At 48.9% G+C, this 66,277-nt stretch overlaps 13 protein-coding genes and 1 non-coding gene across 15 annotated transcripts; 8 read left to right on the forward strand and 6 right to left on the reverse strand.

Moving 5' to 3' along the window:
* Positions 1–25,125: 25,125 nt before the first annotated feature.
* On the forward strand, positions 25,126–29,522 carry LOC126578372 (transferrin-like). The gene is made up of 4 exons (XM_050240858.1): positions 25,126–25,385; positions 26,727–27,242; positions 27,327–28,151; positions 28,222–29,522. Exons 1-4 carry the CDS (start codon positions 25,310–25,312, stop codon positions 29,118–29,120), a joined length of 2,316 nt encoding a protein of 771 aa, XP_050096815.1. The 5' UTR covers positions 25,126–25,309; the 3' UTR covers positions 29,121–29,522.
* A 26-nt stretch (positions 29,523–29,548) lies between these two features.
* Positions 29,549–36,538, reverse strand: LOC126578371 (protein rotatin homolog). Its single transcript, XM_050240857.1, has 8 exons — positions 36,423–36,538; positions 36,165–36,355; positions 34,703–36,087; positions 34,543–34,638; positions 34,287–34,473; positions 31,246–34,195; positions 30,057–31,164; positions 29,549–29,990 (listed from the first exon to the last, which is right to left on the reverse strand). The coding sequence occupies exons 1-8, from the start codon at positions 36,460–36,462 to the stop codon at positions 29,621–29,623; spliced, it is 6,327 nt and encodes a 2,108-aa protein (XP_050096814.1). The 5' UTR covers positions 36,463–36,538; the 3' UTR covers positions 29,549–29,620.
* Positions 36,512–37,464, forward strand: LOC126578375 (UPF0598 protein CG30010). The gene is made up of 3 exons (XM_050240860.1): positions 36,512–36,763; positions 36,828–37,035; positions 37,108–37,464. Exons 1-3 carry the CDS (start codon positions 36,635–36,637, stop codon positions 37,410–37,412), a joined length of 642 nt encoding a protein of 213 aa, XP_050096817.1. The 5' UTR covers positions 36,512–36,634; the 3' UTR covers positions 37,413–37,464.
* Positions 37,465–37,470: 6 nt separating this feature from the next.
* LOC126578373 (uncharacterized) lies at positions 37,471–39,801 on the reverse strand. The gene is made up of 2 exons (XM_050240859.1): positions 39,776–39,801; positions 37,471–39,716 (listed from the first exon to the last, which is right to left on the reverse strand). The coding sequence occupies exons 1-2, from the start codon at positions 39,799–39,801 to the stop codon at positions 37,478–37,480; spliced, it is 2,265 nt and encodes a 754-aa protein (XP_050096816.1). The 3' UTR covers positions 37,471–37,477.
* A 191-nt stretch (positions 39,802–39,992) lies between these two features.
* LOC126574799 (protein TEX261) lies at positions 39,993–41,026 on the forward strand. The gene is made up of 3 exons (XM_050235181.1): positions 39,993–40,253; positions 40,363–40,776; positions 40,843–41,026. The coding sequence occupies exons 1-3, from the start codon at positions 40,184–40,186 to the stop codon at positions 40,959–40,961; spliced, it is 603 nt and encodes a 200-aa protein (XP_050091138.1). The 5' UTR covers positions 39,993–40,183; the 3' UTR covers positions 40,962–41,026.
* A 34-nt stretch (positions 41,027–41,060) lies between these two features.
* LOC126574798 (ribose-5-phosphate isomerase) lies at positions 41,061–42,246 on the reverse strand. Its single transcript, XM_050235180.1, has 2 exons — positions 41,652–42,246; positions 41,061–41,576 (listed from the first exon to the last, which is right to left on the reverse strand). Exons 1-2 carry the CDS (start codon positions 42,108–42,110, stop codon positions 41,187–41,189), a joined length of 849 nt encoding a protein of 282 aa, XP_050091137.1. The 5' UTR covers positions 42,111–42,246; the 3' UTR covers positions 41,061–41,186.
* Positions 42,247–42,448: 202 nt separating this feature from the next.
* On the forward strand, positions 42,449–44,029 carry LOC126574797 (inactive peptidyl-prolyl cis-trans isomerase shutdown-like). Its single transcript, XM_050235179.1, has 2 exons — positions 42,449–42,559; positions 42,626–44,029. Exons 1-2 carry the CDS (start codon positions 42,519–42,521, stop codon positions 43,887–43,889), a joined length of 1,305 nt encoding a protein of 434 aa, XP_050091136.1. The 5' UTR covers positions 42,449–42,518; the 3' UTR covers positions 43,890–44,029.
* Positions 44,030–44,544: 515 nt separating this feature from the next.
* On the forward strand, positions 44,545–49,137 carry LOC126574796 (cyclic nucleotide-gated cation channel beta-3). 2 transcript variants are annotated; one of them, XR_007608234.1, is made up of 7 exons: positions 44,545–45,759; positions 45,833–46,017; positions 46,088–46,473; positions 46,534–46,683; positions 46,740–46,824; positions 46,897–48,764; positions 49,009–49,137. XR_007608234.1 is itself a non-coding variant. In XM_050235178.1 (6 exons), exons 1-6 carry the CDS (start codon positions 44,825–44,827, stop codon positions 48,204–48,206), a joined length of 3,051 nt encoding a protein of 1,016 aa, XP_050091135.1. In that variant the 5' UTR covers positions 44,545–44,824; the 3' UTR covers positions 48,207–48,897. The 2 variants fall into 2 exon arrangements, 1 of the variants encoding a protein (XP_050091135.1); XM_050235178.1 differs by lacking the exon at positions 49,009–49,137 and having other exon boundaries at positions 46,897–48,897.
* Positions 49,138–49,244: 107 nt separating this feature from the next.
* LOC126574800 (uncharacterized) lies at positions 49,245–50,018 on the forward strand. The gene is made up of 4 exons (XM_050235182.1): positions 49,245–49,385; positions 49,461–49,520; positions 49,602–49,760; positions 49,839–50,018. Exons 1-4 carry the CDS (start codon positions 49,382–49,384, stop codon positions 49,940–49,942), a joined length of 327 nt encoding a protein of 108 aa, XP_050091139.1. The 5' UTR covers positions 49,245–49,381; the 3' UTR covers positions 49,943–50,018.
* Positions 50,019–50,275: 257 nt separating this feature from the next.
* LOC126576401 (waprin-Rha1-like) lies at positions 50,276–50,945 on the forward strand. Its single transcript, XM_050237661.1, has 4 exons — positions 50,276–50,346; positions 50,423–50,482; positions 50,567–50,722; positions 50,810–50,945. Exons 1-4 carry the CDS (start codon positions 50,340–50,342, stop codon positions 50,914–50,916), a joined length of 330 nt encoding a protein of 109 aa, XP_050093618.1. The 5' UTR covers positions 50,276–50,339; the 3' UTR covers positions 50,917–50,945.
* A 238-nt stretch (positions 50,946–51,183) lies between these two features.
* Positions 51,184–51,820, reverse strand: LOC126579053 (uncharacterized). Its single transcript, XM_050242277.1, has one exon. The coding sequence runs from the start codon at positions 51,818–51,820 to the stop codon at positions 51,215–51,217; it is 606 nt and encodes a 201-aa protein (XP_050098234.1). The 3' UTR covers positions 51,184–51,214.
* Positions 51,821–53,291: 1,471 nt separating this feature from the next.
* Positions 53,292–53,364, reverse strand: Trnaf-gaa (transfer RNA phenylalanine (anticodon GAA)). The gene has a single exon. It is a non-coding gene; the product is annotated as a tRNA-Phe (tRNA).
* A 7,546-nt stretch (positions 53,365–60,910) lies between these two features.
* LOC126579054 (outer dynein arm-docking complex subunit 4) lies at positions 60,911–62,741 on the forward strand. Its single transcript, XM_050242278.1, has 6 exons — positions 60,911–61,073; positions 61,143–61,269; positions 61,346–61,437; positions 61,516–61,676; positions 61,805–62,048; positions 62,115–62,741. Exons 1-6 carry the CDS (start codon positions 60,911–60,913, stop codon positions 62,492–62,494), a joined length of 1,167 nt encoding a protein of 388 aa, XP_050098235.1. The 3' UTR covers positions 62,495–62,741.
* Positions 62,742–62,813: 72 nt separating this feature from the next.
* LOC126574895 (uncharacterized) lies at positions 62,814–64,576 on the reverse strand. The gene is made up of 2 exons (XM_050235305.1): positions 64,277–64,576; positions 62,814–64,205 (listed from the first exon to the last, which is right to left on the reverse strand). Exons 1-2 carry the CDS (start codon positions 64,406–64,408, stop codon positions 63,006–63,008), a joined length of 1,332 nt encoding a protein of 443 aa, XP_050091262.1. The 5' UTR covers positions 64,409–64,576; the 3' UTR covers positions 62,814–63,005.
* Positions 64,577–66,277: the final 1,701 nt, after the last annotated feature.

Consider the following 66,277-nt stretch of genomic DNA (forward strand, 5'->3'; position numbering starts at 1 on the left):
TGCTTAACGCCCCAGCAGCACCTCGTTTTGATTGTTGCGCCAAACTAGTAAGTATAGGGCCAACCCTATCAAGAATACCACTCCCAAGAATATCACCATGAAGCTGCTTATCTTTTCCTTATGGCGATCTTTCATTAACGATTGCGACGTTCGCCCATTGGTAATTTCGTTGGCAATGAAATTGGCACGTTTAAACGATACCACATGAGGGTTGATCGTACGTTTGCATTCGCGAACCGTCCGAAAATGTTGCTCAAACGCATAACACCGGCAACCAGCATCTAGTGGGGAGTGAAGCGAATATCCGGCTCCATCAATACTGGACGATCGTAGCCATGGATACACTGTAGAGATGTTCTGGGCAATGTCTCTGTTCTGCTCGTAGCTATTGTCGGCATTCACGAACAACCAATAAGCGGAGTCGAATGTTCCTGCGAATGGCAGGCTTATGCAGAACTCGATCAAGAGGTAGCGCTGGGCATCACCACGGATTTGATACGCACGCAACAGTCCATTTACGCAGCTACTCCCTTGAAAACTCATCAAGACGCGATGGGCAATACCCTCTTGTTCCAGATAATAGTATTGCAACGAACTGTCGTAAAAGGCGTAATACGTGGCAACAAAGTGTTCACAGCGGAGATGTAGCTGAAGCATGCGGCTTCTTCGCTTGATTGTGTCATAGCGTCCATCTAGCTTATTGAGGTTCTTCCACTGATCGGCCCGCCTGGTGGGTCCGCATCGTATCGACAGCTCGAAACACCGAAAATCGACCCCGGCAGTGTTGAATATCGAAGGATACATGAGATTAACGCCTTCCACAGGCTGATATCTGATTGCTCGAAAGTACTGTGTCTGAAATGCCCCATTCTGGGATCGGTTGAGGTGCGGGAATGTACGATCACAGAACCACTCATCACTACGGTTTCTGTTGTGATCATCCCACGCACAAGTACCGTTAAACGACAGTGTGCGGCTTCGTTCCACCAATAATAACAAACTCACACTTAGCGACAGGAGTCCCGAGCACATGATACAAGTCCAGGAGCAATACACCGTTTGATATGTGCCAACATAACTCAAAGCAACTAGGCCTATTCCTTGTATGTCCCGTTTCATACATAATTGATTGCGATTGTAACACGTTAAAAGTTGCCATAAGTGCTCTAGATTGCATTAACGTCGAATGTAATACTTCCGTTATACGAATCATTACTTGCTTCTCCGAAAACCACTTTTGTTAACGCTGCTTATTAAATTGTTGTGATGTTACCATCGGGAACCAAGCTATCCCTGCGTGCATCTCAGTTCGGGCTTTGTCGACGAGGTATGGCTAATATTCCAAATCCACAGCATAAGAAACGGTTGCAGTGCACTGGTGAATCTTATTACTCTCGCTGGGGTGCTGGTGAACTAATGCCCTTCTGGCAGGTGATATCCGGGTGTTGTCTAGACGTAAAGCAAATGGATCTATCAATATCTGATGAACCAAACTTGAGACCAGGTTGGTTAATGTCCGCTACTCAATAGTCTAAAGGTCACAATACGAGAGAACCCAGAGATTGGGCAACCGTTAATCGTTTGACGAATTTTAGTGCAGTAACAGCACCTCGTTGGGATTGTTAAACCAAACCAGTAAATATGAGGCCAATCCAATCGAGAAAACCACTACCAACAATATCACCATGAAGCTGCTTATCTTCTCCTTATGCTGGTCTTTCATTAACGACGGTGAAGTTTTTTCGATCATAATTTTGTTGGCAATGATATCGGCACGGTTGAACGATGCCACATGAGGATTGGCCGGGCGCTTGCAATCACGAACCATCTGAATGTGTCGCCCATACGCATAGCAGCGGCAATCGGCATCTAACGGGGAAGGAACCGAATATCCGGCATCATCCTCACTGGACGCATGAAGCCATGGATACACTGTAGAGATGTTCCGAACAATTTCTCTGTTTTGCTCGTAGCTATTGTCGATGTTCGCGAACAACCAATAAGCGGAGTCGAATATTCCAGAGAATGGGTTCCTCCCACAGAACTCGATCAAGAGGTAGCGATGGGCATCACCACGGATTTGATACGCACGCAATAGTCCATTGGTGCATGAACGCGCTTTAAACCCATTCAACATACGATGGGCAATACCCTCTTGTTCCAGATAATAGTATCGCAACGAACTGCCGTAAAATGCGTAATACGTGGCAACAAAGTGTTCGCAGCGAAGATGTAGCTGAAGCATGCGGCTTCTTCGCTTGATTGTGTCATAGCGTCCATCTAGCTTATTGAGGTTCTTCCACTGATCGGCCCGCCTGGTGGGTCCGCAACGTATCGACAGCTCGAAACACCGAAAATCGACGCCGGCAGTGTTGAATATCGAAGGATACATGAGATTAACGCCTTCCACAGGCTGATATCTGATTGCTCGAAAGTACTGTGTCTGAAATGCTCCATTCTGGGATCGGTTGAGGTGCGAGAATGTACGATCACAGAACCACTTATCCCTATGGATTATGTTCTGATCAATCCAAGTGCAGTTACCACCAATAGAAATGAAGCGACTTTGTAGCACTAATAATAACAGACACACACGTGGCGTCAAAAATCCCGAGCACATGATACAAGTCCAGGAGCAATACACCGTTTGATGTGAGCGGCAGGAACGCAACTATATTCCTTGGGTGTTCAGTTACCGATAACCATAACCGATTGCGAGTGCATGTTGTATCACTTCAATTCCCAACGCCTGCTATGCACGACATGTCCAGCTCGATTGATCGTGTAACGCGTTAAAGGTCGCGATAAGTGCTCTGGATATCATTAACGGTGTAAATTGTACTGAAACCGTGGCATGGCTTTACGTAGTAATAGTGAGCCATAAAATAGTTCACTAAATTGCGAAATACTATGACCTACCGCTAAGAATGCATTCGAACGAATGAACGACGGAACCTAGTGGTAGTGTGTGGAATAACAAAAGCCAACCAGCACAACAAGGATGCTGTCGCTCAGAATGTTAGATGTGAAATCACCTTCCAGTCACTTGGCAAAGAAAAACACTTTACATCATTACTGGTAAGAAATAGTATAACTAATAATCGACTCTTTGGCTAAACCATCGCGCTGGCAACATTCATTATGGTTTGTTCTCTATTGCTTTAGAAAAGGTTTTACGGGATTGTTCATTCGTTACCCTCACAATGACCCATTAATCAGTTTGCTGGAACAAAGCAGGCTACGAAAAATATGGCGTTCGATCGCTGGGAGGCTTTCACGCAAAATGCGACTCGGAAGGGATTCACAAGATGCTGCCACGCGATTCCTTTATTCCTAGAGATTCAATTGTTTGGGCTGCCGGTAACCATAAATAATCACAGGAGACGTCACCAGCGCACCACTAACAGTTAATATGGATCGAAAACCACAGTTAAACATAATGGAAACTGTACTATTTATCAACCATTCACCGTATCGGGCAGGCTAGTAATTTATAGCAACGCTCTGAAACCAAATCAATCGAACAGTCTTGCCTTGTGTCCGATGGTGCTGCGACATCTAGAAACTGTTTGAAAGCCACGGACAGACTCAGAAGCTACGACGCTTTACGCTTGAATGGCGAGAAGCGGGTTCCGAGATCCTTTGAGATCGGCTCAGTTGCCTCGTAAAGGGAGCACACAAAGCCACGGCTCAGGGACTCAACTTTTTATGTGCTCGCGAGCACGTCTTGTCGGATGCTTCCGGTATGCAGCATCACACCATTGGCACGCCATTTCGCTCCAAGAACATCGTAGCGCAGCCACCGAGCTAATTCAATCGAATGTTTCAACACTTTCCCCAACCACACAGCGTTTGCGCTTCGCTCCAGAGGCTGATCGCAGCTCGGCAGCACGACCAACGATGATGATGATGTGTCGAAGAAGCTCTCAGCTCGCACGCACGCCCGCGAAAGACAGAAAGAGGCCTCCGGTTTTAATTACCATTTCAGCGTTTTATTGCCACGTCCTGGCGCTGCTTCCGAGTTTTACGATCGCAAATAAGTAAAGAAAAATGCGAGAACGTCAGGCATGCTACCAAACTGAAACACCGCGGAAACCGGAACTGCTCCACTGGACTGGCCTTAGAAGTCCTTGCTCGCTCGCTCATACCCTAAGGAGCTAGGGCCACGGGCAAAGGTTGTTTAAATGCGTCCCATTGGTACTCTTGCCGAATTTCACTCAATTCGTCGAGCCAGCTCACGCCGGGATACGGCCGTTGGCACCGGAATTGAGCAGAGTGGGTCAAACGATTCAGTAAAGTGACAATCATGTTTCACACTTTATGGTTTTAGGGTAGAGTGGGCTCGCTTCCGGTGTCGCTGTTCGTCTTTTATCGTCGTCGTTTTGTCGTCTTTCTCCGGAACTGACCCATTGAATCGTGGGGTGGGTGAGGCGAAGAAAATGCTGCTGCTGCTGCTGCTGCTGCTACCTTAAGAACTTTATCTTGTTTGCCTGGAATGCAGCAGCGTCGTTTGTTTAGGTGAATTGCTGGAAAGCTTATACTATTTACTGTAAAACTGTGTACTAAAACCGTAACCATCATTATCATTCAACTGTTTGCATACATTTTCAACAGTTTCCATAACAATTTTCTTTACAAAAAGGCTGCTACTTGTTTTGTATCTACAGCTTGATTTGCAAAGTTCCCACGCTAATTACCACCTTCCTATCTTAATCCTGATCGTATCGGCTGATGAGAAGAACATAAAACATTACGCCAGTAGCTTTCACGATCACAGACTCGTCATTTGGCGATTAACGTCAAGCAGCCCTCCCGCAAATCTGAGCCGCATAATTTATTGTGTGAACAGCCACCACGCCACGTTCCGCCCTGGCCATAGCGAATATGGTAATTGTTTCACCCCCTGACCCAGCCCCCGGCCCAAGAATGGACTGGACTAATTCTGCGAAGCGAAACAGGAACCTCCATAATGTGATCGTGTGCCATGATGTGAGAAAAGCCTGCCAATGCTGCTCCATCATTCGAACGATTTCAAAGAACATTTTGAATCGGGACAGGGAAATCTGAGCAATGATAAGCGCCAGCGTCGACGAAGTATTTAATATCGTCGACCTTCCCGCTGCTCTCGCCTTGCTCGAATTGGGAAATGGCCTTGACGGGCTTAAAAATGTCTCAATTACAATGCCTGAAGCTGTGGACGGATAAGCAGATTAAAGAGATTCCAACCAGAAAGGGACGTTCGGTGTATTCAAACTGGGCCTCTTCCTGCTTGCCAGCATCGAAGGATGGCCGCCGTCGGATGGTAAATTCTCGGGAAGCTAGACCATCTTTAAGTAGAATGCTATCATATCGGGCTTCAGCAGATGGCTCATCATTGGAACATTAATCATGCAAAGTAATTCATATCATGGCACCCGTTTAAGGGCACTGCTGCAGACGGACTGTCACTTAATTGACATGTTTGAGAGTGTAAACTGAGACTATAATGCTACTTCATAAATACCGTACCACTCCGCGTCAACCAATCCGCGCTAAAAGCATTAATCTACCATTTCTCTGCCAGGATACTGTGTCATGGAATGTTCATTTGGGACATTTGTCAAATATTGGCGGCATTAATTTTCGCTGACAACCCGAAATGCCAGGGCGGCCAGGGGCTAAGCGAATCATAATCAAATTTCCATTATAGTGCCGCCAACATAAGGGGTTCGGTTTCGGTAGTTTGCCACGCTGGCAACGTTACTTCGCCTCGCGCCATAATGATACTGCAAGCAAAAGCGCAAAGAAGAGTTAAAAATAGCCTCAAATCGTTTTCTTTTATAACCACAATGTTGCTAGAGCCATCGCTTGATTGCCATCCGAAGCCACTCGCTTCGTTTTGGGCGTCCCAAATTATGCTTCTCGCGTTTAATTCCGCAACACACCCGCGGTGCTAGTGCGTTATAAACTATCATTCTAGAGTGACTAATGACCCGGGGAACGATACGTGGGGGGGGGAAATCATTAAATGATCCATTATTTCCACGCGTAGCCAATTGCCATCATTTCTCATCTCAACACCCTTCGCGGGCCACGTGACAGGTGGCAATAAAAGAGGGCCAAGCTTTCGGGCATACAACAGGACGCGCACTGTTGGTGCACTCACGCATCATGTTTACTGCCACATTCATCATAAATCATAGGCCAAACATCGCAACCTTCGTGGCCGTAGACCACATTCAAAGCGGGAAACCGGCGCCAAACGGAGCACGATTGGGAGTTTATTAGCATTTACTAGATCAGGCTTCTTCGAACGGCACAGTGTGCCCAATGGTTGAGTTTATGGCTAGTTGCTGATTCTTGTGGGTCGAAAAAATGAGAAACTTATTACGGGAACGCTATTAGAAGGCATTTTTGGGAACTATTACAAGTATAATTAGAATGATTTTGTGGAGTTTGTTATTAAAATAGAACCATTTTGCTTTAACAGGAGAGAGTCTCTCTTCAAAACGTTTGACAACGTAGTGCGTTCAAAAGCTCGAGACACTCATTAAGCTGTCTCCAAGATAATGAAAAATGTCAAAATCTTTCTGAAAAAAAGCCTTAAGACAAACTCGAGGCCTCCAGCTTGGTGAGGCGTAGGATGAAACGGTACCGTATGACACGGTGCCCAACGAACAAAGAAAACATTGCTTATCATCCATCCCAGTTGACGCCAGTTCATCCAGTAGCAGCAGCAGCAGCAGCAGCAAAGGCCTAGCATCGTTGAGGGCTTCTTAAGACCCCCGACTAAGCCCGTCAAGACCACCGTGCTTCATCTAATGACGGATGACGGAAGCAGCATTCTCCGGCTGCTCCTTCAAACGCTACATTTTTCATGGAAAATTATGCCCGCTGTGATGAAGTCTTCACTCCATCCCCAGCGCTCGCGCGCATATCGCTACGGTTACACGGCATATCATTATGATGTGTGTGCATTGTATCGCGTTCTCCTCGTGGGTTGTGGACTACCAGAACGGAACGAGCTGCCAGTATGCGAACGAAAACGACCAGAGAAATATTATAGAGGACAAGCGGTGGACGCGTTTGCTAATGGCATCCGTGTTTACCTTCCAGAAAACTGGAGGCGGATATGGAAGTGAACATACTGGGCAAAAACTCTATTATTGTGGGTGTGTGTTTTGCCAGACAATTAATTTCGGTTGTGATTCTACCCTTCTTGCCGTTCAAATCGTGGGCTGTTGCTCGTGATTTAAGCACACTAGCGTACTACACATTCTCAAAATGATGTTAACAGAGATGTAACAATGTCCTTGAAACAATAGAGCTTCAGCAGAGTAGCTATACTAAAACCAATCTAACAGCGTGTAATGTTGAGCTACAACCGAACCGAAGTTTTCACGTGCGATGGAGGCGCCCAAAAAGTGTAGCGCTTGTGACGGCGAACTACAGAGGGCGCTGGCATGCGTTACGGAATTCAATTTTGGGCGCCTCCATTTCTCGATGAAATTCTCGTTAATTCTCCAAAAAATAAACATTTGATGAATTATTTATGTTCAATTTTAAAATCAAATCAAATCTTTACTATCGCCGAAGGAACATAAAAACAGAAAACGTCACATCGAGTACGCATACGGAGATCGAAAGAATCAGCCCAACATCGTCTTTGTCACCGATTGACATCAGAACTCTCGGGCTGCTCGTCAACAAAGCAAACACGCTCTCCTTTCTCAATCATCCGATGTGCGCTGGTACGAGGACCAGCAGACATTCCATTTCGAATCGATCATCTTCCAACGAACTCCAGTGAGCGCCATGAAAGCGAAGGCAAGTTCAAGCTAAAAACAGGTACAAACGATGTGTGATGCACTATTAATCACATTTAAAATCACTTTCCAGCTTCTGCTGTGCCAGTGATCAATAGACACTCCAACGAGCAGCACAATGCGAACGCTGCTTTCGTGAGAATGGAAATACCGACAACGGTTCGACAAGGAGAGAATTGAGTTTGAAGCTTTCGGAAGCACGAATCGATTTGCTGATCCACATTCAATCAGAGCTGGTGTGAATTGAAAGGACTCGTTTCAGCTTCCTTGGAATGGCGCACATGCTCTGTTGTTATGTAAAGTAGTAGCAGGAGCCCCAGCTCAATCCTTTGATGATGGTAGCGCTGGTTGATTACGATACGTTTCAACTTCAGCCGTAGATGCTACCGGAATGGGTTCCCAATAATTACGCTCTAACCTACACTGCCGTGTACTACACTGCCGTGTTCAAAACACGTGTCTTACTGTTCAAAATCAAAGCGAATGTGGTATGAGTGGATTTAGTCATTAATTTACGTACGTACTCTCTAAACGAAGTAAGAGGCCATTGAGAAGTGTGTTAAGAATAATTGTACGAAAACCATCCGTAAAACTTTTAAAATGGAATGATAATAAAACGGCATGTGAGGTAAATAATTGACGTTTATTTCGTGAAGTCACAGCCGGTAATGGGATCGTTTCTGCAGAAAAATCTTCTTTTTCAACTTAAAAAAACAGGTTTCTTCTTTGAAACCGAGCCCACTCCATCGTTTGATGAATGTGACGTCGGTGTGACGAGGAACCAATAGGACGCAACATACTGAACCGTTACAACTGCTATTGAATTACTGGTTTGGAAAACCATCCGGCACCACACTCGCTAACACATGATCGATCGAAGTAATAAACGCAAAAAGCATGTCGATGCCGTTAAACTCAAACACCCTACCTGCCGAGATTCCTGGTACATCAATCTAAACCTACATACAACGGGTGCTACCGTTCATTCGCGGAAAAAACAGAGACCGTGTGTTCCGGCGAAACTCGCAAGCGAGCGAACACCGTAACGAGTTGCGGCGAATGTTAGCTTGTCAAGCGAACATCAATGAATCATCCATTATAGCATCGAAGCTGCGACTACGGTGGTACTTTTGGCCCGATTAATGTGACGCCTCGAGATGGTTTATTTTATGTTGCTACCGTAGCGTTACGCGTTCAGCAACTTCCGGATCACTGCGGGCAAAGGCAGAACAAACAGAACCGGGAACCATGTTCGAAACCCATGGTCGATATCCATTAAAGATATCGCACGCCTTTTGCAGCATTCGAAGGGGGACTTGCTTAAAAAAAAACTAAGACGCGATACGAAGCTGGACATGAATCATGAGATCTAAAGTAGATTTGCTGAACGTCGAGCGTTTCACTCTAATATCCATTAATGCTAAAAGTTATGTCGCGAGCAGAGAGAGAGAGAGAGAGAGAGAGAGAGAGAGAGAGCTCTGTGCTGTTCACGCTGCTTGTGATTAAACTTGGACCATTTCGTGGACGGCCAATCCAGCATCGCACGCACTAAACGCACGGATCGGGAGATAACGGGAGTTTATGATAATTAGCGTTCCGTTACGGCGAGGGATTAGTGTCACAGCGTGACACGTGAACGGCGTGAAGTTAATGGTAATGCGCCAGCAGGACAGCAGCAGAGGATAAACACAAAATGGGGCCACCAAGAGTGGTCAGCGGTTAATTGGCTTCCCTAAAAGCCTGGAATAAATGTCAAACTGACCTGGATGGATTTCGTTGGCACTCTTCGCCACAGACAAGGCAGATAGTTCATGTTGAAGTATGGTTCCTTCGGAAGAACACCCGGTGTATAAACTCATGATCGCGAACCAGAAAAGACCGAGCCGAACCAAAGTCAATTATTGGGTGCCAAAATTGATAAACATACAATGTGCATTGATTTACGATCCAGCAAAAGCAAAAGCCCTTCGATCAGGAACAAAAAAGAACAAGGAAAAGAGACTGGAAATCCCATAAAACAATTGTTTGACGATACACCCGGTCCCGTGAAGTGATTTTGTGCCGCATCACGAAACTTTACGACACCGGCGGAAGACCGAAGGACACATAATCTAATAGACGTCACGTTGCCACGTTCCCCAGCACCGTCGTCCTGTGACGGATGTTAAATCAAATTTTATATTTATTATGATGATATGCTTTGCTCGGTCGCCCGCTCGATCCGGGGCATGACATCCGAGCTCGGCCCCCGGGTCCGATGCGCCACAGCACGATGCGATGCAGCTCCGCTTGGTGTTCCGGTTTCCTTCGCGGGCACGCGAAGACAAGCGAAGAAGAAACGGTATCTGAAGACGACGATTTTACGATCCCTGTCCATTATGCTTCGTTTTTAGTACGGCGGTGGCGACACATGCAGTGGTCAGAGACGGACGCTTCGCTCCACTATGGCCTCGGAGTGCGCCACGAGAGGTTATGATCGATTTTCACTCCTTCCGGAGTCCAGTGACATTAGCGGAGTGGGTTTTCGGAGCCGGCCGGTATGTTTGTTTACTCCGCATTACCGCCCGCGTGCCCCTCGCTTTCCCGTTCCCGTTTCCATGCCTGCAATGACCAGCGAAGCGCTGTACGTGATTTGAGAGTCCGCCGGTGATGATGATGATGATGGTGGTGGTGACCGAGGATAATCGGCTACGGCCACGGTCGCTGTCCTGTCATCTGACTACACCGTTTCGCCCTGCTCGTCGCTGCCAGGCTGGTTTATGGCAGCAGGCACTGGCTTACAATCACGTACTCGTCCTCGGCAAGGCCCTCCGTCCGCTGTGTCACATGTCTTGTTGAGCTCGAGCTGAAGAGCGTGTGAGGCTCGAGAAAAGCACTCACGGTTTCTTCTCTTGCGATGTTTTTTTTTTTTTTTGGTTTCTTACTTCCAAGAAGGTCACGCGTCAGTGATTTCATTCGTTTTTTTCTTTTCAATTTCCCGAGGAAGTGGGCCGAGGTGACGGTAGTGGTACACCAATTTGAGCATTGATCAAGTGTCTCTTCCTTGTGTCTCTCTGTCTCTTCTGCTTTGGGCATCCTGGAGCTAGATAAGCCGGACTAAGGACTTTTAACCGATGCGTTCTTTCCACTCCAATCACACTTCAGCCCGACGAACTCGACAGCTGGAAGCAGTTGTTCACTTTCACCAGAACCGAGTGCCAGCTTAGCGGCCGGAAATGATTGAAAATAGTAAGAGACGGGGTGTGACAAATCGTAAAAGACAAAATAAATGACAAAAGGCACTGGTAGGATACATGTAAGTGATGAAAGAAGAACGAACCATTTAGCAAATAACCTTATTAATGAGCTTCACTCCTTCATAGACAGGAACAGCATTTTTTAAACTAGCCTACTCGGTTTCGACCTACCTATGGTAGATATCTTATTTGCTTGTTATTCTTTATCATCCTGAAAAACGTTCCCCGTTTGGCGCCACAACCAAACACTCAATATTCCAATATCGGTGACGGTGAAGTTTGTTACAACATTGATTCCATGTGTGTACCAATCGTTCCTTCACCTGCCTGTAACACCTGACAGTGCCATCTTCCTAGTGCCAGCTGAAGATGAACCCAATCATAACGGTTAGATTAAGGTTTACACGACGACGATGGGACACGTTCATGTCCTACAGCAGTCTCTGGAATATTGTCGCGACACCGACCATCAGTTGGTCAAACAGTATCAGGCTATGGTTCGCGGAAGGTGGGATCGAACCAATCGAACCAAGCTCTTTGCCGGTGCGTTGGCCACAGCCACAGCTGCGATTGACACCACCACCAAGCAGCACCCAGTGGAGAGAAATGTGTATGTCCTTCTCGATTTGCGGCTGCTTCTCCCGGCTGTAATCGCACTGTTGGACTGTTGGAAGGAGAACCGAGTTTGTCATCGAAGTAGCAGATTCGTTCGATTGTCCTTCGCACAATAGAAACATATTGACTACCCGTATGCGGTTACAAGAGGCCACACATGACGCAGACCATCGAGGATGTACGGTAGCAGTCTTATCGATGACGTACGAACCGACAGCCCTCGTTTAAAGCAGCAAAACGGACGATGGATTCACTCGAATGCTGTCTAACGAATCGATCCGTGGTGATCCGTATCCTGTAGGGCACTTTAAGCACATATAATTCTGCCAATATTCCCCATTAAAATAGTGGGCAACACTAGTCGAGAAGATATTAAATGGGAAAATCAACGTAACGTCCAGCAACTACGATTTAGAACGCCTGCTTTGCAGTGAAGCGGTGAAATGAGTTGCGTTAAGCCTGCTAATGGCTGTGCAATGACCATTCACTATCGGGCGTCCATTTGTGCGTAAAGCGTTATTACGCTTTACGGTCCAAATGGGTCAAAGGAGCATCCGAAGCGGTACAAATAAACTGTTGCGCCCACGGCAGGGTATCATCATGGCACCGCAATCACAACCCGTTAAAATTCCCCCGTTTGAAATGATTGCAACAGTTTAACGCCGCACTATTGAACTGATGCTGGCCTAGGGTTAGGGCTTGGTAATAATTTATTTTCTTTCATTTACGCTCACACCACGCCACTTCACATATTTCAACCCGTACCGTACCGCACCGCACCGTGCTACCGTACAGCTGTTTGCTTGGTCAACCGAAATTGACAGACACGTTGTGTGGTAGCGTCGCGTGCGTTTACTACCCGGTTACAACAATACTATCGTGGTGCCCGTCGGGGGCCCGTTGTTTATACGAAGCATTTACACCTCGACCGTAAAACCGTACAGAAGGTAAACACACAGCGACCGAAGACGTCGCTGATGGCATCTCTGTCAGCGCAATGTATCATTCGGCGGATCCATCAACCGCGGACCCCGCGCACACCAGGACCGCACGGTGCTGAACGATGGAAGACCGCTCGTCTTCAAAAGTTGGACAGCTGAAGGTGCCTCCAGGGAAGTGGAGTGTAGAGCGTCGGAAAGACAAAACTAATGATGGCGGAGCGGGTTCGTTGTTTACATGCAGATAGGTAGCTCGGTTTAAATACATTCGTGTACAGACGGTTGGAGTAAACCCGAACAGGCTTTGTCTGTCTGTAGAAAGCGGTGTGCGCGAGTTTGTGTGCGCGTGTGTGTTGATCTTGTTTTCTCAACATTCCGCACACCGATCTGACCGTCACGCGGAAACGTCAACATTGGAGTGGGTGAGCACGTCAAACATGTACACTACACCCACCCAGCTGTGTTTCGCGGTACTGACAGTGTTGGTAGTAGGTTGACGGTTTGATGTCGGCTGTGATTGATCGTAATGGCGTCAATTGTTAAGAGGAATCACTCCGACCATGTGTACCAAGAAGTGCGTTCGATTTATCTTTCGTAAGTAATGATAATAAAGGATCTAATTCTATCATTAATTGACTTTTAATTAAATCCCCTACTCCTTAGATGCATTTGGATAATTACAGGGTGCGCCATCAGGAAGTATCCGAGTTTAAAGTTGAATAACTCAGTCATTTTTCAGACGATTTTGACAAATAGGACAGTTTCTGAAACTTCAGTTTATGCCATTTTAGTAATGCATCATTTCACATTAAAAGAGTGGACTGAAATTGTCACACTTTACATTGAAAATAATAGTGAAAGCTGCGGTCGAGCAATGGTTGGTGAATCCTCGTTCGCCGCATATGACGGCGCACGCTTTTTTTCTGTAGTTCTATTTGTAAAATAAGGTTTGTACCAACAAACCGAAGACTATGAAATAACTTAGAGCAAATATTGGAGCTGAAATTGCCAAAATAACTCCCTAAATGTTGTCAAAACAATGTAAAATGCCCGAAAAAGAGCCTCTTTTTTGTACGTCGCATGAAGGCGGTCATTTGATCGATATCATATTTTAAGTATGGCACAATAAATGGCATAGAATAACCTAAATAAAACAGGATTATTTTTTAAAATCGACTGAAAAATGATTGAGTTATTAAACTTTAAAATCGGATACTTCTTGATGGCGCACCTTGTACACTTGTGGATTTTTTGTTCATTTCAGGACTACTGGATCTGTGAAAGCACACATTACAACCAAACGTGTGTGGGTACACTATGCGATCAACATTGATTAAATTTCTGAGTTGAGAAAATTGTCAGCAAAATGGAAATCTGGGCTAACTAACCGGACCAGTAATTGTAACTCATTCCGAATTGTCCCTTTCATCCTTTTTCAAACGGATAGCAATTGCGTAATCACGCAGCAATTAGCACGCACCAAAAAGGGCCTCGTATAAAGTGTTGCCGTTCGTTCGTACCCCTCAATCTGCGTAAATTATTGTCACATTTTCCACCTCCATTAACGACACGTTTACTTCGATTATTCTGGTGTGTTCGCATGGATTACGCTCAAGTCGAGCGTTCGTACACGTGTCCTGGTGTCGTTGGGAAGTATTCTGCTCCTAGCTCGTCGCTACCAAATCCCATCGACTAACAGAATCCACAAGCAAGAAGTACAAGAGCCATAAGCAGTGACCAGGAATCCCGGGAATCGCTTCCTGCGCCTGCTGACCTATAAACGGCAGGTCCATCTCAGGTTTCTGTTCGCGGAAGCAAACATATCATAATAGAGCAAACAGATCCCCCTCCCTCGCGGGGTTGCCAACCACATAAGCGTTCCTCTTTCATCCCCTTACCTTGTTACGGATTGGCCGATATTGGTTGCGGTCCTCCTTGTCGGTGGAAGTTTGCTCCAATAGTCTCCCTTTGGGCGCTTGGTTCTCTTCTGAACCAAACACTCCTTTCTCGGTAACCTTCTGTCAGACAAATCCGCAATCCTCAAAAGCTTTTTTCCTGGAAGGAGGAGGAGGCAATGGGGGAAAGGAATATTCTTTCTCACTCTTTCCTTTCTCGTTTCCCGTCATATTAATCGAGACCGATGATTTGCGCTTGGACAACAGCTAATCCAATGGCAAGAGTAGCTGTCCTAGGTAGTGGACGCATAGTCCAAGATAGCCAGGTGGCTCACGTTACACCAGATCCAGGGCCCCGTGGATGAATCCGAGCAGGGGAAAGGTCTTTTGTTTGACCAAACAATGGAGACAGCTGGGTCCACCATCCCTGGTCGGTTAGGATATCCCTACCGGGAGTACCGGGTTCTGAGAAAAGGATTAGCATTTTTATTAGCAAACAGCGACCGCCAATTCGTTCTCTAGGCTCTAGTGGCAGTAGGCACCCGCTGGAGCACCGGAAACGCGTGCGGTACACCGCACTTTTAACGCAAGTAACGTTATTCAAATTTATGCCACGTGAAGCGCCAGTTAGAGCTCAAGTGGTCTCGTTGGACGCCATCAACTGTCGAGTACCAGGGCACTTGGGCGCGAAAACACTTGCTTACTTATCAAGTGTCACTTCATTCGGCCACATTACCGCACCAGCAAACTTGTGGTCGGTGTGGTCTGGTCTGGTTTGGTGGTCGGAATTATTCCGAAATATCCGGTACAGTTGATGAGAGCCAGCAATCAGAATGCTTGTTTACGGGTCCACAATTGATTCGTAATCCGTTCGTACATTGCCATTCACTTAGTTGAATCCAACTGCCAACTAATCGAATTAAATTGAACGATCCAAGCAACCTTTCAATCTTCATACACATCCTCCGGAGCTCCAAGGAGCACTAGCACGACCACCATCACCCTTTCGATCAATCGATCCTTTCGGAGAGAACCGAACCACAGAACGAAAATCCCCTCCATTCACAATTGGATTGGCCAAGCGGAGTGGAATGCTGTTTGCGTCCGGATTACAGAACGATAGCTCCGATATCGCATTCGATCGAAGCGGGCAATGTGTTCTGCTGCTGCAAGCTTTCCTTCTTGTCGTTCTTGTATTCACAGCACAGCGTAAACTCTTTCAGGTGAGCTCGAGATAAATTACCTTCAATCTATCAACGACGCAACCGACAGAGCCCCCTTCCAGCCCCCCTGGTCCAGGATTCCAGCCTCGAATAGGAAACGGAAAAATATGAATTGCCTTCCGCCGTGCCGCCCGGTGTGGATTTTATGATTTATGATTTGTTTTCCTTATTGATTCCGCAAGAAATTGGTTTCCTTCAACGGCCTGGCTTTTGGCCGTAGGGAGCGTGGTAATTATTTATCTACCTAGCTCTAGGATTGTAATTTTAGAACCGATGCTGGGTGCTATCGTTTGAATCTTGTGTTGTCCTCCGACCTTCGCATGCTGGAAGGTGCGAGACACGAAAGATCAATCATATCGGGTTGTTAGTGTTTACACGGCCACGGTTCCCTTTTTGACTTGCTTGCCCAAACCGTTCCCAGTGGTTTTGTGCTCGCCCAACGGTGGTCACTGACCAGTGGTCAGTAGCTGGTGCTCCCATAAAGCGAAAGTTGACTAATGGAAAATCGTTTCATCAATCGCGAAGGGTCGAGCACCTCGGACCAAACGATTAGCCGGCTAATAAACGATAAAGCGTAAAGTGACCCATCATATTACTCCTGCCACCGTTACGTTGCCTTTACCTCTTGCCAATCTATCGATTTTATTGCTTCCAGGCGATGGAGCGGTCGGGAATCAACCGGGATCTGGAGCCAAGTTTATGATCTGCTACCTATTAAAATTCACCTCATAACGACTTCATTACTCTCGAGGTACTCGTAATCGGTTTAAAACAAGGAAAATAAATCTCGAATGAAACTAACTCGCTCGGAAATGGCTAACCAAATTCGCAATGGATGGAGTAGGATGATAGCTTGGGTCACATTTATCAACCACTTATAACGATGGTTGGCAACGATGCTCTTACCCCGGACCGGTTGAAAGTGGTTTGGTGAGGGCACATGTTTAAAACCATTTAATCGATGTAATCCTGACTGGTACGTGGCCACGTGCACCAGTTTGTCACTAGAAAAACACCAGCAGCACCAGTTTTTTCTTTGTAACAAAATTAATTATTAATGTCAACAACGGATTTTTTGTAAATTTTATTAAATGCTTTCTCTGCCAAGTATTTGCATATTTTGGAGCACATCAGACGCAACGTGTTCAATTATTGATTATTGCTACTTCTTATTTAAACATTCTCTACGAGATAATTAAATTGCTTTTCAGACCCATTAAAGCGTGCCTCGCATGCCCGGTGAAGCAATTAAAAGCAATTTACTAAACAAACAATCATGCAACTCAGCTGACGCCATGCATGCTGGTACTTTATTAAAAAACAAAAAGCCATATCACCTCCACGAAGGGAAGCGTTAAAATATTAACGATTAAGAACTTTCATTGTGTTACCATCACCGACAGGTGATCGGATCTTTGAATAATGATTTTTTTGTCCGCATTCCTTTGCTGGCTCGTCGGTTTGATAGCAATTTCGATGTTTGTTTCGTGTCACCGCACACCAATAACCGGATCCTCAACTGGAAAAGGATTTTTCCGCCTATTTTGGGAGAGCAAAACTGTCCTTCCCGGAATGGCAGCTTTACCATTTTGTTACGATCATTCGCAAGCACGGATGAAAGCTTGGCTGGAATGCCACGCCTAACAGCGGTCGGCCTTGGTTGGCGCGGAACTGCGCCCGTTCGTTAATGCGCTTAACGCGCCCTGCATTAAGTATCTGCACACGCTGGCCAGTACGGCCTAGTCAGTAGCTTTCGTGGTTTTGTGTGCGGGAAAATGTTCGCAAAATTTCGCCAAATCCTCTGTCCGTTCATCCTTTGTGCCACTAAGGGGTGCGGTTCGCTGGTGTTTCGCGCGTGAATGCGATCCTTTCCGGTACCATGGGCTACCGGCCGTGTACCCATCTCAAACCCGATTGCAGGAACGCGACGAAGCGCTAATAAAATGACACCTTCCCAGCGAAACCTCCGTCATTTCGATGTGCTGGTGAATATCGATCTGGCGCACCGAAAAGCCGAAAGACTTCCCTTTTCCGGTCGTCCCCTTTAAGAGGAGTGTTTCAGAGGGGCCAAACCCTAAAGCATTTCGCCGTTGCGTCAATCGTCTTTACAAATTCAATCACCATTTCAATCCTTTTCCCAAAGTACTCGTAAGGCCTTCATTTTAATTAACGATTAATTCTTTCCAATTAAGTATTCCACTCAACTTCATGGTGCGGTACGCGTGTGGCTCCTTTCAGTGCCGCTCAAGTTCAACTCCACGCATAGAGAACGGAACGCCAGTTCCCAAAGCGGCTTTTAAGGGGCTTTTCATGTTTCCGTCAATGGAGGACAATGTTCAGTTCATTAGCAGCAATGTTGGGAACCAACTGTGTGTTTATTTAATTTATTTCATTAAACAAGAGCACCATTCTAGAGTGTGGAAGTCATATTGTGTTTAATTATTAGCTCTATTTGCTGTAAAAACCACCGATTGATCTGCCATCGATAAACGATCTTTGCAATGACTTTGCAATTTCAAAGTTTGGTGTGTGCTAGAAAACGATTTTCCCAAGAATTCCATTTCTATTGGAAATGTAATTAGTCTGAAATGAATATCCAATGCAATGGCACTTGGGACATGGAAAGAATTCCAATTTATGTGTGCAGTGATTTGCCAATAGACGCCAGCATGTTGCTTCATTCGAAAGGTTACTCCCACATCGCCTCACTTTTTTTTGCATCCGATCCATCTTATCATCTTCAAACGATATCTAAAAATAGACACATCGATCTGGTTCGGTACACATGGGGTTCATAGAAATAAAAATTGAATCACATGACATTAAATGATGACGCATCACGACTTTAATTTAGTATCCACAAAAGCTTTAAAAAGGACTCCATTTTGGCGATGAATCAAACGTTCGCTTCTTTTTTTAAATCATTCTCAAGGCAGTCAGTCAGTCATGAAATCGGGCTGCATAAGGCAGATCATCACTTAGCATGATGAGATGCTCTTTCATTTATCTAAATTATGAAGCATGGAGCTTCGTCGCCGGCTGCTCATCATCTGTCTCGATGTTACACTAGTACCTACATTTGCATACCGCCGTACGCGTGTGGGTACACTAAGAGAGCATTGCTGCCCCACACGATGCCAAGTTTATGATCCATATTCGATAAACATAATCTGCTCTGTTTTTATTTTCTCTTTTTTACGGTTCCACGAACCTGATGTCTTTCGCTGTTTCGGTGGAGGTTTAACTTTAAGTTGATTCGATTTTTCTAGGAAATTTCGTCGAGTAACTGCGTCAATCCAAAGGATGAAATATTGTATTGCGAGTGGGAAGTAAATGATTTTAGTAAATTAAACTATAAACTAATGAACGATATTTTTGTGATGAAAACGGATTAGCCACCTTTGTGATGAATTCTAGGGAGCCAAGGGAGTGCGCATTTCACATACCGCCGGGAATACATAAACCGTCTAAAAGCATTTGATCATATTTCCTTACCCTTCACTCCTTAACTTAACCCTATTTTCGGATCAAAGGCTCAGAACCGATATAATATAACTTGATTTAGTAGAGAGCCCGTAGCCCCGTGTCAATCAAGGCGTTTTATGCCTTTTGCGAACGTCCTTGGGTCCCAAAGGGCTTAGGGCATAAGCCATGCAACGCTTTATGCTGAGTGTTTATTTGAGTGTGCCAAACTCACACAGGATTGAGTGTGTTAGCTTGGTGCAAGCTTCAGGGTTCAGTGTTGCAAGAAAACATACGTTGCAACAAGGGGTTGCGAGAAGAAATCAATTCCAAACGGAGCCAAGGATCAGCATCTTTTCGCCGCACACCATCATCATCATCATCAACATCCTTCGCGATACTTTTGATCGAATCGCTGCGTCATAAGGAGAAATCCCGTAGCCACCAACGCGGACGAAGTGCTGGCGCTGAGATTGAAAGAGTCGTAAACACGGAGGTAACCCGTGAAATCTGGGGAAAGTGATTCTGTACATAAAAAGTTGTGGTCTTAGTTTGGATGTTAGTAAGAGAATGAGATTCGACCGCAGCACGAATAGAGGACGTTGCAACGTAAGAAATAGTTACGTATTTCTCTTTGATTAAAATGTCTTATCATCTATCTTCGAAGGACAAAACCACCACCGTATGATGGTGCTAACGCAATGAATTGCATGATTAATTACGTGGACAGAATATTGATGCTCGGACAGAAAGGTAGTGATGTGCTTAATCAATCATCAATTGATCGATCCCATCCTTCTCATCTCACGATTCAATGCTCCGGCATTTGCGTTGTTAATTATGTCGATCACTCTCGCACCCCATACACTCACCGAACGGCCATTTGCCACAATCAATTCACATACAAGTGACACCCACGTGTTAATTCTGTTCTCTCGTGGTGTTGATCCAGTCCAGATTGGCACAGCTTTAAATTGGAAAATGATGACATTCCTGCTGATACACCGCATGACAGACCGTTATCAGCGACACAACCAGCGAAAGATCATGGCAGCATGATTGATGATGTTTAAAACGATGCCACTTTATCCGGGAAAGTATGAATCGTGAGCGACCTCACTCCAGTCCGTGATTCCACATAAAAAACGTTCCAAATTTTCCACGAAACACGCACTTTCAAGCACCGAGCGGTGTCTGTTGACCGGTTTGTTGGTATGGTATGACCCTTCATTTATTATCATTTCCACCGGAAGTCAGCACCAGTACTGGTGGTTGGAGATAAAATGTCCATATGGCCATTCCGGTCCGAAAGCATACACTTTAAGTGTCAGACTGGTCAAGGTCAACATGGGTGAGCAAGGGATAATGCTTCGTTTGCACAACGGAAGGGTTCCAATTTTGTTTCAACTGCTAGTTTATATTGCTTTGCACAGCAAAATTTCGCACCGGGATATTTAGCTTCCAATTACTAAGTTTTGGAAAAACGAAGGACTCATCTGTACTGCTGTAGCTAGGTCCCTTATGTCACCACACATCCATCTATATTGCTCTCATTGAAGTCCATGGAACAGTTAGTATTGAATAATTTCACTCGTTGATCGTAATCCAACTGCAAGCGATAGGAAGTACGCCCAAAAGCCCTATAAAGCAAGATCGAATCAAATCGCCATTAAATTAAGATTAATTTGAGGTAATTTTAGATGCCATCGACATTGCGTCACAGTTGCACGATGGCCATTATGTGAGGCATAAAAATGGTCCGCTTAGCAGCCCGCTTTGTCGCTTAGCACCAACACCCTCAAACATGCGAGCATTTTTCAAGAATGCAAAACGTGATCACTAAAGCAAATGGGACAGGGAATGTCAAAGCATAAGCACGCCCGGAATGCTTCAGATATCCCTTTTACCCGCGGTATCATTCCGGGGTGAAGAATAAAGAAACCAAGGTAGGAGAACCCATTTGTCACTCGCAGTGCAGAACTCGTTTGAAGGAGGAGGAGGATTGTGCTGGAGTGCCAGTCGGCCTCGTCACGTTCGAGCGCTTCATTCACCAAAAGTTTCCTTATTTTATTGCCTTCCCGTCGCCACGCCAAAGATGAGAATGGGCGGTGGGAAAGCAGAAAGTGCTATAAATAGTAACGGCAACGCGGCCAGTAATAACGAGTGACAACGAGTTGTTTTTGTCCCCGTAGAATCGGTGTACGGTGATGAAGCCGTTGCGACCACGAGAGACCACGGACAAGGACGTGCGTTTCGCGGTCGCCATTAGGAGATGAATGTGGGAAAGTACCTTAAGGACGCCGGTCCCAGGATAGCAACAATCCGCGTTAATCGTTTCACATGCGAACGACCGAAATGTGGGGTTGAGAGAGAGTGGGTTGGGGGCATTCTCGCGTGGGGAATTGTTTGTTTAGTGCGCGCGCTCCCGAGCCGAGATACTAGGGTTGCCCTCGCGGAATTGTCTTTCCAGCTGTCAGCTCGTCATGGGCGAATCATGGCTTACTTTTTTCCACCGATCCCACTCCACCGTCCACCGACCTTCTTTTGAAAATAACTTTTAAAATTAAGACACCGGGGGCGTATTGTTCGTTCCGATTTTCCACGGATAAACAATACTGGCGAGTTGGTGCGTTCGCTGTGTGTTGGGTTGAGTACTGCCTCCGCTCAGGGTGTTACCTATCATTCACATCACAAATGCTGCTGCCGACAACAAATTAACATTTCCTTCCCAAAACCGAACCATTTTTTCCCCCAAAAAAGAAGCTGCGGAAAATATTTCTTCGAACTCCGGTCCGACGCACACTTGAATCCCACAATCCGTTCTGGAATGCGTTTGCAGACTGCTGCTGACACCGACAGACCCACTCGTTAGGGTGGCGCCACGCCCGAGTGCGAGTGGGGGATTATGTTGAACTTTTAATGAATTTTCTTTACACAGCATCTAAAACACCACACCGCGGTGCTCATACACTCCAACTTTCCGAGTTTATCGGTCGTACTTGTTCATAAATCGAGGGGAGGAGTTGGTGTGCAATTTTTCGGGAAAAAAAATGTATGTGAAAAGCACGGAGGATGAACGAAACGGATCAGGTTCCTTATACTCACCGACGATGATGTCAGTTGGTGGTCGCTTTGGTTGCTGATCCATCGCACCGCATTGTGGGAGAGGACGGGTTTTTTTTGGTTCTAGGAAGCACTAATCTGTGTTGGATAAGCACAATCCCAATTCACACCGTTTGCACCGTTACCTAACAGAAAACTCTATCTCTCTCCCAGGAGCTCACTTTGTTTCACTTCCAAGACTAGAAATGTAGAAAACAGGTAGCCTACCACTTGACACTTCCGAACTGCAAGCCTCCAAGATCACGATGGAGTTATTTTTAGCAATTTATTAATCCTCAAACTGGGTACGTCTGCCGCACATTGCAATTAGCACATCGTCACGCAACGCATCATGATGATGATGGTGATGCTGCTCGTGCAGCTGCAAAGTGTAGCAAAAAGAAGAAACATCTTGAGTGAAAAAAAGCACTTCTTACGCATCCTATCCACAATCTGTTTACTGGCCACCTCACACACTTGTAGTTTTCGCGTTATCCATTTTTCTTGTTATTTTTGAAACCACCTCTTCCTCCGGAAACGGACACTTGCCTGGACGGACGGAAAACCGAATCGGTAAACAACGATTCAATGGGAGTGGAAAACCGACCCAGGGTGGGTAAATCATCGAGCGATCTGGCGTTATCGATTTTTATCGATCGGATGCTATGGCCGCGAGATGCTTGTGCGTCGAATGTGGACTTAAATTTAGAATCAACACTTAGCACTGTCTTCTCTGTGAACCACTAGCACTGGTCGACTAGGGAGGAGTGTTTGCCCTCCCGATGAGTCTCCTTGAACTTCGCCGTCGATCAATCAGTGAGCGGTGATGAAATCTGAATAATTCTTTTTATTCCAAAAAATCCATAAAACACGAAAATTGTACAATCACCAGTCAAGTGCATGTTACTCACTGTCCAAATAATAGCAAGAAATCGCTGACTAACTGACTTGGAAACAAACGACATGCGAACGTAGAAAATGCCTTTTAATAGAATGTTTACTCCCCGTCTCGACGCACAGGCGGTACAGACTACTGTTAACGTGTTGTTTGCACACGAAATTAACATACCGAAATTCAGATTTACATAACCTGCGACGATTAACGCACGAGCTAAGCACTCACAAACACTGCCAGCGAGTACAGCAAAAGCAGACGAAGCAAAAAAGTAGCAGAAATACTTTTTTAACTTCCAAGGAGTTCACTAAATTGTATCTTAAAGAACTACTGATCGAACTGTTACACGAGCGTCAACGAGCGTGCGATAAATGTCGGTTGCAACGGCACCACAGCGAGCACCAACCGATGCTGTACCCGGTTCGATGGCTACTGAGCGCGACACTTGGCACCGTTTGCTGTGTTTACTAACCGCCTAACCGACGGCTACAGGCGGCCAAAGTGTGGGCAGGACGTTCCGAGCGCTAGTCCTCGATGTGTGGCGGTGGGAGGTATGTCCTACCTGTCTGCTTGCCCGAACCCAGCTCAGCACCCAGTCGTGGTTCTCAATGAAAACCCGAAAGCGGTGAAAACGCGCGGGAAAACTTAGTGCATGCGCACGCTTGCTGCGAGCGTGACGTCACCAGGGTAAGGTTACCGGTCGTTGGCAAACAGTTGGTTACTTTCGTAAACAATGTCGGTAATGTGGCGCGCGGATTGGCACCGGCCAGTGGGACGCAGCAGCCGAACAAGCACAATCGGGCGATAGGTGCCACGTGCGCGGTCGGTTGCAGTGATGGCCAACCTTCCGTTCCGTTTCGGTTTGATTGAGAGCTTTACAGACATGAAGCAGTAAATCAAAATTCACTACACAATTAAAAAAATTCCGAGACTTTTATTTCTATTTAAAAAATATATACAAAAAGTATAATTCTTTTGTATTTTCAGATGATAATCTATGAAAAAAGGTCCAGTTCTAGTAATAGTATTATGTAGGAACAAAACCAACGGTAAAAGAAGGTATTAGAAACTATTTACAACTTAACATAATCCAATTAAGTGAATCATTCGTTCATCGCTAGTTTTACGGATGAGACACGTTAAGGATGAACATTTAATAAGAGAAACAAATTCTTGAATAAATTATAGATGCTTATTAAATTTACTTTTTAGTATATTCTAACTAAATCTGTGTAGTCATTGTCCTTGTATATCCAAGGTAAACATTGCTAATTAAGTAAAAGCAATAAATTAATAGTACATTATGAATATTTTTTTTTTAAAGATGCCGAACCTTCGCGTAATGTATTCATTTGCTCGTTTATTTTCTGGGTTAATAAGCTCCAAGAAGATCTTTCTCCCCATTTGTACCTTATCGAACATCAAAGCAGAGCAAACAACCAAGCCATACACAGTCGACCTGCCGACGTTTGGGCGCGGAATCGCTCTCATCGAGCCATCGATACCGATGGCCGGAAGTAAAGGACGCTCCCCGACGTTTGTTTGCCCGTGCGTGAGTAACTAAGGGGCCACGACGGCCACGAATTGCACCATCCGCCCCATTCCGTGGTGACACGCGAACAAGCGAAACCATCAACAGCCTATTAAACTCGATTTCTTAGTAATTGCCGGTGACGCCTTGGGTATGGTAGACTTGGCTCATGCTTTCGGATCTGAATCACACGCATCACACTCGAGCACATGCATCGCATCGGGAGCGCTTGTCTCTCCTGCGTTTGATACGTGTTTATCAGCCTAAAGAAGGAATTATTCCATCGTGACAGTTTTATGCGAACCCTCAGACTTATCTTATCAGCTACGAGCTCTGCAGGCCAGTGTGCGTGTGGTTCGTTTTTAGGCGGATATGATAACGGATAGGCGGGAACGTTGGGCGCGTCCATGCTCCAACGCCAGGTGTCTAATCAGTTGCGGACATCACCTCACACCGGAGGCGTCGTGTGTTCCCTTACATTGACCCCGTCGGCTATGTGGCTTTGAGCGGTTGCTGGTGGTTAGAGTGATTGGAAATCTCATTGATCGAGTGAAAAGTGAACTTACCCTTTCTTCAGTTGTGCGGCCAAGAGCCATCGATTAGAAAGATGGCTAGAGTGTGTGCAATTACAATACTTTTGGTTATTGCTACCCTTACCGGTACAGCAGTTGGCCAACAGCAAGGTAAACGTTAGCGGCATCTAGAAGAAAAGGCATTAGAAGAAAAAAAAGGAATTAGAATGACTAAAGCGAATGGCATATTAGCCAGTAATGTCTGCCAGTGGTTCTTGTGGTTCACTAGAATCTATATCCTAAGGCAGTGCCTACTATCTGCAAGCTTATCAGATTTTCGGCACAGACTTTTACAACTCAGCCAGCACTGAGCAAACGAACGGAGTGTGTACTGCAGCGAGTGTCGGATTTTGACGGTCAAATCTGGTCTGCTAATGCTTAATGGTTTGCAGTAATGCTGTATCTAGATGGTTTTTATTTTTTACAAACACTGCGTGGAGCGCTATCGAGGAAGATATGCTTTATCTAGTACAGCATTTGGGGCCACCTCCTGTGCCGCTGGTCAGATGATCTCATGCCGGTGGGTGTACTTGAGGGTAATCCGTTTTTGAAGGACAAACGATAGCGTGGTGCTAGCTAGTTCTTACAGCATTAGTTTAAAGTTTTAGAGACGACACAATTCCCTGTAGTTTTGGAATAAATGGTGGCTTGCGAAACGAAAGTCCAAAAATACGAAACGTATTCCAGAATTTTCATCCTGCTTGGTCATCCCAGGTGACGTAATCTGGCACGCTGAGTTCGGTATCCACCATAGACGAAAAATCCACGCTGTGTGGCGGTACCAGCCAGTTACTCATGCCGTAAGATGGTATACGAGATATCGTAAGTTCCAAGCTATGGTCTAGATTGATACTCCAAACTGAGCAGTACGACTCACCACACCGATCAAGCCTGATGGCATCGATTGCAAATCCCTTCAAAATGTAGAAAACTCGAGACAAGCAGCGACTCGTGGTAGAGTCATTGCTGCTGCTGCTGCTGTTGGTTTCGCGGTTTGCCCACCTTATCACCAGCGCTATCGATGATGATAAGCCAAACAAACAATTCAGTGTACTTCGCGCCAAAGTAATCATCGCCCATGGGTGCGTGTGGGTCTGGCCTCCTCCTTCCCACAAAAAAAGAGACTCCGATAACCCTTCATAATGCGGCGTCTAAAAATACGAGTTGGCGAAAATCTGTCCTCGCGTATCGGTAACGTCGTCGTTGTTAAACTGTTGACTCGATTGATTGAGCGACCAGTGCATCTTCGGTATATCCCTCTGCAGTTCGGCATCGAAGCTGAGGTGTAGTGGAGCAGGAGTCCTTCTTGCGCAACTTCCAGCGCAACAGGAGATAAGATAAGACACCGGTCTAAGCGTTCATTTAACGGTGTTGTTCGGGTCGGCCACTCGGGTACCGTTGGTAATATAGCTCCACGATCTACGATTCTGTCTCCTTCCCAATCTCCCCTAGAACGCGTGTGTGCCCTTTCACGGTATATCTCCGAGTGTGAGCAGCTGCAGCGCGGTCAATCCGATGTCATCTGCGTACACGTACAGGATAGCGTCGAGTGCGCGCAACGTATTCGCAATGGAACGGCCGATTTCGGTGTTTTCAGCGCTGAAAGTACCCTGCTATTGGCCAGTTTGGGCTGGGAAGGGCTGACCGTCATCAAGGAGGTGCGCAGCGCTGAACGGGCCCGCGAACTGTTGGACTTCCAGTCGGCGGTCGTCGTTCGCAGTCGCCATACGGGAGGGCTGGATGGGCTGCGAGGACTCCGGTACTGCCATCCGGGTTTCCAGTACACTCGCACGCAACGCTGGACCGAGCGAGTGCTGAAGCACTTCGAACGGTTGGTGGTACCGGCTACCTGCGACGAAGGACTGCACACGGCCACCGAGATCGAGGCGGCCGGATTGGCGAACTTCTTCGGTGCTTCCTGCCGTCCGGGGCTCTGGTCGCAGATACCCAAGGAAGATGCCCGGCTTAGTAAGTGTCCCCTGCGGTGCAGTGCCCTCCATGGTGGAAGGTGGTTTGATTTTTCCATTTCCTTTTCTTTCCCCCAATTTCCAGAGGATAAGTATGCCAGCTTGTGTTCGCTGTGTCCAAATCAGACCTTCTGCTCGTACGATGGATCCGTTGGTAGCCATCAGGCAGCGCTTCAGTGCCTGGAACGTGATGCGGATGTCGTGTACGCTTCGGTACAGGAGATTCAGCAATTCTTCGAAAGCCGCACCGCAATGAAGAACGATTACTCTTTCCTCTGTCCCGATGGTTCATTGCGGCCAGTCGATGGACCGGCCTGTGCCTGGGTAATGCAACCATGGGGCACCGTTATCTCTACCTCGACCAAGGCAGTCCAGATCTCGACGCGTGTCGATGGTTGGATGCGCAGCAACGACTTCAGTCCTTCGCCGTGGGAAGAAGCCATCATTCAGATACTGACACGCCACAACGCGGATCGATTGGCTCCGGTTAGCTCAATTCAGGCACCCGCTGACTACGTGCGTCCTCACCGGCCACTGCCGATCGCGTCGGACTTTTGCGGTACCACTGCCCGTTGGTGTACGACCTCGCTCGAGGAGAAGAACAAGTGTGATGTGCTGGCAAAGGCCGCACTTACGGCCGGAGTTGTGCCAAATCTCGAGTGTAACAATCCGACCACGAACCGGATCGCCTGTCTGCGTGAGATCGCCGGTGAGCGGGCGGACTTTGCTGGTATCGATTCCAACTACGGATTTCTGGCGCGCCAATCCAACCTGGCCGCCGCACTGTACCAGGAGACGGACAAGGAGAAGTACTCCCGCGTGGTGGTGCTCGTCCACGAGGGTAAAGATCACGATCGGTTCGAGAGGTTGCGCAACTCAAAGGCTTGTTTCCCGGAGTTTGGTGGAATCGGTTCGTATGGCCCTGGCCCTGCATTCCTTAGATTGTGCTACCTAATTCAATTCTCTCGTCCTTCCCACAGCTTCGGTCGCTTTCGTCAATGTTGGACGCTCGCGGGGTATATTCGATCGCAACGAGTGTGATTATGGCCGGCTGATGAGTGACTTCTTTGAGGAATCGTGTGCACCAGGTTCGCGGGATGATTTGCACGATCCACGTGGCGAGAGCTCGGACAAGTTGTGTGACCTGTGCAAGTATTCCCAGACGCCCGTTCCACATTCCGTTTCGGCAGATGAGGTTGAAGGTAGTGCGGACCTTGTTGAAGAACCACCGGTTGACGGTATTGATTCGGGACTGCGCCCTCGGGTGGATGCCGGTATTGCAAACGATCCCAACCAGCTCTGTGCGGCCAGTGATTCGAACCGGTATTATGGAACGCGAGGTGCGCTACGCTGTCTGCAGGAGGCCGGTGATGTTGCTGTGGTCGAGGCACAGAACTTGGCCGACCATGCCCGCTTCCTCGGTATGAACGCGAGTGACTATCGAGTGCTGTGCCGCAACGGTTCGCTAGCTGCCAACCCTGGATTCGTGGTGGACGAGGAATGCTTCCTTACGACGATCGTCGATGGAGAGATCGTGGTGCGCCGCCAGTGGGAAAAGACGGACAACGTTGTCCACGCGCTCAGCTCGCTCGATCAGTATCTGCAGAGCGATCCCGACTTCCGGATGTACAACATCTTCGCTGGAGTGAAGGACTTGCTGTTTGAAGACTCGGCCCTCGGTCTAGTGTCGCCGCAGCACGCCGAGCTCGGCACTGCGGTCCAGAACTACATTCGCTTGTTCGAGAATATCGAGGACTGCCAGAATGCGGCGCCATCGACGACGCTCGCACCAGGCGGAACTGGTGGACGGGCCGCCATCATGACGGTCAATGTTCTTCTTACTATTCTGCTCGCCGGTATCATTGCCTGGCGGCTCTAGAGACAGCTAACTCAGCATCAAACCTTTTGTGCGAAGAACAGATCGTCAATTGCATGCGATCCATGTTATAAGTCTAGCCGATCACATTAAGAGCCATCCTGTAATAATACATTTCCTCTCCGTAAGATACGTCATTTTGGAATGGTGCGTTTGCTGTCTTCGAAAAGATTCCCAATCTATATCATCTCTTGTTTTCATGCCTGTAGATTAGCCACGAACTGTAGTAAGTATTTTACGAAACTAACGATTGGCCCAGAGTGGCAAAAGAGTACACAGCATCGAGCGGAAAATTAAACATAGTTTTAAATTTAACATTAACCAGACCCATTTTGTCATTGTACACCCTGTAATTCTTTGTTAAATCTGCAAATAAAAAATATAAAACCGTCACACTAAAAAGAATGGACCGTGTTTTTCTGTTACACTATATTTCTATTCATATTTTTATACTATACAGTAGTCCACGTGCTTACCCTGCATTTAAAATCATCCATAAAATACTAAGCCTCTAAAATATGTCGTACCGTAGAAAGCACATCCCACAGCTCCTTGTCCACCGCGCTGTTTGCAGCCTGCAAAGCGTAATGCTTCGAGAGCGCTACGGTCATGCGCACCAGCGGACTGCTCTTGACCGCCGCCCGTCCTTTGTGATTGTTGGCGATCAATTTCCATATCGTAACCGCTGCGATCAACTGTTTATCCTGATTCGTTTGCTGGAGGGAGGATTGCAGCATGAACATGCAATCGGACGAGGATAGTAGCGCAACGCGGTTTGCCGCCACGAACGACAGATTGCGTAGGATGGCGAGGGAGAGAAGACGCAGCTCGGCGTTCCCTTTACGGAACAGGGCTCCTAGAACCGTTAGATGCCTGTGTCAAAGACAAAGTCCGTGATTAGGAAAGGTGCAATTACAGCGATAACAAATAATGCCTTACCGCACTTCGTTCACGTCACTGTAGCGCGTGTAGATCTCCCAGAATTCGAGCCATAGACGGGTTACCTCAACCCACGGTTTCTGGAGCTTCGTCACGCTCGGATGCAGCTTGCTGATGTTGTCGATAACGTTCAGTTTTCCGATCGTGCTACGGCCCTCCTGGCAGCTGCAGCAGTTACCAAGAACGCGTAGGACGACCCCGAGCAACCGGAGATCACCCTTCGGTCCCTTTACGCGCCCCGTTTCACTGGTTACCGTCGCGATCAGCAGCTTTAGTATACTGTGCGGATACCCACTGAATGTAGCCACCAGTGACTTGCAGACGACGATCGAGCTCTCGGTGAGAAAGGCTAGGGCTCGCATAAAATCGATCTCCAGCTCGTGGTTGTGACTGAGCCAGGGCCAGTACTGCAACACGATGCGACACAATGGGTCGATCTGATCGCGTTGCAGTAACAGCACATCGGACGCACTGCTGAACCAGGCTGATAGTAAACTTATCAACCCAGACAGTTCCTCCACCACGGGAAGCTTCTTAGCTTCACTATTACGCCGAACAAACTCGGGATAGCTCAACCGCCCAAGCAATCCCTCGTGGATCGCATTAAAGCGCTCAATTACGGACATTAGCAGCCGATGATCCCAAGCAACACGCCGACAGTGTCCCGAAAGGCGTAGCAATGTTTGAATGGTCGAAAAAAGTGTTCGCTTCTCCACCGTACTCGCCAGAGTAACGTTCATACCCGGCAAGTCGCGGGAGTTTACCCGATGGAACTGTTGGAGCAGAGCGACAAATATGAGACCCGTGCCACTGTTGGCGGCTATTACACCGGTATTGGTGTCAGCCACGGACCCCTTGACGACATCTTTCGTTGACGTTGAACGTCGATTGGGATTCAAGTTCTCCATATCATCTTCCTCGGAGTCTTCGTCGATCGGTAGCTTGTCTTTGTTCCACGCGGATGTGCACCCTAGGACGGTGCTCTGCTGCAGCATGTCGATGGATTCCAGGTGCGCCAAGAAGGAAGGAAATTCGGATGCCGATGATGCACCCGTTTCGGACGAGAGCACCATTTGTAGAACAAATTTGAGGCACGTCAACTGGTAGGCTGTGCAGAGGAAGAGAAAACAGCATTAGAAACACATCATCATCAAGGGCAAAGACGGACATGCTGCACAATTTAACTTACCCGATTGTTTGCTTCTGATGCCAGTCTCGATCAACCGTACGATGGGTTTCACATCCAGCTGAGCGAGCACACAGTTGATGAGCTGCGAACCGGCCAGCGTGCACAGAATGCGCATGATGCTACCCGTCGTACGCTGCATCACGATTTCCGTCCCTTCATCCAACGCATCATACACAGCAGGATCCAGCAGATAGGTTATGCCGCCAACGAACGCCTGATTCAATTTTAGCAGCTCTTCAATGGCGAGTCGTTCATGCGCATCCTCCATAGATTGCACCAGCAGGGCACAAACTTCGGCCACCATCAGTAATGCAGCTCGCGTCGGTTTCAGTGGAACCTTCGACACGCAATCGATTAATCCCTGCAGGCAGCCTTTTTCCCGCAATATCGACACAAAGCCGGCAGCGTTCAGTTCAACCAGTGATCGATAGATCATGGCGTAACCCTTGACCACCTCGGGCGTGATGAGCGTAATGGCATCACACTCACCGAACGTGTCCATCATGTCGCGCGCAGTAAAGTGATCCAACGAGCGCACGGAATCCTCGAAGAACCGTTGCTTCGCCAGTAACTTCAGCACCGTTTGTAGTGGATCCTGTGGTTCGAGCTCGGTTTTAGCTCGCAGATCCACCGGTTGCACGGCCAGATACAGTGGCCCATCTTTGCCAACGCGGTGCGAAAACAGGCAAACCAGTAGTCCAGCTGCTGATTCTTTTACCAGCGCTGCCTCATGAGCATCAAGCAACGTGCTTAGACAGCTCGCGTGTAATCCCCCCGGTAGGTACGCACACTCTTTCACGATCGCGCTAGCTCCTTCGAGTGTGCTGCTAATCTTCGCTAGCACATTCCAGGCACAGGACCGTACCAGTGCACTGCTGTGACCACACTGCGTGGAGAGCGTCTTGAGCTGCGATGCTTTCCACTCGATCCTCACTGCCTCCGTAGTTGGACGCTGATGTTCGAGCAGATTCGCTATCGCGATCAGGCACAGCCGCACGATAGTCGATCCGGTGTAGCTGGTCGAGCGTATGTGCCTGATGTATAGGAGCAGCTTTACGATCAACTCTGACGCCGAGAAACTTTCCGGATCGGACCGTTCAACCAGCACGCGCAACAGTTTCATCAGTGGAATGAGTCGCGATAGCTCACACTTATGCAGCCCCGTGTCGAGCTGTTGGGTTACGATACCAAACAGCACAACGATCCAGTTGAAACCGGAAGCATCATCCTTCGCCGTCTTTTTCTCCTCACCTGGCCACTCGACCATAAGTAGAACGAGGCGCAGCAGATCCGTCACGTTACCAAACAGCTCGTCGATGGAGCTCTCCGAGCGAAGGACGTGGAAAAACACGTTTCCATCGTTGGCTAGCAGCTCCAGCACCCAATCGAGGATCTGCTGATTGCGCAGCTGTATCAAATCGCCCACCATACTGATCACCTCGACCAGCAACTGTTGATCGGTTCGGGTACAGGGTGGCGTAAGCAGGAATCGTTTCAACGCTTTGATCAACAGTTCCGTTGGGCAACGGTCAGCCGGTAATGGGAGCATTAGATTACTTTCGAACGCTGCTAGAGCACCAAACACCTCCGAGTGTGATTTGGCTCCCGCCAAATTACGCAGACTCCAGCGGAATCGAGTAGCAAAGTTGCTGATCTTCAACACCTGCAGGTCCTGCTTGGTAAGACGGAGGGAGCTAGCGAAGCGAAGGGCCTGCGCGCTGCTGCCGTTCGTGGTTGAGTTTTCACAGCGATAGACGATCGGGGCAAGGTTATCGTCTTGCTCTTGTGGGCCTTTCGTCGACGATCGTCGATCGGATGACGCATGCTGCAGCAGCTTAGCGATCGAACCATCGAACCACAGATCGGCAAAGGTGAAGCGTATCAATCGTAGGATCGATTCTCGCTGAGCCGGTTCGACGGTTGATAGAGACAGAATGTTGTGTCGTAAGTGCAAGATGCTCTCACTTTCCGGTGCACTTGATCGTGGCTCTTGTTGCTTCGCGTTTCCTCCAAGAACGAGTTCCTCTAGAGGGCTTATCCGCCGGAAGGGGCTGTTGCGCCAGTGATACTCGCACACGAACGGAATACGGAAGGAGCTGGTTTCGCACAGGCGGGGCAGTGAGATGGTACGTCCTCCTCCCAGCGAACAATCGGCAAACAGCATGAGGTAGAGCAGCGCACAGCACTCCACCCGGAAGACTGGCATGTGGTGAAAAGCTAGCAGTGATCGTACGATCAGCTCGTACGCCGTCTCGTTCGTACCGAGAAAGCGTCGAAAGCTGGTGACGGTGAAGCAAAGCTTTGTCAGTATGCCCACGGCCGGAATGGCCGCATCCGGATAGTCGAGCAGGTGGTCCTGCTGCAGTGCATTATAGAGTGCCTTCAGAACTAACGGCCAGCCGGATGCGTTATGAATCAGCTCACACAACAGCGGATCCTCAGCCATCACGTTCAGCTGTACCAGAGCACTGCGGCGCAGACCAGGATCACCGTCCTCCTGCTCTAGTGTATCGAGCAGTGGCCGAACAGCGCTCACCTCGTACACGTCAGTGGACAAATGTTTAGCCGGATCGTACCGTAGCTTCAACAAACACAACCCATTCGGTATGGTGTCGGTAATGTCCTCAATTCGTGGCATGAAACGGCCGGCCCTTCCGGTTGAACTGAGCAGAAACAATACCCGCGTTAACGCTTCCTCCCGTACGCTACCGTCCTCGTGGTACAGCATTCGGAGATTACCCTGCAGCACGTCGAGCAGTGGTAGTTCACAGTCCGGATGAAACAGCCCCATCACGGCTTTGCGCAGTGTCGTCTCGTGCGCTCCGATCGTAGCGAGCTGCAGTAGTGGTGCCATCGGTAGCAAAATTTCTTGCACATCCGTCCATTTATCGTGCAGAAAAGCACGTGAATTACACAGAAACAGCAGCATTGTTTCGGCACATCGATGGATCTACGAGAAAAGGGGGAAAGTAGAAGAGATGTGTATGACATCCATTACTCATGAAACAAGAACTGGGTTTTATGCCGTAAATGAAGCTTACTCGAGCGTTGGCACTAGGAAACCCGAAGCAGGTGATCTCGGTAAGGATCTCCAATGAAAGGGGAATACCAAGCGAACGTAGCTTCGGCGCCGTCTTCGAAAAAAGACTACGCCGTGTAAGGATCGCACCTTCGTCCAGTTGTCCGATGAAATCCTTCATCATTCCCGTACACAGCTCGTAAGCCTCACTAAGAAGAATGAAAAGTTATCATCAGAATTAGATTTGCGTTTCCCATATCGTTTGTCGGTATGCGTACCATCGTATCTCTTCATCACCATGTGCGAGCAGACGAAGTGTTATGGATTCCATCATCTCTCGCACCGGTTCATCCTCGGACATCGATCGTGCGCAACTGAAAGAAGAAAACCAACCCTTTATTACACTGGAAGGGTACCAAGAGCGCCCTCCATACTCACTTGCCAACCGTTTTCATGATCATTCGCACAAGCTCCATCGATCGGTGCAGATGCAGCGTACCAATCGCTTCCTGAGCTAGTCCCAGCAGCTCCGCTTCGTCTCCTTCAAAGGCGGTAATACCATTGCGGAGCAACTGTACGGCAGGTTCGAGCTCTTCCCGTACCGAAGCGAGTGTGCAGACGATTGGACTCCTTTCTACAAAGGCAGGGACCCATAGACGGGTGTACATGTCTTCGCAGGCAAACTGGAGCGAGTAATCGAGCTGTGCCAGATGTAGCTCATTCATCCACACACCATCCAGCTCATCCAGCACTTGACGGTGGCCGGTGGAATTGAGTGTTATCGCATAATCAGCCGGGTTGTACTGGTTCGCCGGGTGTCTTTCTCCATGTTCGAGGGTGGTTACTGGTGGATCCTCTTCTCCGTGTTGGTCCTTTTCGGCGTACACGAAATTCAGCAGATTCTGAAGACTGATCAGATAGCGAATCCTGGCCGTCACAGAGGACATGTTCGATTCCCACTCCTGCCGATAGTGCTTGATCAGGTAGCCCATCTCACGCCGTAGCTCGACGTATCGGTGCGCTGGGAAGGATTCATCCTGTCCAACCAAAGCCGTCAGTTGGAACACGACCAGGAAGACCATGTTCGAAGAACCCATGTCCAGATCGGTCGACAGCTCCTTAGACAATTCGAGGCAAAGCTGAAACAACTCGTACACACAACCGCTCACCGAAATCTGCACTTTCCGTCGAACGGTCACATGCTGGTCGCGATCATCATCCTCGCTAGGGATGTGCATTACGCTGAGCTTCTTCTCACCGATACGTTTTTCAAGCGAAATGAGTAACTTTAACAGCATCGCTAGCGTCTTCCGGACCGGTACCTTGCGCGCGTACACCAACCGCAACAGCGACAGGAAGATGTACGGTGGCTGCAGAAAGAATTCCGGGGGATAGTCCTGGATGTAGGGAGCGAGGAAACTAAGGGCATGCTGTAGGTTCAGTTCGTCCACGTCGGGGCGCAATGAATCGTTGAAGCACTGCAATACACTGGCCACGTTCGGTGCTGGCACTTCCCAGCAAGCCACATAGAAAGTTGAATCCTTTTCCGAGCGCACGATCCCGGTGTTGTCCGAAACTCGATCAACGCTGCGTTCGAGCTTTAAGCTACCCAAACTGTTGGTCACCTCGGTCAGATCGACACTCTTGACGCTGCCCACTGTTTTCGTCTGATCCGTTGTCTTCATGTCGCGCACTTGCTTCATAAGCTGCTGCAACAGCTCATCGTGCTCCACGCTGTCCTCGATGAGGCAACGGATTTTGTTCAGTTCCTTCAAGATCCGATCTGCACTAAAGTACTGCACAATCTCCGCTCCATATTTGCTCTAATGAGGGATGTGGAAAAGATCGAAATGGTCGTGAAAGGGCCACTCGGATTCGCACCAGAAAAAGCCAACTTTACCGTCAACAGCAACGACATCAACTCCAGCACCGTGACCTCCTCGCAGATCGGATTCTGGCCAAACCAGCGGATAAGGTTCTTGAACAGCGCCGCTCCGTTGAAGCACAGCTCCACATTCTCCCACAGAGCCCGTTTCAGCTTGTTCTCGATATCGTGCAAAGCGCGCACACGGATTTCCTGAATCTCGTGAACTGTTGTGGGGAAGAGAAGCGGAAGATCAACCCAAGCGCTCGGCACCCAAGGCAGCACGCCACTTACGCAGTTTTTCCAACGCCACGTGATTGATTACAATGGCCATGGTGTGAGGATCGATGCGAGAATCATAAAACAATTAACGAACAACTAGATAAAAACGTTTAACAAATCACCCGGCCACACAAATTCCGTTTTTTGGCGGTTATTTTGAGCACCAAAACAAGCCGCGTCCACAGTTTGACAGCTGATTTTCCGGTTTGTTTGTTTTTGCGAGGATGTTGCTGCGGAGATTGTGGAACCAGGCCGGATCGTTGTGCGGCCACCGGGCCGTTAGCTACGTGCAGGGCCAGGCACCGGCCCCGAAACTACGCGAGTACTTCTACTACATCGATCACGAGGGTATGGTGAGTAGGAAAGTTGTTCACGTACGGGGAACTGCGTAAATTAGCCATCCTTCGTCGCTCGTAGCTCTTTCTAGATGATGCACGGATAAAGAATTTCACCTCCTGCTTCAAGGAGAAGCAATTTCTGGAGTTTTTCTTCAAGCGCCTCAAGATAAACGATACCGACCGGTACCGGGACGAGTTTCCTTTCCTGTCCGTGTGTGGCCGTGAGCGGAACTACGTCCGCTGCGATGATCTACCGATCGTGTTCACACACATCGTGCGTGATGGGGGTAAGCAACAGGCTCCAAAGGTCAGGTTGGCAAACGGGCAACCTTCTCACAACCACTCTTGTTCCGTTTCAGACGGCACCGAACGGCTAGCGTACGCACATGCCAGCGATAAGCTGAGTGTCGAGTGGCAACCGGATCGTATCTGCATGTTTCCGGCCAGTGGTCGGGTGTACCACCCAGCCCCGGAGCGCTACGGTTCGATCGGATTGGTTCGTTCGAAGCTTGCGATCGAGCTGAGCAACGGGTTCACGTTCCGCAACGGCGAAGATCATCCACCAACACACTTCCTGTGGAACGGAACGGACTACGAGCTGGATCAAAGCTGGTGGCATGATACGTATATCGGGCGCCGCGAGCAAGCAGAAGTGAATGATTAATGTTAAAACTGATTGTGATATATCGACGTGATTAGATACCTTTTTTGTTTTCCACAAACCAACGTTTATTCATTGTTGCTTGACATCCCGGCGTACAACTGGTAGCTGTTGTAGTCTACGGGCTGTTGTGCCATTGCGGCATCCTTCAGTGAAGTTGGCGCACCTAAACTCGTGCTAGGGGCTGCCACGGTACCAGTTTTCTTAGCGACACCGCGAGCACCGGTGGTCGATCTGGATGGACCTTCGTACGGGGCGTACTGGCTAAGCGTGTGCAGTAACTTTTCCTTTTTCGCCTTTTCTTGCTGGAGCAGTTTCCTCTTTTCCTTTCGCTTAACGTTTTTCGTTTGCATTTTACCCTTCTTTGCTTGCTGTTGCATCGCATTCTGCTGATCGTCAGTAGTAGGCTTCTTTTTGGCTTTGAGTTTCTCGCGCGTATTCAACTGCCGGACGGGCGTCCAGTGAGGGAAGCTGCACGGCATGACCGCACTTTCGCGATGCAGTTGCGTTATGAAGCACTTGTCGATCGGTATCCAGTCGTACTGTTCCAACGGTGGTAGATCGTACTCGATCGCGTGCAACCGTGTCCTCAGATCGTATACGACCGCATTTGGATTTAACTGTTGCTCACGCTCGCGGCCTACTTCGCTGTACACGGACCATCCCTGTACCGTGCGTTCATCGCGATGCAGCAGATACGAGCCAACGGGGAATACTTGCATTCGCCGCAAGGTTCCCCACATGCTGGTGATGAGATGCCGGGGTCTAACCGCGTACAGACGCAACAGTTCCTCCTCGATATCACGCAGCTCGAGATAGTGGCTCGAAATTTTCCGATGCGTTACGGGATCGAGGCGTATCCGCAAGGTCTTTGAGTTTGGGCGCAGCAACTGGCGGGCCCATTCGTGTAGCAGTTCCGCCTTGGTCATCTGTTCCGCACCAAACTCCGGCTGATGTTCGAGCTTCACCGAGAGGTTCATAAAGAGGCGGGTTTTGCGAAGCGTCTGGTAGAAATCTTGCCGAAAGTCAATCAGCACACCCTGCTCCTCGTCCGATTGTTCGTCCGTTAGCTTCCAAAGCTGATAGAAGCGGTTTTCATGTTGCCGTTTGTCAAGCGCACGTCTCGTCGATTCGTCGACCTTTTGCATATACTCATCGAACCGAACAGCTTTGTACTGCTGTTCGGATGGTTGATTGGTGGATGCATTGGTTGGAGTGTCCTTTTGCTCGCCCTCACTAACGACCGATGTACCGGGCTGGCCCGTCTGTACAAAGGTCGTAAAGCTCTTTACCAGCAGACGGTGGCCCTTGGCGTTACGAGCCGGTGTCGACAGCTTCACCGGTGGAAGCTTACTGTCTACGATTAGCACCTTACGACCCGCTACCATCGTAAGACGAAACGGTATCGTCCACTCTTCCTCGCTGTTTCGTTTCTCATTCAACAGCAGCGCTACCGAGCTGGCCGATAGCACGATCGAGATTTCCGGTTGGTGTTCCAGCAGCGCTTCAACGGCCGCACTTGAATTGGATTGTCGGTTAGCATCCCGCAGTGCACACCATTCTTCACGGAACGTATCCAGTACACGATGTGATCTTAATAGCGTGCTGCAGTTAAGCACGTTCTCCGGAAACAGCCGCCGAACGTCACCAGTCTCGATCACACTCTGTTCCGAATCAAATGGTACAAAATTGACGCCCTTCTCGTGCTCTTGGTAGCTGACTGCGGCCACGGCCGTCATCAGTTGATAGCTGGTGTTGGGGTAACTCTTGGTGCCGAGCTGCTGCAGCCATCGGTTAGCCTTCCACCGCCACATGTCGACCAGCAGCGTGTTCAACGGTGCCGATATCGTCTTCACACGCCACAGCAAATTGGTCATGAAGTGATTGCGCACAAACTGTTCAAACATGACGCGCTCTGGAGCCAGCTTCTGCATGAGCTCGTGGTAAGTCCGTAAGTTCTGCTCGTCCTTTGCGTCGGTCATGGGGAGCCGCATGTTTAGCTTATTCAACGTTGCCAGGCAGAGCTGATGTTCGGTGCGGTTCAGCACCGATCCGGAGGGAAAGCGGTTGAACATCCGCCGTGGCTTGGTCGTGTAGATCGTAAGCTGTCCCACCGTTTCACCGGTGCGAGGATCGGTTGGCAGTTCCGGCACCGGCCGGCTAGCATCCTCGATCGTCCTACTCTTTACCTCGTGTTCGGGATCAATCTCATCGATGTGCAGGTTGAAGATATCATCCGGAAAGTCACACAAATCGACCAGGTACTGTTCGTACAAAACCCGTTCCGGTAGCGGGTTGTTTTTGGACCTACGGTTACCGGTAGAAATCGTGGTTAATATTCCTTTATTCTTCGTTAAGGACCTTACCAATTCAGATTTACAAAGGCCTCCATCTCCCGCCGATTCAAAACACAGCAACCCGCAGTGTTGCCAAGCAGTGGGTTTCGTTGCTAATATCGTTGCCCCGCTCTCGCGTGTACGGCGCTGGCTGCGAGAGCGAGAGGGGAAGCATGGCTTGTTTACTCACGTAAATGCCGTTCCCGAAGGTGAATGTTTTGGTGGCACGTTTCTGTCAAACGTGGAGTCGTGGAGCACCGCATAAGCCCGAGAAGAGCGAAAGGATTATTCTAATTTTTCATTACTTACCACGCCTGCAGCCACAGGAAGCGATGAATCTGTAAGGACGGGAGGTACTGCGCCATCACTACAACACCCCGCAAACCGGGTGTCCTCGAGAGATCCCAGTTGCAGACGAGAGAACCACACGAAACCATCATGTCCTTCCTCGGCCTGCTGAGCTACGTATCACTGCTGGTGCAGATTTGCTTCATAACCGTCTCGATCGGTACGTAAATAGTTTCAAGGTTACTTGGATGCTGGCCATAAAATCAAATCATAACTAACCTGATCCCTCTCCGGGCCCGTCTCCTGATCCCGCCCTGTTTCGTTTGCAGCTGCTGGGCTTTACTATCTGGCGGAGCTGGTGGAAGAGTATACGGTGCTCGCGAAGAAGGTAATCAGCTACCTGGTCCTCGGGACGGCCACACTGTACGTGGTGTTTATCTTCACCGAAAGTTTCCCCTGGTCAATGGTCCTGTGCGGGCTCGGCAGCCAGCTGCTGCATGCCTTCATACTGACCGATTTCCCGTACGTGCGGTTCCTGTCGCCCGCATTCCTCGGTGCTGTGATATTGCTCCTAGTGAACCACTACCTGGCGTTCGTGTACTTCCAAGTGGTGTACCACGCTTTCACGGAGGTGATGGCGTATTTTACGCTCTGCCTGTGGCTCGTACCATTCGCCCTGTTCGTATCACTGTCCGCGAACGATAACGTGCTACCAACGAGCAATGAGCGAACCCATCTATTAGGTAATGCCCGTCTTCATTGTCCGATTGTCCTCGAGGGCCCTGAACCGTTCACTTTCCCATTTCCAGGTGGCACTGATGACGTGGTGACGAATTACTTCTCGAGCAGGAAAAAGGCAGGATTGCTATCGCTGTTTACGTACGCGAAGGAAACGCTTCTACCGGAGCGTAATAAGAAATCCTTCTAGACTGTTTTTTGTTAAGCGCTTCAACTGCGCGCGTTCTCGCTTTTCTTCCTAACCCCTTTCCCTACCCGCCACCAACCGCCGTTTGTACGATAGTTCCGCTCCCGTTTTAATGCTATTTATTACGATTGTATAACCTCCCGGTTACGAAAAGAATTGGAGGACACTGGTAGAAATGAATAAAAAAAAAGTGGAAAAAATAGCAAATGTAAGGCCGGCCGTCCAGGATTACGAGCCGCGCTCCGTCACCGAACCATCAGCCTGCCCAAAGTAGGCCTTGTTGGCCATTCCAACAAACAGGCCCGTCTCGACGACGCCCGGAATCATCATTATCTCACGGTTGACCGCATCCCAATCGTGATCCTTGTCGTCCTCAAAGTGCCAATCCAGAATAAAGTTGCCATTATCCGTCACGACCGGACCCGCCTTAGCGATGGCCATCCGCAGTTTGAGACTACCACCGAAACTGGCGCCTATGCGGTCCCGTATCGGTACGTAGGCCATCGGGACCACCTCGATCGGGATGCCCTTGTGGTACTGCTGGCCCAAACGGGTGGAATCCTTTGTATAGTCCGCAATGACCACGAACCGATCCGCACAGGAAGCTACGATCTTTTCCTGCGGAACAACAAAAGGCATGGCCATCTGGGATTAGAACGGGGCGCCTCTCGTCTCCTAGCACACCAAACCTACCTGCAGCAGACAACCTCCGCCACCCTTGATCAGGACCATCTGTGCGTCCACCTCATCGGCACCGTCGATGGCACAATCGAGCTGCGGGTTGCTTTCCAGGTCGCCCAGTACCAGCCCATTCTCGATGATAAGCTGCCGGGCCTGGAAGCTCGTCGGAATGCATACCAACTGCAGTCCCTCGGCCTTCACTCGCTCGGCGATGCGTAACACCGCGTAAACTACGGTCGACCCCGATCCGATACCAACGACGAAATCATCCTTAACGTACTCATCGACGGCCTTGTAAGCGGCACTCCGTTTCGCAGCCTCCAGCGCCATCCGTCTGCCGTCGTTGCAGGACGTTGAGGTAGTGAGGAATCGGCGGTAGTCCTTAGCAACGGAGAGTCCAGGTGCCGGTCTGCCGGTGCTACTGTGAACGAACAAAGCGGCCAGCAATCGTCGCAGAGGCTTCCCTAACATTCAACCGAGCCGTTTTACGGTAAAATATTATCGATCAAACCGGAATGGCGTCCGCCTGACGTGACCGCTGAACCACGCGTTGCTAAGGTCCTTACGGGAGAGGGCAACGCACGATCACGCAGCAGATTTTTGCGATCTGATAAAAGATTTTTTTTTGATTAATTGAAATCCAAAAGAAAAGAATTCTAAATGTGGAAATGGAGCAATATTTAAATCACTGACCCACGTTTAGGGTGCTCCGATCGGTTGGCTGGTGCGATAAGTACGCCCGGCACTGTACGCCGGTCGCCGGTTGTTGTGACAGCTTGGGAATTCGCGCCTCATGGAATTCACAGAAATCGAAAGCTAAGCGAAATTGGAACTGCGTGTCGCGGAATTTATCTCGAAAATAGGAGGAAAACTCACATCATGGAGCACGGAAAACCGCTGAAAACCCCAATTGATCTACGGTAAGCACAAGGCAACATTTGCGGAAGAACGGTAAAACGAACGGGCTCACTTTCGGATCTTTGTAGGGAGCTGCTCAACGGCGGAGTTGGCTTCTCGCTGGATGCCGATTTCAAGAGCGAGCATGTGGGAAATGAGTTTTTCCACGAGGACGACTTCGGCAGCGGGGACGAGGATGAGGATTCCCACAAACAGATGCTGTCCCCGTGGACCCAGAGCTTCGATGAGCTCCGGCAACAGATGGAACCCGTGTCGGAACACATCTTTAAGCGCATCACGAAGCGGGGCGTAGGTGAACCGATCCAGGGCAATGTGCGCATCACCCTGGACTACAACGCCTTCTTCGAGAAGGAACCTACCACCTTCGACTCAACGACACTCCGCAACGCACCGTATTCTTTCACCGTGGGCCAGGATTCGATTTTGGAGGGGCTGGAAAAGGCGGTGCTCACGATGTGCGTCAGCGAGGAGGCACAGTTCGTCATAGGTTACCAGCTACTGTTTGGAGAGGTAGGCTGCATGCCACGCATTCCACCGAAGGCAGATGCTTTGTTTGTGGTGCGGGTGCACAAATGCGTCGACGTTGGCGATGCGAGTGCCCTGGAAACGCTGGATGAAAACGAACGCCGCACGTACGCGCTGGTGAAGAAACGAGTGGTTGAGATACGGGCGTATGCCAAGAACTGCTTCCAGCGCAACATGCTGCAGAACGCCATCCACAAGTACCTGGAAGCGGTCGATACGCTACAGTTGTGCGATTTGAAGGATGCAGCGGAAATGAACGAGCAGCAGGAAACCCTGATTTCCCTGTACACCAGCTTGGCCGTTTGCTACAACCGGAAGGATCAACCAAAGGATGCTTGCCGGATGATCAACGAGCTTCGGCGACTGTGCGATATAAATCGCTATGCGAAGATCCTCTACCAGGAAGGAAAGGCACTGCATCGGTTGGGTGAATTCGGCCGTGCACGTCAGGCGTTGGTACGGGCCCAACAGCTCGAACCACGGGATGAAACCATCCAGCGGGAACTGAAAGCTGTGCTCGAGAGCGCCGAGAAGTACACAACGGAAGAGCGAAAAATCTATCGTCGAGCGTTCGGCATGAAGGACACACAGAAGAAGATGGTCACCGCGGAGCAGCAAGCTTTCGCGGAGATGGTGAAAGAATCTATGAAACAGTTTCTCGAAGATGATCAAAGCACGACACTTCCACTGCCCGATGGACTGACCGATGCGGAGGTCAGCGTGCTCCGGGAGGTGGCCGACGAGATGAAGGTGAAGCTGTCGGTGCAAGTCGAGGCGAACAAAAAACATTACAAGTTCCAAAAGTAACCGTCTGCATGGCGCTCGGTTGCAATTTTCCACTGTTTTCTTCCCCCCATGATATTTTCACTTCCGCTAGTAGCTTAAGAACCGAAAACAGAATTATTTTAATGAATTAAAGAACATGTTCCTGTATGGATTAACTGCAATTCTTTATTACTTACCTTTTTGATTCCAATTTTAATTACTTTCTCTACTATCGCTACTGCGATTGAACACTTGCAGCATAGTTACTACACTTGGCAACCGAATCATAATGATCACCTAGGTTTCATTGCAGAAGGCATTCTCATTATCAGCTCCAAGTTGCTCCCAGTTTGTCGTAAAGTAAATGATCCTGGCAATTTAATAAGCGGGAGCATAATGAAGCATATCATATGACTCACCGCTCAAACACCGGTATGATGTATACCTGTGTATGTGCCTACACCGTGGAGTCCTTTTTCTCGAGTAACCGTTATTAGTAAACAAAACTGTGCCACGTGGCTCCCACCTACACTACGCCTCCTCGCTCCGATAAGGATATGCACCGTGCACATGCGCAGAAAGTGCAGAGGTTCGCCGTTGTGCCATTTACCTTTGTACCGAGAAGGTTGCCACTGTTCAAGGATACCGAATAGTTAAAAATTGCGACGTTGAACGCGGTGTAATATCGATTTTCACTGGACATTCCAGCTAGTCGTGGTCATCGGCTCATCATCGTCGTATTTGCCCTTCCAGTGCACCACGGCAGCAGTAAACTCTCCGAAGTAGCAGTGTATGTGTGTTTGGCCTTTGCGTGTAGCAGCACCGCGAATAATTAGTATTCAATCGTGATAGCGAGTCCATGTCCGAATGATGGAGACGCACCATTAGTGCTTCCACCACCGCCAGGCGTTAGTCTGGTGACGACCGTCGTGGATAGCTGACTGCCTTGCCTTGCAGTAGTAGCCACGGAACACGTGATGGCTACGTCGTACACGAACCGTTCCAGATCGGAGACGGTGCTGTCGCTCGATGGTGACTACGGGTGGCCATCGAGACCTCCGGCAGCCTCGTTTTCACCGCCATGGCAGAGAGGATATCATCAGCGCATGGGCCCAGGTTATCGGACCAGTGGCCAACCGGCCTGGATGGGCGGATCGAGTGGAGCACTAGCGCGGACGGGGAGCCGTGATGAGGCGAAACTCCACAAAAGCCTGGAAGAGATCTCGAAGGACATTCGCGAGCTGGAGGACTTTATCAGTGTCACCGAGGATATTCTCCGACGGGAGCGAGAACAGGACGAACAGCTCACACTGCGTGAACGGCAACGGAAGGCGGCCGAGCGGACGATACAGCTCATCCGAAGCAAGTGCAGTCCGGCGAAAAAGTGTCTCAACCGAACCGTGGCACCAGATGGCAACAAGCGCGTACTGCGCTCACCGACCTACAAGGTCAACATCACGCAGAAGCGACGCATTAAATCGTACAGCCCCAAGGGCACCGGTTACAAGTCGAAGCTGTACTTCCGGAATGGTAAAATCGGATGCCAGGAAGCCGAGGAGAATGCGGTCTCGAACCTGCGAAGCACGCACGAGCTGGTCAAACGGATTATCAACGACGAGAACAACGCGCTGGTGAAGCTGGAACACTGTCAGCAGTACACCACGATGGGAAACACCGGGCCGGATCGGCTCGAATCGCGATCCAGTTCCGTCGATACGCCCGTGGAGAGTTTGCAGCTGTGCATAACGGAATCGGCCGGCACCTCGCTGTGTGACGACGAACCACCGGCCACCGTAGCTAACGGAAATTCGCTTGTGCCTCGGGATAGCCCCTGCAAGCCATCCCATGCGAATCTACCCGATGCTGAGAACGCTTCAGCGATTGAGGAGATTGAAGACCGAAGGAACTCAGTGTAAGTATTAGAATCAGTTTCGTCCGGGCCGCGCCCGGAACATTCAGCTAACATCTTTCCTTTTTGCGATTAGGAGTCCATCGGAAATTATGCCAGCGAATGGAAATGATTTCGTGACCGTCCGGTTACGGCACCTAGCCAGCCGGTTCTCGGAGCGTACCCGACGGATGCGCAATAAGCTTGAAATTCCTCCCACGCCGTCCAGCAGTGCCAGCGCACCTTCGACCGCGCCTTCCATGCAGAAGCACAGTGTGCACCGTAAGTATTTTGCACCCTTATTTCCAGGCTGCCAATCGAACCGGAGACACTAATCCTCTAAAATTTGAAGAACGTACCATCCAGAACTCGGCGCTGACCCTGCAGTCCGCCACCGAAACACCGGGCTGCAGCCACTATCTATTCTGTCCGATCTTTTGCTGCGCCGGACGTGCCGACAACGTTCTGGATCCCCAGGGGAAATTCTACATCGCATGGCTCTTCATAGTGTCCCTGTCCTTCCTCTATAATGCCTGGGTCATACCGCTACGATCATCCTTTCCCTATCAAACGCCCGAAAACACCAAGTACTGGATTGCGATGGATATTTGTGCGGATGTGATCTACCTGTTGGACATTCTGTTCGTCAAGCATCGGCTCATGTACCTTTACGAAGGGTTCTGGGTAAAGGACAAGAACCTGACGCGCAAGAACTACATGAGGAAGTTGCAGTTTAAGGTACGCGATTCGACTTTACCGTTGCCCTGATTTCCTGACTAATTTGGTGTCGTACAACAGATGGATCTGCTGGCCTTGGTTCCTCTGGATCTGCTCTATCTACGCTTCGGTACCGAGCATGTAGTATTCCGTGCCCCGAGACTACTCAAGATACAGAGCTTCTGGGAGTTCTTCAAGCTGATCGATCGGGTCATCTCATCGCCCCACATTGTGAGTACACTAAAGCCACGTGGGAGCTCCAGCATTCATGAATTTTGTCCTTCCAGATCCGTGTGGTAAAAACGTTGACCTACATGCTGTACATGATTCACCTGACAGCCTGCGCGTACTATGCCTACAGCGCATACCAGGGTGAGTATTGCATTCCCCAAAGGGTGCCTTTTATCCTACGAAACATAAGCTAATACTCTACCCGCCCCACAGGACTCGGTTCCAATCGATGGGTGTTCAACAACAAGGGCCACGCGTACGTACGGTGCTTTGCTTTTGCCACCAAAACGGCGACCTCCATCGGTAAAAACCCAAAACCGGAGAAGGAAGGCGAACTGATGTTCATGACCGCCGCCTGGCTGATGGGAGTGTTCGTGTTTGCACTGCTGATTGGCCAGATCCGGGACATCATAGCGACGGCGACACGCTCGAAATCGGAGTACAAGCAGTTGGTCGACGAAACGCTCGAGTACATGAGGCGCCTCAATCTACCGACCGATCTGCAGCGTCGTGTTAAAATGTGGTTCACCTTTACCTGGGAGCAGCAAAAGTGTCTCGATGAGACGCACATCATGGATGCGCTGCCGGCGAATCTGAAAACCGACATCGCCATCTCGGTACACATTCAAACGCTCTCCAAGGTGCAACTGTTTGCCGACTGCGAGGAAGCGTTGCTGCGCGAGCTGGTGCTAAAGCTGCGTTCCGTCACCTTTCTGCCGGGGGATTTCGTGTGCCGTAAGGGTGAGGTTGGCAAGGAGATGTACATCGTGAAGACGGGCCAGGTACAGGTAATGGGCGGTGCCCGTAACGATGTCGTACTGGCCACCCTTTACGAAGGTTCGGTGTTTGGCGAGATCAGTCTGCTGGCGATCAACGGAGCGGAAGGAAATCGGCGCACGGCCGATGTACGGTCAAAGGGTTTCTCGAATCTGTTCGTGCTATCGAAATCGGATCTAAATGAAGCGATCGTTTACTATCCAAACGCACAGGCAATCCTGAAGAAACGTGCCAAGAGCTTGATGCGTAAGAACGCGGCTAGGGAGAAGGCCGAATCGCAGCAAAGCATCGACACAAAGTGCAGCGATGCCGACGTGGTTATCCGCAACCCACAAGACCCGACTTCACCGAAACTGCTAAAAACCGTCATCCAAGCGTTACCGCGTGAATCCGCCGCAGTGCAGCTGTTGATGCAGGGCTTCAAATCGATCGATCCTCCGCGAGAAGAGCACAGCGAGCCGAAGGTCGAGGAAGATGCCGGACCCAAGGAAATACCGGATCCGGATGATACGGCTTCGATGCGAAGCGTTGAGCTGAGACACACGACCGAGGTGCAGATTGAGAATGAGAAGAACGTCGAGCTACCGTGCGATCTGGTGTACAGCATCAAGAAGGAGCTGATGGAGAACAACAGCTACATCAATCTGACCGATACGGAGAAGTATAAACTGTTGCATGAGCTGTCGAAGGACGAGTACGACCAGCAGCAGCAACAGCAGCAACAGCAACAAAAGTCCCCCGTCTAATCGTCTCTATTGTGAATGCTATTCCAACCAACCTAGTAATATCCAGTGTGTTTGATATCTCTCCGTCATCAATCTTCTGCCGTTACTTGTTAACAAATGATCGTTTACCCACTTACCGCATCTACAGCCATGGAGTATCACGCTTCGTGTAGTATTCCGAATCGCTGCTGAAACGACCCAACAGCCTTTAATCCCTCTCTGAGCTACAACGCACCACGAGAGATGAATGTAAATGAGCACAACAAACCTTCCAGCGCATTCAAGGTAGCATAAAGGGGCTTCAATATCGTCCCACCCGCAGGCCTATCATTAACTGCATGGTGCGGCTGATCGATGATGGTTTGGGGATCGTAAAATCAATGTTAAGGTTGAGGCAGTCCACTTCAACTCCCCTGCTCCATCGGTGGCGAGCGATCGGTCGTGTGTCGCGTGCGGATCGCGTAATGGCAGGGGTATTCGTAGCTTGATTGTTGATCGTTGGTACTAGTGGATGAGATCATATTGCCGTGCGAATATGGCGTAAACGTGATCGAGCACGCGCACCAGACGGTGGCCCCGGTAAGCCTTCACTTGTGCCAGGATAAGTAAGATGGATAATTGTCGATTGATCAAGTTATCTTGATCGGAAAAAGTATTTTATATTAGTTGGACCAACAATAGAATAAAGAAATGTGTTAGCTTTGTATTGATGTTTAACTATTGCAAACGTGTTCTGTGTCTCATTTCATGGCTTCTAATCTCTTAATTGTGGATTCTCACCTTACCCGTCCCATCCCCGGGTATGTTGTTTACGATCAATTAGCGAGACAAACATTGAGCGTAAACAGCGTCGTCGTTTGCTGGAGCAAACTGAAAACCAGTTCCACTGGCAGTGCCGTTGAGAAGACACAAACGTGAGGCCATAAATCATCAGGACGACAGGCGTTTGCAGGCAGGCACACAATAAGGAGGAAGGGGCCAATTGGTGGTTGGTGGGATATGTTTCTTATTTCATTTTAAAACGGGCAAGAAACCAGTCACTTTGTCCGCCTAAGGCTGCGACTCATACCCACTGTGGAGAGAGGCTGGAATCATAGCTTATCTCGATTGGCTCCCATCGCGCACGGTTCAGTTTAAAGTGGTCCTTTAGCGAGCGAAGATCATCGTCGATTCCATTCCATAACAGCGCATACAAAATGAGTACGATCAGAGCGCAATTGTAGAGAACAAAATAATTTAGAAAATTAACCGAATCGTTTTATTGCCTTCCAACAGCTAAGATCGCTGCGCTTGCCTTGTGCCTTGCTGTCGTGCTAGTTGTAGTGGAGTGCTCTTGTAAGTTTGAAGTCAGCACCGAAGTAGTTTAGCCGCACTGTTAACATGTCAACTGTTATGTCGTTTTACTTCACACCATAGCCACTGGTGATTGCCCAGCAGCTTCGAAGGTGCCGTCTTGTTCCCCCAAGTGCCTTACCGATCGCGATTGCTCTTCGACTGGCGGTAAGTGCTGCTCTAATGGCTGCAATCTGAAATCGTGCGTCGATCGTAACAAACTGGTCCAGGGGGGCGATAAGTGTAAGTAACCCAAGGACCTCGCGCCGTATGCCTATCACAGAATAATTATTTAATGATATTTGCAATCGCGACGCACAGATTCTTCCGGTTCGGGCTCGTACTGCGGTAGCACCAAGTGTAGTTCGTTCGAGAAATGTGGCGTCGATCCCTCCACCAAGCGCCCGAAGTGCGTTCGTGCGTAGATGCTGATGATTTCGGATGACTTTGTAATAATCCTTTCAAATAAACGATGGTTTTATAATCGATTTTTTATGTAAATGAATCTCCGTTTTTGTTTAACTGTCAGGGCTTGAGATTGGTGTACATAAAGTCTGTTAAAATACTGCCTTTGTCTCCGAACCAACATACTTCTGGCTGTGTTTCATCCAGGTATGGTATTGTTCAGCTGATATTCGTCTTAAGACAACCAGTTTCCCAAGGCCAGGTGCCATGAGCTGCCATTAGTGAAGAGGCTCAAACCATGCTTTATCTTATATCGAAGATTCAGTCTAAACTGGTCCTTTGAAGAGCGAAGATCGTCGCAGATTTGATTTCCACAGAGTGTTCAACAGAGTGATCATTCGGCCAATCGTTCACCACATGATGAGTACGATCGGAGATGAGTCCGGTTATAGAGAAATATATAATGCTTCTATCCAAATACCTTTACTGCCTTTCAACAGCTAAGATTGCTGCCATTTCCCTGTGTCTAGCTGCCATGCTAGTAGCGGTGGAATGTTCTTGTAAGTTTGAGGTGCCAATAACGCAATAGCACGCCGTCTGTCTGTTAACATGACCGCGATATGTTGTTTCGTATCACGCTACAGCCACTAGCGAGTGTCCAACGCCCTCGACGGTGGCGACCTGTGCACCCAAGTGTTCGACCGATCAGGATTGCTCGTCGATCCGTGGCAAGTGCTGCGCCAACAGTTGTAATCACAAGTCGTGCATTGAGTATACCAAGCTGGCAAATGCCGATAAGTGTAAGTAATCGGACGACCTACATCCTCCCATCGCAAAAAGGGTAATTAAATTTCTTTGTTTTGCCGCTGCATTGTGCGCCACCCCAGTTTCTTCTGATGCGGCCGGCACCTTTTGCGGTAACATCAAGTGCAGTCCGTACGAGAAATGCGAAATCGATCGAGCCACTAAGCGCCAAAAGTGTGTCCGTGCCTAGGATGCTGAGAATTCGGATGATTTTGTAATACTTTCCAATAAATGATGATTTTATAATCGTTTGTTCCAATGAAAATGCCACGAAACTTTACTAACCATCACACAGTGACACAGAATAGTAAACTGCACTTCTTATCAATCAGCGTTATCTTAGCGTTTAATGCTCTGTTTCGGACAGTGTATTGAGGGCGCTGGGTCACGCAGTCGCACCATCCTTAATCGATTCAGATAAATAACGTTTATGAGTTTAACTGGGTGTACTGAGTATTGTACAAGGAATGGAATGACCCAAAATGGTCCTACTGCTCCTCACTGTCGCCTTCGGCTTCTTCTTCGTCCTCTGCTGCTCTAGCCGCTTCATCATCATCATCCTCCTCCGATGCAGTCTTCCGTTGTGGTTTCGCAATATCATCAGCAGTGATGGAGTATGAGCCGGTCAGCGATGATGATACATCGGCCTTACCGTTCGGATCGACTTGCGGTCCATTGCCAATCGGGACACTAAGCTCCTTCACCACACGATAGCCCTTATCGTCCGCCTCGTAGTGTACGGTACGCTTGAAGAATCCATCGCTGTACGAGTAGTAACCCTTCAGCGAGAGTCCGTTACGTTCCTCCTTGCGTTGGATCGAGTGATCGTTGATCGTATCGTTCACCGAGGTGTTGTACGCGTACTGGGCCGATTTGGCTTGAATCTGTTCTAGCGTTTCCTCACTCTCCCCGGACTGCTGCTGATCTTCGGCTGCTGGTTGCTGCTTGTTGTTTTCCTTCGACGCTTCCACGAGCTGCTCGGCGCGAGCCTTCAGCGCCGACAGCTTCTCGTACGGTTTCTTCTGTGGCGCACAGTGGATTACGCTCGTCAGCACTAGCAGCAGCACAACGGGGGTCACCATCAAACGAGCCATATTTGTTACTTCACTTTCGCTACAATTCGGATTGGAGATGCTCCTTTAAAAACGCGAGCACCGGCGATGTGTTCCGGCGTTGTGCTAAACTCGAACTAACGTCTTCACCTACCGTGGCCTGACCTATTTATAATGCATCTTCCGGAGCGAACTCCGACACGGGTCCATCTTTCTTGTGGACCACGAATGAGCCACGATCGCCGACGGACGGGCGGACGGACGATCTGAACCAGTTTATGCAGAGCGGAACAAGTTTCGCTTTCTGCGAAACTGCACGCCTCCGGTGTTTCCCGAGAACAACAGGTTCGATGAACCAGATCCGCTGCTTCGTTCTCACCCAAGCCGCCCAAGCCGCCCAAGCCGCGACCCAAGCTGACCCGACCCGTGATCATCATCATCTGCGTGTGTGCCGGTTCGTGGTGGTCAAGGACATCCTTGCCGTCCCAGCCCGTCGTCGATTGGTTTCTTATCACTATCTCTTGGTGAGTCTAGACCGACTCGTAGTCGGACTCGTTGTGCGAATAAATTATCATCCATTGGCAGTGGACGCGTCACCGTCCGTTGTGCACGTTGGATCGCGGATCAGTTCTCTACGGAACACCATTTGCAGGACCTTTTGGCATTTTGTAGCATTTCGGGAAACAGAGCTTCCATCAATCGTGCCCCCAAAGTCCGGTGTGAGTGGTGGCTCTCTAATGGAATGGATGACTGCGCAGTCGACGAACAGAATAGTGAACCGCCGGAACAACAAGCCGGAGCGAAAACGTTTGAATTTAAAGTAAGTCAAGGCAAAGGCGAACGAGCTGTTGAGAAATCGAACATTTCCATGCCCCAAAACGGTTGAACAAAAGGTTGTTCAAACGTGAGGCAGATGAAAGTAGAAGAATATGTAAATGCTGATGGTGCTGGCCACACCAATTAACAAAACCTAAGGCAAGCGTTGGTCAGAACTCGTAGCATTCTTGGTGTTGAGATGCCTCGAGCGCCCTACACCCTCTCCCGGGTGGGGGTCCTTCTCGTCGTTTCAAGGGCAAAAGGTCTTTTTACAAGAATTATCAACCACGCCACCAGAACGTGTGGTCAGAAGACCACACGATGGCGTCATGAACGCGTTCCTTCCTTATTGCAGTTAATTGAATTGTCTGCATAATGCCGATCTTGCGTGTCACGAGGTCCAGTGTCGTTAAGATGATTGAAAGAAAATGCAATGGCATTATGCAAATTGCTGGCCATTCTAAAACATAAACGGTGTGCCATGTGCAAAGGATGATCATAACGCGACTGTGCTCTGTGTTATTAACCACCATAAAAAGGATGCAGAAGCAGCAGGGAGAGAGCAAAAGTGAGCCGAGTTTGTTGTGACGGTGGGGGTAGTGAATGATATGATGATCACCCACCACCACCTGACGATTCCAGAGCTGTGTCGCGAGCATCCAGAGCATCCTTTTTCTGAGCAAAATAGGGGTGATCCTGCCGAAACCCGGGATTGAACCGGGGACCTTTAGATCTTCAGTCTAACGCTCTCCCAACTGAGCTATTTCGGCACGTTGGGAGGGGAGAAGTGGGTTTAGAACTGGCCGAACCGGTTCACCCCCCATTTACATACGCGATCATCCACCGCGGCTTATCATCAGTCGCATCGGCGATCGCTTCAGATCACCGTGTGTCCATATATTATCACCGGGGATGCAGCTAGTGATGTCAGCTTTACTCGCATACTAATAGCTAACACCTGATGCCACGTGTTTCAAAATTGTTCTTGTGTAATAAGAAGAAAAGAAATCCTGCTCATAATAAGGACAACACAAGAAATCACTAGAACAGGTACAAAAAGAATTGAATTAATCTCGTTCACTTCACGCAACTTCTTCTAAATATTCCGTAGAATGTATCTATTATCATAAAGCATGATTATCGCCCAACCAGCACTCATGCTTCTGCTATCGGCACAGTGCATTTACCATTCTGGCCGAGTGTTGGCCTTGACATCGGCGTGCCGGGTGTTTGCAAATTTTAAACTTGAAATCCCAACATCCCTGGCCTCGCCAACACTTGTCCCTCGCCGTGGCCCCCGCCAACACTGGAATTGGCAGGCAGGCGGTAACGGGCGGTAAAATGGCTTGTCAGCGCAGTTTCTGCATAAGCCGTTACGGTGTCAGGGTTAGGACCGTGACTTTCAACTTCTGAGCCGCTCAGGGTAGAGCGAATGGAGCGCTACCGCGTCACGTGTATTATCGATGAAATTTTATACTTTAATGGAAAAATTTGCGAATATTTCGAGTTCTTTTAAAAAAATCCGTATGAAAGGCATGGAAGTTAACCTCGATAGCTTATTAAGTTTTAAGTGCTACCTGACATCAATTCGTACAAGCTAACAGGTTGCGCGTAAGAGCATAAAACAATCGTGTCTATCGTGCAGCATTTACGTAAACCCTTGAAAGCTATTAAACTGCCAATAAACTCACAGGGAGCCCCTGTTCGGGTAGCTAACCAGCAGGTCCTGGCCCGAAAGGGATTCTCCGGCCTCAAAGCTCTACTTAGCTTCAAAACGCGGGTACTTTTTGCTAAAAACAGAACCCGTGTCTCTCTCTCTCTTTTCCCTAATACCACCAATATGCGTGCCTCTGTACACTAAAGGCTGCGGCCACAGAGCTGCTTCCACCTAGCGACTCGCGACGTAGAACACCTGAACACGGATAGCATGCCAGAGCACCGATTGGGTTGCCTTTGGGGAGGTAATGAAAATTATAAACTTTTTCGTCTGATGAATTCTCTTCCACGAAATCGGGCGACCCGTACGGGGGGGAATGTAGGGAAAGGGTGGCACCCTTCAGGGGAACTCTTCCCTCTCCCCCCCCCCCCCTTTCGATACTGTCATCGTCCTGGACGACCTTTTGGTCCCTGAACCGTCCGAAGGGAACCGACCAAGCACCATGGCTGCAGCGCACCAAGTTATCGTCGTTGTTGATCCGTTGCGGTAGCTGCTGGTTCGTGGTTTGGCATTATTATCGGTTCTGGGTTGGATTGGACGGCCGGAGGGGCCCGGGGCCGGGACCGTGTTGAAATTATATTTGTCTAATCAATATTAGCCTCCAAATGAATTTCGTCGCCTCAGCCACCCGGCCCAAGGGGGGTGGGTGGGCTGTTATTGCCCTCGATCGGACTTTCCAAACAACACCAAACCCATGTAAAACCAACGTCTTAACAGACTGGCACGGACATCTGCTAGTTAGTACTGTAAGCAATTGTTAATAGCAATTGATGTAAAATGCTAAATTTGATGCTTTAATGCTGTGCTATGGTTATTGACAGGACTAAGGACTTGTCTAAGGACCGTCTCGATACTCTACTCGGTACAGCAGGAGCTATGACCGCTTTCAAACAATGCCGGGCCCCCAAAATTGCTTTCCATTCTCTCTCTTTCCCTCCCCCTCTCTCCCTTTCTCTCTCTCTCTTTCTCTCGTAGAACGAACAGACCCACGGCACAGCGAAGGTGAACCCATTCATAACGCCATAGCGAGTAGCGAGTGATAGTAAACCGAAACTTGGAAGTAACCCGTTCGTGCCCCATTGCCATGCCACATGTTGGGTGCTAGACGATGGCTTCGGGACGGATGCGGTTCGGAGGTTCTTCGGAGCCAAATCAAAACTAAATGCTAACCCATGACCACGGGGAAGTATACCAAAACGAACCAGTGTCTCACCGAACCGCGTACGAGTCGGAGTGAGTGGCGGAGTTGTAGTAACGCATTCGCCCGTCGCCGCATGCAGTGCCGCAGCATGTTGTTGTTGGTTGAAGGCGGGAATTTGGTGCCGCATCGTTAGAGGCTTCCCATCTATGTTCTGGTGTTTAGAGGGAGATTGTGTGTTAGATGCAAGAGATCATCTTCAGCAGCATTCAGTGGTCGTTAGTGATCGAACGTTAGTGACCTTTTTGGGTGAAATCTGTTCTTTCTGCGCATTCATGACCTCACGACTTGTGGATCCAAGTGGATTAAAAATGAAGTCATCAAACTGTTAGCTGCCATTACGCTCCGTAGATCCTCCTCCGCAGACGTAGATCCCTGGAACTAGGCGGTTCCTTTACATCAACTCTAACCCGGTAAGGTATGTGTCATGTTCAGGATGTACGAACAGCTCCATGGTGTTGGCACATCGGTGGTGGCATGAAGAGCGATGGCAGCAGTAACAGCACGCGCGAAACAGTTGTTGCAGATATGATAGCATTCCAATTGCTGCCTTGCGTGTCTGGTTGGTTTTTCGGAATGCTGCCAGGAAGGGGGTATGCGTGCAAGTTGCTGTAACCAAATCTAACGAAAACGATGATTTACTGATTGATGATAATGATTGTTACGTTTCCTGCGGTGTCTGGCTGGAGCCCCTGGCCAACGAAAGGTGTCTATTAGTGGTGAGCAGCTGTCGGGGAATCTATCATGCTCGATCACGATAGAATCTGTTAGCCAGCCAGTGTTTGGTGTAGTGCCAGGCAATTTACAACGGAAATCTGGAAAACTAATTGTAGAATACCATCATGATACCAGAGAGGCAGGCGGAACCGAGGAACGGTTTCAACTTGCACCACTGGCCCACTTGTTGTTTGTCCAAATTTAGGCCCTGCTGCTGTCGGGTCTCATTTTCACTTTCCACGGAATGTCAGCCTCATCATCATGCCCCTCGGAGGGTGCTTATCGATTGTGCACCGAGCATTTCCGGAATGGGGTTATGTATAAAATAATTTAAAGAAAGTGACTGCCAGCAAAAGAAGTAAAAGAAATCGTCTTCAATGTGCTCAATATTTAAAGCGATAAAATCGTTAATCAACACGCTTTTGCAAGAGGATTTTCTTACCGCGTTGTCGTCGCCATTCCGAGCTCGGTTTCTGCTCGGAAGCGAGTTTTCTCACCGCTCGTTGAACCGTAGGCCCTTGTTCATGACTCGTGCGTTTTTCTTTTTGGCGGGCTCCACCAACAAACCCCTCCAAAGCGTTGCTGGCCTCGCCGGAGTGATAATGAAAGGATAAAAATAAATTGTTTTTGTCGATTTTCCGGCGTCGACGGTGACGTTCCGTGCCGATGATGATATGGCACTGATGGCAGCAAGCACAGCTGTCTTCACAGCCGTCTAAAGCATCTCCCTAATCGGACTTTGTTTTTGGAAAATTTGGCAATCCGAGCGAACCGCGTCGGTTGCGTTCTTCAGTCGGTTGGCTACCGGTGAACGAAAAGGTCCGGAGCTCTCGGTCCTCGGAGTGTGAATTGTAGTGCGCCATTGCCGTCTGGCAATTAAACATACACTCCAGAGTCCCTCAAGCGACGGTTTTTTCGCGGTGTCCTTCAAAGAGAAACGTGTGACTTGACGCGCTTCGAAAATGAATCGAGCCGTCGTTCGACTGATTGGCGCGGTAAGTTATCAAACTTGTGCCTAATGGCTGGGTGGTTACTTGCCTGTCTGTCTGGTGGACTTTAAGCATTCCGACATGTTATCTTCATTCTGGCCAAAGTCAAGACGCTACCGTGCGCGGCGTAATTAAGCAAAAAGTGGGAACGGGAGGAACTCCGTTCTAATAGGACATCGTCATTTCGGGCGGGGGAAACCGAGCAATTTCCTGGTGAAATGTGTTCCGTGCTAGTCACGAAGGTCCTAAAACTTTCTTCCTTTTGGGGTTGTGCTTCCTTTTGAGGTCGAAGCAAAGAAAGGAACTACACTCAAAGTGTCATTAATCATAAAGTTACTCGAAATGTGCTTGCAATTATCCTTCTGCTTCAGGTGGGAAGCAGAGGCACATGCATTAGCATTAGCGCGGTCAAACAAGTGGCAAGAGCCGCGCTTCGAGCTCCTCTCGGTGGTCAGTGATAGGTCCTCGAACTTCCCTAAAACAGAACAAAAATCGGGCATCGAAAAAGGACGATCCGCGCGCGCTGTTGCCGCTGATGCCGGTGCTGCTCCTAGCAAATCCGCGAGGATCGTAAAACACAGGAACCGCGAATAAACTACATTCGATATGACATAAATCTAATAAGATAATCGATTTTATGTGCCTCACCGCGTGGTTATTTACATTCCGCTTCCTTCTTCGCGCACACTGCACGGGAAGGAGTTCCTTCGTTCCGGTATGTTGGGCTCCGGGGGTTCGGCTGCTATCAAAAGCCGGGACTGCCTCGCTCATTCCACCCGACCCCCGAGACGGTGTGCTTTGCGTCAATGTTGACGTATTACCAATCGCTCCAATCCGTGGCCACGGACCCCTCCCGCGTGGGGAGATTTATGATGTTTCGTGGCCCTCTTCCTGGTAGAGGGGGAGGGAGAACGTGGCCGCGTAGTGCCGTGTGTCCTTTGCGCGGATACCATCGGGGGAATGATCGATTTTTCGGATAATTGAAAATCGCAAACACAATCGACTTTGGTTTTGCTTTGCCCCGCTTTTTTCCGGGGGTGAAGAGGTGGAGGGGGCTAAAAATTGCCCCTCAAGGTCAGATGAAGCGAGTGCATATTTATGGAACGGTCCTTAATTTGATCAATCAATACAAGAATGCAGCGACTGGTGTACCCATGACGCCAATATGATGGCTGCAATGAATGTTTACGAAGAGTTCCTTATGGGCAGTGGGTTTCTGAATAGGACTACAACTCTTAATTTGTAAGCGGTGATTAATGCTTCTTATTTGTTTTCGCAACCAGCGTGCCAGCCAGCGCAAGATGAACAAACCGATGAAGAAACGGCAGAAAGGAAGCAAACCCGTTGTGGATGAAATTGAGGTCGCGGGCAAGAATTTGCGCGATGAAGCTCTCAAATACATGAAGGTAAGAGTGTGCTATTTTTTTCAGAGAGTGTGCTCTGTAGTTTTTGTTTCGCGGGTCGAAAATATCGAACGAAACACGTGCGCGTAACCGTCAAATCAAATCTCGCGCAAAAAACTTATCGTTTCGCGGTTCAGCGTGCTGCTCGACTGACCCCCGTGTGACAGAAATCGCTCACCGCCACTCAAATTGCCCTGTTAAGAGACTAACAGGGCGCTAACAGGGCGCTAACAGGGTAGAAATCTTGCTGCTGTTTACAGGGCTTTTGCGCATGTATTGGTGCCATTTTCGACCCATTTTTGCGATGGTGTGTGTGCCATCCTACCGTACCCCGGTGCCCAGTGGCCCCGCCCCCTAAGATATTTCGGATCAATATGAAGCACGCAAAAGCATAATTTCATTTTCACCAATTTTATTTCCACCTCTGAATCGGACACTCTGCTCTGCACTCACTCTGCCTCGCAAAACACATCACAAAACACAACACTTCGCACAACACTCCTCTGCTTCGCTGCCTGTCCGACGCTGATTGATGCCAGGATGCTGCCAGGATGCTGCTGAAAAAAGACAGCATGAATGATCATGATCAGATTTGATCAACAAAATATTTTTCAATTTATTACCATTTTTCGTTGTCGCACATGCCCACAAACAATGGCCACGAGTTTAGATACTCCGTAACACAAACGAATGATACAAATTCACAGCAAAACTAGCTTTTTTCTTCACAATTTTCGGATGCACGAGCGCAGCACATCCACCAACTGACGCCATGTTGGATCCAGGCCTTAGCAGAAATTTTCACCTTCCTCTTTCATTCGCCGTGTCCTTACACAAACACACGCGCACGGGGCCGTATCCGAACACGCAGCGCTCGTGAGCGATCGAGTGAATGGTGAGACAACATCAAAACAAACCGTAGGAGTGAAAGAGATAGCATGTACTCGAAAGAAAAAATTCGACTGCTTGATAAAAAGTCTGTCAACAGGGAAAGCACTAGAAGAAATGTACAACATTGCTAAAAAGTTATACCAAAAAACATATAAAGAATCAGAAAAATGACTAAACTAGAGAGAGTAACTCATTTTTTTCATTCTTCACAGGTTCGGAACTACACAAAAGCGTTGGGATTGTACGACCAGGTAATGTAACCATTCGTCCTGTTATCCTTTTCCTTTCTTCCTCTCCCCGTAGCACTTCCGCTCTCCAACCCCACGGCGCACTTATGGCACGTTGGCATGGCCCCCCTGGGCCGTATTTACACCTCTCGGCCGCAGGACCTCGCTGGTTCCCGGACTAGACCAGGACAACTTGTTGCCGTGCTGCGAGCGCGTTACAGCGCGATAAACAAACTCGCCCGCAAACGCGAATGGCGGTAGCGTTGTGCTATTTGTGGGTCGTTTAGCATTTTTAAGTCGTTGCGAAAATGTAACAAATTGCAGCTGGAACCATTTACACCCCCTGTTAGGCTAGGGTTAGGGGAGTGGATTTGGCCAACCCCTTTTTCGGCGTGTCCAAGGACGCGTGATTGTGTGCCGTTGCCGATTTATGCACCACACGCACGGATCGAAGTTCGATTTATTTCGCAAAAGCCTGAATCGGAAGCAGAACCCAATTCTTCTTCTTTTTTTCTGAGCCACCCCCCATCCTGGTCCCATCGGAATGTGTCGTTTGCTGTTTTCCATGTATTCGTCGGGCTTTGCCATTCCTCTTTAGCCTCGCCCTGGTTTCATCATTGTTGCGGGTCTCTGAGCTGAAGCATATTTTTTTTGTATTACTGCTGCTGCTGGTGCTGGTGTCGGAATGTCCTTTGCCCGCGACGAAGAGGTCCTACTTCATGCCAGTGCTTCTGGTGCTGCAATTTTTACTATGTTTTATGACAAATCGATTATCAAGTGTTTGTTTCCATGACTCTTCCCGGCCGCTCTCTCTCTCTCTCTCTCTCTCTCTCTCTCTCTGTGCCTCTATCGCTTTTCCGACCCCTTTTTGCCGTGACCCCAAGCACCCTCGTTGGTTTGGGGAGAGCGGGTGTTGGGCGTGTCTGGGTGTATGTGTTAAACCCGGTAGCTTGCGGGGTGCTGGGTTTCACGCGATGAACTGCGCGCGGTTGAGCCGTGGCCCTTTCACACTTTGCCACGGTGCTGCCACAGTCCTGGTGTCGCAGTAACGTTGTGCAGCGTTTGGTGGTTGGATCCTTCGAGAGTAGCACCCGGATTTTGCCTCTGGATTGGACAATCGTCGTTGGAACGTCGTTGATTCGAAATTTGTTAATCTGGTGGAGTGAACGAAGAGATGAGTGGCTCCAAGACGGCCCTAGGAATACTGGGTGGTGAGGACGAGCTGCTGCAAAGCTTCGTCCGTGTGGGATTGCGCACGGATGGTGACGATGATCAGCAGCAATCGAACGTGGGATTCAGTGGTGCGGCAAATAGTGGCACTACTGGCAATGGGAGCGGTGCTGGTGGAAATGTGGGTAGCGGTGGTGGCGGAATGGGAGGCGGATCTGGTGGATCTGGTGCTGGAGGCAGTGGACCCCAGATGGCCACCATGCAGCATCAACCGTCCCAGGGAAGGCTCGATACGCACCTGATCCGACAGTACTCGGATCATTGTTCGGATATGAGCGACAAGAATGCACCGAGAAAGTATCGGTAAGGTACACCTTGGCCGCGTTTGCTAGGGCCCTTGTAATGGCTCACGGGATGCCTGGTTGCCGATCTGTTGCAGGGATCTGTTTAACGAACCAGTCGATGTGAAGAAGCGCCGTTACTTCGACGAAGTCTATACCGACAAGGATAGGGCCGCTGCGGTCAGCATAGGCATGTGTCCATCGCGCTCCACGGACCGTCCGAAGGCCCTTTGAGCTACATTTTTCTACTCATTTGCTCATCCTGCAGGCAACTTCGACATCAAGCAAAATCTGATCAACAAACGGCGCCAGGAGCGTAACGAGGCGCTGCAGCTACCGGAAGAAGCCGATCCGGGGGCCATCCTTGCGCTGGGAATGCGAGAGATTAAGAACGGCAACATGGATAATGCCGTTTTGTTCATTTCCAAGGCACATACCTTGCACACTTCCCGCACTTTGCCCCTCCTTTTATGGGCCACTAGCCCAAGCCGGTCGCCACTAGCCGATCGGATGGTTAATGATGGTGTGTATCTCTCCGCTCCCTCTTCTCTCTGTAGGCACTGGAAATGAATACAAACGACCAGAATGCGCTGGTGGCCCGGAGCAGGTGCTTCTTGCAGCTCGGTGAACCAGGGAAAGCGCTGCAGGATGCGGAAACGGCCCTCGTGCTGGACAAGAATAACATCCGGGCGATCTACCAGAAGGCGGAAGCACTCTACTATCTTGGCCAGTTCGAGCACAGTTTGATGTTTTTTCACCGCGGGTTGCGCTTGCGCCCGGAGCTGGCCAGCTTTCGACTGGGTAAGCGAAAGTGATCCCCTTCCAAATGTTCCGCTCTCTCGATTCCCGATCTCGTCCCATATCCAGGTGTCCAGAAGACGCAGGAAGCGATCGAGAATACGATCGGCAATAATACGAAGAACCAACCGCAGAAGAAACCGGTCAAGGCGGAGAAACCGAAATCGGCCAAACGTACGCAGCTCTCCCGGGAGGAACTGGAAAAGCGTGCTTCACGTCGATTGCTGGGAGATCTGTACATCGACAAGGAATATCTCGAGAACTTGCTCAAGCATCCGGACCTGCGCAAGGCGGACACCAATACCGAGTGCATCTCCGAGTATGCAAAGGATGCGATCAACTTCCTGAACAACCGGCAGGAGTTTTGGCGCCAGCAGAAACCGTGCACCAGCCTGAATGCGAAGAAAATAAACGGTGGTTCGAATGGTATGTTGCCGCGATGGCTGTAAAACCGGTGGACGCCGGTGGACCCCGGTGGACGGGGTGTGATAATGTAGGAAATGAGGAAGCATGCACGATGAAGTTTTCCAATAGTTTATCCAGTATCTTTAGCATTTTCTGTAATAGAGAAATACTTCCCACAGGTCAGCAGAAGCAGCAGAGTTTCGACCTAAAGTCGTTGTTCGTTTGTAGTCAAATAGTAGATTCAAATGAAAGTAGTGTAATACGATGAAAACCATACTGCGTTTAGTGATGAAACTGAATAAAACGATTGTAATCTTAACTAACATAGAGTTTCGTGGGCAATCACGGCGTTGTTTGTGGTCACCAATACCCTTTATTTATTTCAATATAATTCAATTCCTTTATGGCACTAATATAATTCATGTTCACATGGTTTTCAGTACGTACCACTTCGGCTCGTTAAGTAAAATTAGGCACTTTTGTTTTTCCTTTACCTCTATAGATGATAGAGCCCCATTGTCGCACATGATTTATTTCCAGTCCGATTATTCGTTTCTAGTCCGAGTGGGAGTAGAAAGGAGGAGGCCACTCCATATTCAGAAATTTGTGTTCTTGCAAGTTGGGAAACTTTTCATTCATTCCGAGAAACTTTTCTGTTTCTAAATGACAGTCTTCGAAATGTAACTTACGTACACTGTACAGGGGGGCATCCATGCAAAGGAAAGTAGTACTTTTGAAATGCGGCCAAATAAACACTAGAGTCTCGAGGTTTTCTAGCTGAGGTAATGCTTTCAGCGTTACGGTCGGTTCTTGCGACCTAAAATCGGATCCACGGTACCTTAATTTCAATGCCGTCAACTCGGAACCGGCGCTGACGATGGATTGAATCAATGTTTGTTCATTCTCTGCAGTAATGTAGACAGCAAGGCTTCTTAACGTTTCGGGAAATTTCAGAGTATCCATGTCTGTGTCGTACAGGTCTAGCTCAACGAGGTTAGTTTGTTTCGAGAAATCAAAGTCGTACGATGAGTTGTCGTTTACCATGATACAAGCGTCTTTAAACTTAAGGCTCCGGAGCTGGGTTAGTTTTGAGAGATTTTCTAAATCGGCCATCGTGTCAACAGAAAGCGACCGGTGAAACAACATATCCTTCACCTGAGTGCATGTTTCGCAAAGTGCGACAAACATTTGACTCGACACGTGAGTCTTCCATTTTATCGACTCAACATTGCTGAGGCGACGAATAGCCGTTGGATGACTTTCTTTAATTTTAGTTAATAATTCTGGACTTTTGGAATAATCTTCGTAATGACGTAGGGTAACATGCTTCAGCTTGGTGAGTGCTGGCAGGGGAACGTTTTCGTCATGCTGATGCAGTGCGGTCAGGTGCCCATCGAATGTTTCCAAGTTGGGCATATCGACCCAGATCCTAAATTCGGAGGTCACGTGAAGATGCTTCACAGAATTACTTGGCAGGATTGGCTTGGCGGATGAGTTCCAATCTACTTGAAACTCGGTCTCATCGTTTTGATTTCCTCCTTTAAAGAATACACGTCGATATCCGCGAATGGACCGCGCCAATACATGTATCGCTTCTACGATCCTCTCTGGACAAAAATTGTTTCCCCCATCAACACGGAAAACAAATCTATTCGCGTACGTTCCGGAAAAAAGGATCTCGTTCCATTTTCGGCACACCAAGGACGCGGTTTTCACAGACTCCAGACAGAGCCGATCAAACACCATACCAAGAAGCTGAAAGAACGCAGTAACAACAGATAAGAACTGGATGACCAGAATCGCCAGATTGGCCAGACCATACTAACCTCTTCGGGTAGGCAGTTAATGTGGTGTCTTCCGGGTCCTTTGGTTCGTTTATCGCATGATTTCTCATCTTTGGTCGAGAGTTCTTTACGTTTCGACGACATGATAACACGTGCCCTGAAATTAAGCCTCATTCACTGTTTAAATGCTAAATCTCACGGCTCGCGTGCATCTCCCGCACTCCACCACACGTGTTTCGGTTTATCACGGCACTTTCCTTTACTCCAGTGCGTTCCTGCTTTCTTTTCGCACGTTTCTTGGCGATTTACTCAGCGAACGATCTTACTGCTTCGAGTGTTTGATTGTTTTTTGCAAAAAGATCTTTGTTTTGATCCGCGTGAACAGCCGGCTACCATCGGCTACTTGGTACTGGTGTGGTACCGTGTGGTACTGTGTAGTCGCTGCTTCAAACGTCAAAATCGCTGGCGTGTTACCAAAACAAAGATCTTCGGGCAAGTTTCAATCGAACCCTCGAAGCAGCAGGACCGACGGATCTCGTGCGCTCGGTAATCCGCCAAGAAAACTGAGGAAAATGATAAGCAACAACACACTGGAGTGAAGGAAGGTGTCGCGAAAAACCGAAATACCTGGTGTGGGCTGTTTGTGGTCAGTGCAACCTCAACCTTTTCCGAAATTCCACCGAGCGGTCCGTCCTGGCTGGTGCAAAATGTTGTAGTTTCGCCGCTGAAAGGCGCCGTGAAAGGCACGAAAAGTGCACGGGATGCACACGAGCCGTGAGATTTGAGAGCCGCGTTGCTTGGTGACGGTGGAAGAAAGGAAGTGAAAGTGACCGACCACCAGAAGCGCGAGAAGGGCGGGTGGGCGCGGACGCGCATGTGCGTGTGTGTGCGCGGCCTGTGTGTGTGCCTGTGTAGCGTTGGTGTGTCTGCTCCTCCTTGGGGCTAATTGCCGGAAGTGCGCCTGGTGCCTGGCAGGGCCTGTGTGGTGTTTGTGTGGCCGCGGAGCGAAAGGAATGAAAAATTAACGTCCGTCGATTCGCGGATCTCGCCAGAGGCTGGTTGATTGGTTGGCTGGCTGGTGCCGAAAGTGGTTGCCAACAGCAACGAAAATCCTCAGAGTGTGTGTGCGTTTGTGTGTGTTTGCGTTCGAAGAAATTCTCACGGCGGCGCAACCGGAAGCCATCAAGCTCAAGCTGTGAGTCCCGGTCACCGGGTGTGACTGCTGCAGGAGAAGCACAGGCCGGCACCGAACCGGTCAGGCCAGGGCCAGGGCCAACCCCTCCTCGGACTAGCGTGGATAGCGGAGGCGACAGCGGAGGCGAGAAAGGCAGCAGAACGGCCGCACGATGAGCGACCTCATCGTCGACTACGGCAGCCTCCCGGAGGACGTCCGGGAAAAGCTGGCCGAGCTGGAGTTGGAGCTCTCTGAAGGTACGTTCTTGTGCGGCCATTGCCATGAATGACGGGATGGGATCGATAATTCGGTGTCAGTTGCTGTGTACCGCGGTTTTTTTTTTCTATCCCGGTTCCGTATCCACGGGCTACCCTCGGGGGAGGGGAAAGGATTTTCGCAACTCCCTCCCTCTATCTCTCTCTGTGCTTTTCCCAACAAGAGAGAGAACTACCCAGAAAGAGAGCGAGCGAGCAAAGTTTGGTGAATGACGGTGGAAAGCTGTCGCGGACAAGAGAGAGCGAGTTTTCTCGCTGGAAAATGGGAAAAGCCATATCCTTTTCTGGGCACCAAGGTCCGGCTGCCGCGTACTCGGTGGTTGCGAATGTTGGCGAAGGTTTCTCTCCTTCGCCCAAGCCACATGTCTCGCTCCGTGGTAATTGTGATAATGGTTTTGCTTTTGAATAGTTAATTAGCTGATTGGGCTGAGCGTAGGCTACTGATTTACTAGTGTTTGTTTTTATAACTTTCTATTCAATTTACCGTTTCTTTTTCACTTTGTTTCTCTGATGTATTTTTCTCTTGGTCCCATCTATCAAATTATATCCTGTTTTATGCATATTGCTTTGGTTTTTTTGTTAATCTTGCAAACT

Source organism: Anopheles aquasalis, chromosome 3, assembly GCF_943734665.1.
Source record: "Anopheles aquasalis chromosome 3, idAnoAquaMG_Q_19, whole genome shotgun sequence".
Lineage (NCBI taxonomy): Eukaryota > Metazoa > Arthropoda > Insecta > Diptera > Culicidae > Anopheles > Anopheles aquasalis.

Bases quoted from the DNA above. Each gene is read 5' to 3' on its own strand.
- LOC126578372 (XM_050240858.1), top strand. From the start codon at position 25,310: ATGGCTAGAGTGTGTGCAATTACAATACTTTTGGTTATTGCTACCCTT. The intron at 27,243-27,326 runs GTAAGTGTCCCC...CCCAATTTCCAG, and splicing joins CAAGGAAGATGCCCGGCTTA to AGGATAAGTATGCCAGCTTG. The intron at 28,152-28,221 runs GTTCGTATGGCC...TCCTTCCCACAG, and splicing joins CCCGGAGTTTGGTGGAATCG to CTTCGGTCGCTTTCGTCAAT.
- LOC126578371 (XM_050240857.1), bottom strand. From the start codon at position 36,462: ATGGCCATTGTAATCAATCACGTGGCGTTGGAAAAACTGC. The intron at 36,088-36,164 runs GTAAAGTTGGCT...ATCCCTCATTAG, and splicing joins TGATGTCGTTGCTGTTGACG to AGCAAATATGGAGCGGAGAT. The intron at 34,196-34,286 runs GTAAGCTTCATT...CTTTTCTCGTAG, and splicing joins TTCCTAGTGCCAACGCTCGA to ATCCATCGATGTGCCGAAAC.
- LOC126578375 (XM_050240860.1), top strand. From the start codon at position 36,635: ATGTTGCTGCGGAGATTGTGGAACCAGGCCGGATCGTTGTGCGGCCAC. The intron at 36,764-36,827 runs GTGAGTAGGAAA...CGTCGCTCGTAG, and splicing joins ACATCGATCACGAGGGTATG to CTCTTTCTAGATGATGCACG. The intron at 37,036-37,107 runs GTAAGCAACAGG...GTTCCGTTTCAG, and splicing joins ACACATCGTGCGTGATGGGG to ACGGCACCGAACGGCTAGCG.
- LOC126578373 (XM_050240859.1), bottom strand. From the start codon at position 39,801: ATGGAGGCCTTTGTAAATCTGAATTG. The intron at 39,717-39,775 runs GTAAGGTCCTTA...CGGTAACCGTAG, and splicing joins GCCTTTGTAAATCTGAATTG to GTCCAAAAACAACCCGCTAC.
- LOC126574799 (XM_050235181.1), top strand. From the start codon at position 40,184: ATGTCCTTCCTCGGCCTGCTGAGCTACGTATCACTGCTGGTGCAGATT. The intron at 40,254-40,362 runs GTACGTAAATAG...TTTCGTTTGCAG, and splicing joins CTTCATAACCGTCTCGATCG to CTGCTGGGCTTTACTATCTG. The intron at 40,777-40,842 runs GTAATGCCCGTC...TCCCATTTCCAG, and splicing joins TGAGCGAACCCATCTATTAG to GTGGCACTGATGACGTGGTG.
- LOC126574798 (XM_050235180.1), bottom strand. From the start codon at position 42,110: ATGTTAGGGAAGCCTCTGCGACGATTGCTGGCCGCTTTGTTCGTTCAC. The intron at 41,577-41,651 runs GTAGGTTTGGTG...GTTGTTCCGCAG, and splicing joins GCGGAGGTTGTCTGCTGCAG to GAAAAGATCGTAGCTTCCTG.
- LOC126574797 (XM_050235179.1), top strand. From the start codon at position 42,519: ATGGAGCACGGAAAACCGCTGAAAACCCCAATTGATCTACG. The intron at 42,560-42,625 runs GTAAGCACAAGG...GGATCTTTGTAG, and splicing joins AAAACCCCAATTGATCTACG to GGAGCTGCTCAACGGCGGAG.
- LOC126574796 (XM_050235178.1), top strand. From the start codon at position 44,825: ATGGCTACGTCGTACACGAACCGTTCCAGATCGGAGACGGTGCTGTCG. The intron at 46,018-46,087 runs GTAAGTATTTTG...TAAAATTTGAAG, and splicing joins GCAGAAGCACAGTGTGCACC to AACGTACCATCCAGAACTCG. The intron at 46,825-46,896 runs GTGAGTATTGCA...CCCGCCCCACAG, and splicing joins TGCCTACAGCGCATACCAGG to GACTCGGTTCCAATCGATGG.
- LOC126574800 (XM_050235182.1), top strand. The intron at 49,521-49,601 runs GTAAGTTTGAAG...TTCACACCATAG, and splicing joins AGTTGTAGTGGAGTGCTCTT to CCACTGGTGATTGCCCAGCA. The intron at 49,761-49,838 runs GTAAGTAACCCA...CGCGACGCACAG, and splicing joins GGTCCAGGGGGGCGATAAGT to ATTCTTCCGGTTCGGGCTCG.
- LOC126576401 (XM_050237661.1), top strand. The intron at 50,483-50,566 runs GTAAGTTTGAGG...ATCACGCTACAG, and splicing joins AGTAGCGGTGGAATGTTCTT to CCACTAGCGAGTGTCCAACG. The intron at 50,723-50,809 runs GTAAGTAATCGG...GCGCCACCCCAG, and splicing joins GCTGGCAAATGCCGATAAGT to TTTCTTCTGATGCGGCCGGC.
- LOC126579053 (XM_050242277.1), bottom strand. From the start codon at position 51,820: ATGGCTCGTTTGATGGTGACCCCCGTTGTGCTGCTGCTAGTGCTGACG.
- LOC126579054 (XM_050242278.1), top strand. From the start codon at position 60,911: ATGAGTGGCTCCAAGACGGCCCTAGGAATACTGGGTGGTGAGGACGAG. The intron at 61,074-61,142 runs GTGCTGGTGGAA...CTGGTGCTGGAG, and splicing joins CACTACTGGCAATGGGAGCG to GCAGTGGACCCCAGATGGCC. The intron at 61,438-61,515 runs GCATGTGTCCAT...CTCATCCTGCAG, and splicing joins GGCCGCTGCGGTCAGCATAG to GCAACTTCGACATCAAGCAA.
- LOC126574895 (XM_050235305.1), bottom strand. From the start codon at position 64,408: ATGAGGCTTAATTTCAGGGCACGTGTTATCATGTCGTCGAAACGTAAA. The intron at 64,206-64,276 runs GTTAGTATGGTC...GCGTTCTTTCAG, and splicing joins TTAACTGCCTACCCGAAGAG to CTTCTTGGTATGGTGTTTGA.